This window comes from Ambystoma mexicanum, chromosome 6q (genome assembly GCF_040938575.1).
Source record: "Ambystoma mexicanum isolate Mex_15411 chromosome 6q, UKY_AmexF1_1, whole genome shotgun sequence".
Taxonomy (NCBI): Eukaryota; Metazoa; Chordata; class Amphibia; order Caudata; family Ambystomatidae; genus Ambystoma; species Ambystoma mexicanum.
The window spans coordinates 1,213,112,453-1,213,184,541 of NC_090937.1; positions in this window are offsets into that span (position 1 = coordinate 1,213,112,453).

The window sequence follows — 72,089 nt, forward strand, 5'->3', positions numbered from 1 at the left end:
GTTTCCCTGCGATTTTCGCAGTTGCACTGCGAATTTCACACTTTTACTGCGAATCGCACGTTTTGGCACCTCTGAGCCGGAATTTTCGGCGCACATTAATTCCATGAATCGGCCTGTATAGATTCCAGCTTTATTACTGTATGCAACTAATTAACCACACCAAGTATATACAAATACATATTCCATGAGCACTATCAACTGTAGTACAATCATAAATGCTACACTTCAATTATACATTTCCACCATACGACAAATACTCTAGACTCTCACTACATTACCCATAATTACTATACACATATTACTATAGTGTGTGTGCCAAGTGGCCATATTCATGGGGTATTGGCCTCTTACCATGCCCTCAAGAATCTGGCCACTTGCCACAACCACCACAATAGAACTAAACTATATAACACATATTTACAATACACCTTCAAATAAGAAAACTCGCCCTGACCACCTGCAATTGAAAAAATGTCAGTGAACACTAACATTGATTGCGGACTCAGCAGCACCTGCACACCCTTTTTTCTCCTTTAAGAACAGCACCATATCATCTTTATTCCACTCCACTCCCTTTCCAGCCCCTCTTTCAGCTGCCACATAACCCCAAATGTATTTTCCAGACTGTTTCTCCACCACGCTATCCATAGACACCGGCGGCTGTTTGCGCATCCAACATGTCAACCGTTTAAAAAAATATGATTCCCCTCACGCTTTGGTGCATCCAATCAGCGGGCATACACGTTGTCCGCCGACATCACACCAACCCCTGATTGGCACAGACATGTACACAGACCCTGAATTGGGAAGTGAGTCCACAGACTGGACCCGGGAATAACTAATTTGTGTTGACCTACTTTTTGGTTGTTTCTTAAAGAACTAGTGGACAGATTTACATTAAATTTCTAAAAGCACACTTTCGGGACCAAGACGCCACTCCTGGTGCAAATTTGGTGAAAATCCATCCAGCGGTTTTGGCCATAGACATGAGCACATTTTTGTTTCCATTGCGCCTATGAGAATGTCCACAAATTTTGGGTCCCGCTATAACTTTGCCTCCCCTTTACAAAACTGCACCACTCATTGCAGTATTATTGCGAGAGGGTCATAAACGTGAAAATTCGTCCCAGGGGAGGAAAGTTATAAGCCACCCAAAAAGTGCTCTTTCAATGAGTTGAGCAACTTCACCATAACTACAGGGCTGCTACCACAGGACCTGTACTAATATCAGAAATGTCAGGTGAAACCCTATGAACGGCATTCAAAATAAGATCAAAATGAATCTGTAGTAGGCAAAAACTCTTTAATACGTAATCTTCATTAAAAAATAGCAAAGCGGGCATAACAACAAACATGTTGCTTGTTCACATGCTAAAAGCAGATTGTGAAATGGTGACTAATGACCATATTTGCAAAGGTTTGTGGGTTATCAAAGTCCATTTACTATGTTAGTTACTTGAAGAATGGAAAAAACATGTTGGACATTTGCAATGAAATCGACTTCATGGATTACACATTAGAAAGTCATTATTAGACACCCTATGCACTAACAAAGAGCGATCAATTTCCTCTATAACATGTAATCAACAACATAAATGGAAAACACATGTCAATTGATCAAAACGTATTCTACAATGTTAAAACACACACATTTTTGAAAATTCAATGCAGACCTGTTGATCCAAATATGGATACTAATGCACAGATTTTCAATTGCAATCTCAGTCTGAAAGGCATAAAATCCGTAGGGATATAATATGGCATTTGTAACGCGCCTATATACAGGTGTTTCAAGGCATGACGAGACAAGTAAGGGGGAAGAGAGGGAGGACAGAGACAGCGATCTTACTAAGCCAAGTGACATTGAGATTGCGCACGTGCAGGGAAGGTGGAGGGGAAAAGTGCCAGGGGAAAAGGGAGGAGCAGTAATGTACATGGGATCAAAACAATAACAAGAAGTGCTGCCAGCAGGAGGCAGGTGCAAGGGTAAGTGCAGACAGCAGGTTTCCAAAGTGCATGTAGGGGGAATGTAGGGTTACAGATACAGACCCAAGTGCAAGGGATGACTGGAGGCAGTGTTGGTGTGCAACTTGGCGGGTAGGGACCTGGGCCCAAAATAAGATGGTAGCCAGGTGATCAGTGCAGTATCAGACAGGGGTAGCAGCAGGGGAGAGGAAGAGAGAAGGCAGAAGCAAAGAGGAAGGTCCTGAGGTGCGTCTCGCAACCAGAGATAGTTCTCCTCGAGTTTCAGAGAGGCAGGAAGGCTGTCCTAGAGGGAGGCCCCAGCCGAAGAAAGATCTACCATCAACTCTTTGCTTGGAGAAGCGACTGACCCTGATGGAGTTGGAGGTGGAGGAGCGAAGAGCTCTAGTTGGAAGGCATTTACGAAGAGCGAGTTGGAGGTATTGAGGACCCAGGCCCCAGAAGGCCTTGTGGACAATGCAGAGCGTCTTGAACTTAATCCTTGCAGCCACTTGGAGCCAATGCAGAGATTTCAGTGCTGGTGAGATACGATCCCTGGGCTTGAGGCCAATGACAAGTCTCACAGTCCTGTTCTGGATGAGTTGCAGAGGGCATAGAGTAGAAGCAGGCAGATTTAGAAAGAGGCTGTTGCAGTAGTCCAGCCTAGAGAGAACCAGAGCTCTGGCGGAAGGAGATGATAGGAAGAATACCTCTGAGGAGGTGCAGTTGGTAATTTGACTTCTTAGAGACATCAGAGATGTGAGGATAAAAGGAGAGTGTGTAGTCTAAGATGACCCTGAGGTTCTAAGCCTCACAGGTGGGTGCAGGAAGAGGGCCAAGGGAGGCCTACCAGTGAGTGACAGGAATAGAGGGTGCAGGTGTGCCAATGAGGAAAATCTCCATCTTACTGGCATTAAGGGAGAGATTTTAGGTGGCAAACTACTCCTGGATAGCAGACAGACAGTTAGAGATGGGAGAAGGAGAAGAGAGGAGCCTAAATACAAGCTGAGTGTCATCCGCATAGCGCTGAAAGTTGGAGCAGAGAACGGCAGAGAGTTAAGACCTCTCTGGGGAACACCACAAGTAGAGAGTGAGATAGAGGAAAGGAAGGAAACAAGTAGGACCTGCAAGGTTCGATCAGGGAGGAATGAGGTCAGCCAGGCCAGGGCCTGATTGGCGATACCCAGTTCATCACAGAGACGATTGAGCAGGATGGCATGGTTGACCGTTCAAAGGAAGAAGAGGGTTTGAGTAAGTTGAGGACAAAGGGGAGATTAGAATCCAGGTTAGAGAGCAGGTCTTCAGGATGAAAGGAATATATCAAAAGCTTTGTAACAGAATGCAAGTTAACCTAACAAGGGGGACAAACTATGCAAAAATAAAGTGCATAGTGCAGCTATATAAATATATATTACATGGCCACGGTAGTGGCCATGTAGTTATGGTTAAGTTGGTGTTTCCATAGGAAGAGCACTTTTTGGGTGGCTTATAACTTCGCTCCCCCTGGACGAATCCTCACCAAACTTTGCAAAGCATATGGCCCACCCTGAATTTCTTTGCAAAGTTTGGTGAGGATTCGTCCAGGGGGGGAAAGGTTATCGGGGGGGTCCCAAAACTTTTTTTTTCCCATAGACTGAATGGGAAAAAACTTTGCGCATGGCTACAGCCCGAACCGCTGGACGGATTTACACCAAATTTGCGCCGGCCTGGTCCCGAAAGCATGCTTTTGCAAATTTGGTGTAAATCCGTCCAGTAGTTTTTAAAAAAATGACCAAAATGTAAGGCAAAAAAATTAGTGATATCTGTGTTCGCTTCGCGGACGGACTTCCCTGTTTGCTCCGCGGACAGCACCCGATTGGCCCAGCGGCTTGCGTCATGTCCGTGGACATGCGACGTGTTCGCTGATTGGGCGGCGTGGTGCATGATGTGCGTCAGATTTTCTGTCACGCCCGCTATCTTGCATTTGCGGACGTCCGCAGACAGCGCGGTGAAAGTTTGTTCAAAATGTGTATTTAGTAGAGTGTGTTGGTGTGAAGTCTTTGGGGGGTAAGGGGGAGTATGAGATAGGTTCAAAGTTGTATTTTATTTATGTGCTAGACGCTTTTGTTGTGTTCGATTTGTCTGCGGACAACACGGCTGTTCTGGAATGTTCATAAATAAACAGAATGGATTCGGTGTCTTCTTGAAAGTGTTCAAAGAACACTCGTGGGGTCTTGGAATGTTTGCAGGGGGTGTCCTGGAGACGTTGTCTGTATTGTTCGTTGGCAAGGTAAAAATGTTTTAAGAACAATCGCGGTGTCCTGAAATGTTTGTACATAAAGAAAATGGGGGTGTCCTGAGGACGCTGTTTGTATTGTCCTCTGGCAAGTTGAATGTGTCCTAGGACCTTCCCCCTGTCCGCGGACATAAAATGGTTGCAATGCTTGCATCTATGGGTGTGATATGCTGCAGTGGTTGTGGCCAGGGTATAGAATGTTGGGTGCATATCACACCCATAGTGGCTTTTAACTTTTTTGTCAAAAACTAATTTATAAGGAACAATGTTATAAGCTTGTATGGGTGTGATATGGTGCGATGGTTGTATTTATCTTGTTATGCGTACTATTTGGTTTAGTAACGGGAGTCCATGTTTTTCTTGTTCATTTCTGTAATAAAAGAAAATAGCATGTTAGTATTAGTATTTTATGACTTATTACATTGTACAATCAACATTTTCTTCTTTTTATTGACCCTCATATTTAGTAGATTACAAACCAGAGTACTGTGCAATTTGCAAAGTTTCTGTGTTTGTTGCTAAAATCATTGGGTCTGTGGGAGAAAAAATATCCATGTTGGATTAAAAAAAAAAAACTTTTTCTGTTATGCTACAGTTTATTTATTTGTTTGTTTTCCGCGTTTACTTGTTCTTTCTGCCTAATGCTTTATGCATTGGATTGTTTCAGTTTTTGTGAGCAGTAAGATATTAGGTATTTGTTTGGATATTGTAAAATTTTGGCCCAGTTAGATACCAGTAGGCGTATTCTAACTGTTTATGTTTTGATATAATTTCATGGTATTGATTTATCTGTTCGCATATTTGTACATTTTGGGACAGTTAGATACCAATTGGCGTATTCTAACTGTCTATTTTTTGCTCTATTTGAGTGGTATTAATTTATCTGATCAGTTGTTGTAGAATCTTTGGGCAGTTAGATAGGTTTTGAAATATTGTGACAGTTTATAATTTTTTACTACAAGTGTACTTAAGGTTTAAGTACAGTTCAGTTATCAAATTTTGGTTTTAAGAACATTAAATACGATTAGCTGGTAATCTCTGCTTTAGAGTAACGGTACTATCATTACATTCAAACCATCCACATTTTTTTTTATATATGCAGTGTAGTGCCCTGAGTTGGTTGTGGCTCCTGCGTGGTAGATTACACCTATTGTTGTGAAGGTTTTCCTACCAAGTGATATTTGACCATGTGTGAATCCAGTCAGCTTGCAGTTATTTTTCGTACCATCTGCATTGTGACGTAGAAGCATTAGTATTACGTATTTACTATGTGTTTGTATTAGTAATGTGGAGCGATTATCTGAATTGCAAGTAGAGCATAATCTAGCATGGTTTGCATTTTGTACAAGTCATATACAATAGTATAGGTTTGTAATTTTGGCAGGTGCATTCTTTGTTTTCATGTTGCACACCATGTGCAATTTCTTTTGTTATTTCTTCAAAAATGCTATGTTGCTCTTTGTTTAGTTTTGATTGTAGTGTAGTTAAGTCTTCCTTATCTTCATACTGACACATGGTGTTTTCTACTTCTATCATAGCTAATTGTGCCTCATTTGTTATTAGTGGTTCTCCCAGTGGTTCTTGGCTTCATGTGACAGAAGTTTGACTACTGTCAGGAGTGTCCTTATCTAGTTGGGCCTGGAGTTCCTCTTCGTGTTGCTGTTCATTGTGCAACATTGTTTTGTACTGTGCAAAGTTTACATCAGTTATACTGCTTTCATTGGCTTTGAAAGAGTCTTCATATGAGTCATAGGTATCTAGTATTTCTTCTTCTTTTCTCCATGGTTTGAAGAGTTGTAGCAGGGACATGTAATATATTTCTTTATGTTGAGGAGTCTTTAATGACAATTTGATATGATTAATTTAATTTGGTTTGGTGAGTTTTACTAAGCTGCCATCACAGTTTGTCACTTTGTATTTACGGTTTTGCTCATCAGGTTTTATATTATTTGTGTATGTGTAGTTTTGGGCTATGTGGTATAGACACATGGCTTCCAAAGTGGTACTCCTGTTTGGGTAGTATGTGTCCAATAAATTGTTTTTTAAAATGTCTTGGCTGTTGGGATCATGTTTGGCTATTGTTTCTATATCTTCGTATGATTTTAGAACTCTTTTTCTAGATTTAGCTGGACCAAGACTTAGCCATACTATATTTGCAGATTTACCATACAATGCAGTACCAGTTAATCGATCAGCTGCTTCATAGGATCCACATTCTCTATGGGACAGCATTTTTATGCCCAAGCTGTATAATTTCTGAGACACTGTTTTATCTGATGACAGGTCATTCCAGAGGTCTTGAAGCTCTGTCTTTTCTGATTTGGTTAAGTATGCTGTGACATATAGTGCAACCGCAGTAGAATTGTCTGCAATGTACTGCACATCTATGTTTGAATTCCACAAGTGGGCAATGATTGCATTGTAATCATTGATATATTTTTCTTCTTCTTTTCTTTTTATGCAATATGTATTTTTAGGTGACTTACCTTTAACACTATGTCTAACTGAAGGCATGAGGTTGTTTACTTGACCTGTATTTGTAACTGGTCTAGGGAAACCAAATCAGCATTTGGCGTAGTATTTACCTTTGTTTTTGTATTTGCGACGACAATATTTGCCACATTTGTGTCTTTGGAATTGTAAGATTTTTGCATGAAGATCACTATTTGTGGATTCTGACGGAATTTCACAAGTGACATATTTTTCAATAAACTGTAAAACAGTGGCATCACTGTCTTGACCAAATTTAGGAGCATATTTAATCCATAAAAGCATGTGGACATGTGGCGCTCCTCTGGCTTGGTATTCTTTTCTCCAAAAGAAGTGTTGCACTTTTCCAAGGGGAGGAACAGTTTTATTACAAATAAAATGTAGCATAGCAATGAAGCGATGGTGAAAATATCTAGAAACATTAACAGGATCCTGAGAACAAAGTTCTCCAGGTGTTAGTATATCTATGTTTGTTTTGTTTTCGTTTGATATGCGTAGGAAAGCATGTAAATCTTCCCATGCATATGCTGCGCAACTTAATGTAACAAACCAAGTGGGTGGGCCAAGGTTTCTGATCATACAGCGTACATCTCCATGGCGTCGAAACCAGTACTCTTTAGTACCTCGCATATTTGCTAGTAGATTTGTAAGATTTGCCTGTAAAACCTCATCTTTTTTGTTGAACTTTTTGTAATAATTGTGTGGCTGTCATATTTTGAAAGTGTGATCCTGATTTTAATATGTGTGCAACTCCGTAACATAAAGTTGCTAGTTCACTTTCAAAGGGTAGGTAGAATATGTATTCCACATTTTCTCGCAATCTGCGATATTCTGATGCTGATATTTAACAGGTCTATCATCGTATCTTCCTCCTTTGCCAGTAGGAAAGAGTAGAGGAAAAGCACATGCTTCTATACTTTTTTCCCATATGCTGATTGGTGATCCTTTTGTTTGACGCATTTGGTACGTTTCCAGTGCATCTTCTATGGTGTCATTAGAGTGCAATGGGTGAATTGTATAATGGTCTAAAGTGTTTGCTATTGTAGCAGGATCTCGGAGCTCAAATTGACCAGTTTCTTGTGTCTCTTGAATTATTTCAGTTGTATCTTTCAAGTTTTCTTTGATATTAATTTCTTTGTAATAATCATTATTCTCTTTGAGATATTGCAGGGCTTCTCTAACGTTATGTAAATCTACCAGTTGTTGCCAAATTTGTTTGTCTTTTGTAGGTACTCCATTTACCAAGATAATTAAAGATTGTTGCATTGGACGTTGCACTCCTAGAGTGTGCACATTTTCTTTTAGATCTAATGGTAAATACACTATTTTTCCACAAATACCTTTCACTAATTCAGAGGGAGGTAATTTTGCAGTTTTTGGTTGAAAGCGTATTATTGCTTGAAATGGATGAACTGTTTGAATTATGATGCTCTCATATAAATTAAGTTGTTGAAGGAGTTTTGGTAGTGGATGTAATTCCAAGTTATTTGAGATAGCACGTGAAGGAGTTTGGTTGTTGTCAAGTTTGGTAATGCAGTAACTGCAAAGTATTATGGGGTCAGTTATTTCGTATTTTTTTTCTGCTATAAGGTAGAGAGCTAATTCAAACCATTTAGCATCTTCATTGTCTTCTATTTTGTATGAAAGGTCTATAGTTTTTGTGTTACTTTTATAAAACGTTCTGCAGCAACATCCACACACGTGGTTTGGTACTTCAGCTGAAGTGCTTTGAAATTTTAGTATTTCTTTTTTGTATGTGTGTAGTGAAAGGTTGCCATGTGCAGATTTGTTACGAAGTTGGTTGACAGCTAATTCATGTTGTAAGTGGGTTTCATTTCCAAAATATTTTTTCTGTATATACTCGATTTCTTCTAGTAGGTCTTTTGGTGTACCATGTAGAAGAATCTTATTTAAATTGTCTAGTGCTAAAGCAGGACGTTTTGCATAATACAGTTTATAAACTAGATTTCTTATACTTGCATGATGTGTTGATATCCTTTTGATATCATGGAAGGTTGTTTTGCAAGTAGCTCCTGATATGCAGGCCAACGAATGTCCTTGCAGTCCTGTGTGCTTGCATACTGGACAAGCATCCATACTTTGCAGTATTTTAATTTTGATTTTGTCTTTGCTTTTCACATATTGATTGAGGAATAGGCGTAAAGATTTGAACATTTTTTTGGGAATGTTACACATTGACGTGCATGGCCATGTGTAAATTAGATTTTCTGATTCAGTCGAATGGAGGGGTAAATCTAAGTTTTCAGGGCATATTTTTGTAAGGAGTACTTCTTGTTCCATTGTGGTATTATTAACTTTTTCATAACCTCGACCATTGCTATGTATAGCAATTGTATTTGTTTGCTTTTGTTTGTACGCTTCTTCATTAAAGTATGGTTCTGTGCTTGTAGTGTGACTCCATTCACCTCCACAGATATTTAAGAATTTATTTCTGTTCACATTTTGTTTATTGAGAAGTCTTTTTTGAAATGTAGTTATTAGTTTTGTTAGTGGTTTAATTCTGTTTAACACAACAATAAATAAGTTTCTTTTGAGAAGAATTGCAGTGTCTATCAACGCTTCTAAGATTACTTTCCTACGATAGGTTTGAAGTGTTGGACCTGGTTTCTCTCCTGTTTTTATCAGATTTTGAAGGACTTTGTGACGGAACATTTTGGCTAATATAGTTTTCTTACTTTGTACAACATCAAGATTTATAGAAGACGTTTTATTTGTAGTGATAGTTGATTTTCTGTTAATAGTTTTTTGGGTCGTTTTACTTTGTGATAGAGGAGGCAAAGTTTTTGCACTAGAAACTTCTTCTGTTTCACAACATGACTGTATAAGCTGTTGTGTTTCAACGTTTTTTACAAATTCTGCTATAGATGGGTGTTTATGTTGGAGACTTTTCTTTTCATTTGCTCTACTTCTGCGTCCCTTTCTACGGAGTTGCTTTTTGGTGGGCATTCTTTAGCGTCTGTTGAAAAAAATACAGAAGGTATGGGTTGGGGTTTTCTGCAATGCATGTGTGTTGTGTGCATGATTGTTTGAGTAAGATGATAAAGATGTATGTAATGGTGTGTGATTGTGAATTGGGAATTTGAACTACTAGGTATGGGTATTCTTCAATTAATGTGTTACTAAACTGGGGTTCAGGTGACAGAAAAAAGTAAGCCGGTGGTGTGGAGAAGAATAAATAATATAGGTAAAGCTATACAATTAAAACAGTTGTTTGTTCTACAATATCTACATTCTAGCGGCTGAGTTGGGTAATTTGTGTGCCGAAAAATAGGAATTTGAGGGCCATTCTGACAGGAGATCACTGTTTAAGACGGGGGGAGGATTTTTGGTCAGAATGGTGCAGAATCTCTATTTTTAGGCACAGAAATACCATGAATACACCGTACAGTGCGTGTGAGTTATAAATCAATTATTATGGTAACAATCTACTTACTTTTTTTTCAAAAATGAGTAGTTTGCTTCTTAGTTGTTCTTTGTAAATCAAAATTGGCTTCTTCTATTCAGGAGAATGGGCTTCACTGCAATTGTAAAAGAAAGAAATTAGTAATTTGGTTGCTATATAGCATTGTTTTCATTTTAGACATAGATTTTTTAAAATTGAAATGCTCAGCGCCTTCCGGAAAACCATTAAAACTATATTATGACTAAGAGTAGGAAAGAAAATATCTTTACTATGGTTTGTGGAATTCATAATCTACCAACGTATACCACTATTCTTGTAACTAAGCTTTTCCACGTAATAGTGAGCCATTGTCATCATAGCTCAACCATGTGTGTCGCAAAGGCGGGTGAAATCACCTGATTTTGTTTTTGGCGGGTGAGACGCCCATTGGAATGAATGGGCGTGCAGGAGGCATGGCGGGTGAGTCAGTCCTTTACAAGGCTGGTGACACCCGCCAAAAGCGTGTGAGTTGAGAGCTATGTGTCATAGCCTGCTTTTGCATGTAACAGTGAGTGAATGTCATAGTCTGCTTGTCCTATATAAATGTATGTAAGTACTTATATAAACGAAAAAAATTAAAACCAATTATGTGTTTGTACAAATATTATTGTTTGAGATTTGATCATAGAGTGTGTATGTTATTTTGTGTGATTATATGTCGTGTATATATTTTATTTCAAAAATGTTAGTTTAATAATATTTACATATGTGCGTGTGTATGAAGAAATTAAACGATATAAAAGTTTGTAAGTGACAGGTCATTTCAGGACAATGAAACAATGATCGTCCATTCATTTTTCAGATTATAGAAGGTAAAAGTCGGTTAGAAAATGTGTTCATGTACTGTGTAGAAAATATGCATACCTGTACTTTCTGTTCATGTATATGGATATGGACCAAGCTGCAAGTAGAAATATTGGAGATTTGTATAGTATTTCTCGTAGATCGTGGTTGTCAATGGTATGAGACTTGTACTCCGAGAGATACACCGTACATTTGTAGTGCTGCTCTATGATGATGCAGTTACATGTAGAGTTATTGGATTTGATTGGTGGATGGTTATGTGATTGCTTAGCTACATCCAATGAGGGAATGGCACAGAGAGTGAAATCGAAATGGTAGAAAGGCTGTACATGTTACGATACTGTCACGGACATGGCGTTAGTTCTAGGACACCGCGTGTTACATCCGGGGAATTTGGGGAGGGGAGGTATGGAAATGAGATTGGATGAAGCAAGGGATTGGTCAGTAAAGTTTAGTAAGTGTGTTGTGCTAGGAGAGGTTTTCTCAGATATTGTTTTTGCAAAGTGAGAAGAACAGATAGCTATGGCTGAGTGTTTCAAAACACAGATTGTATGGATTTTGGGAGACTCGTGGATTCATTGGTTGAAGGTGCATGCAGAAAGCTGTGGAGTATCTATAGATCTTGGATTCCCACATGTGGAAGTGCACTGCCATGGAGTGCGTGGAATGAAGTGGTTGGACTTGCTACCTCTCTGTGCAACTTTGAAGATAGAGGAACATCCAGACATAATTGTAATTCATTGTGGAGGGAACAGTTTAGGACATGTGTCTGGAATTTCTTTGCAATTTGCAATGAAAGAAGGACTTCAGAAGATAATGGACATGTTTCCAAACTCTAAAATAATTTTTTCACGGATTGTGCAGAGACAAGTGTGGCTTCGTTCTTTCTCATGTGGTCCACAAATGGAGAAAGCAAGGCGTAATGTTAATAAGGCTGTTTGTGCCTTCCTAAGAGATTTTGGCATGTCCTCTTTTAACAATGAAAATATTTTGTTTCGTAGTACATACATTTTTCGCAAAGATGGAGTCCATCTTACTTAAGCTGGCAATCAGATTTTTCTGAGAAATGTACAAAATGCATTGCAACCTTTTTTAGAAATACAGCATTCGTTTTGAAGTACGTCTTACGTCGTTAAAATGTTTTACATTCAAACACCTCCCAAAGGCTCTTTTCAGAGCCACCACTTCCTGTTAGAGAAAAATGCATTGGTTTCAATAGGGTAGCAATGCAATTGTTTTTCTGTTCGCGGACCGTCCGCGGACTTTCACGAAATGGAAATGGCTATGCTTTATGTATCTTCACTTCTATTTTTTAACTGTGAAAGGCGGCTCTGAAAAGAGCCTTATTTTTTTTTTTTGATTTTTGTTATTTTGTATTTTTTTTGTTCTTTTTTATACACAACACACTAGGAGAGGAGGGAAAGGAGGATAAAGGGAGGGGGACACCAACCAAAGGGATAAGAAAGGGCGAGCTGAGAGAGGAAGATGTAGAGTGGGTTTTATTTGGGTAGTGAGCAGGTCTTCTGGTGCTCTGAGACGATCGTCTCAAAAGCACTCCAAAGTCGCTCCCCCCTGCAGAGTTCTGTGTCACAGTACACACATACAACTGTGACCCTCGAAAGGTAAGGGTCATCAGAATTCTGTATGGCCTGTGAGGCAGCTTGAGGAAGACGCTGTCCCACAGAGGTGTTCCTTGTGATGACAGGATCAGGAACGGAGGATGAAGTAGAGGCAATCAACCTACTACGCTTCTCGCAAGGTACAACCTTGCGAATGGCCCCAGTGTGGAATGAGCGCAGGTGTCGTTTCATGGTAGTGGTCCCAAAGCTATACGAACCATGCTTCCCACGACTGAGTACCATTTTGCAATCATTACAGGTGACACGGTTCGCATGAGACGTAGGACCGTTTCCATGAACGGTAAACAACCGCCACACCCAAGATTCACGCCGACGGCGGGTAGTAGGGATTTCCTCTACCTCATTCTCGTCATCCTCTTCTTCCTCCTCTGTATCCTCACTCCTGTTCCCCTCTTCAGGCCCTTTGGGAAATGGTGGTGGTGGAGGGGGTGGGGGTAGTGCTGAGGCAGATGTAGCACCATGTGGTAATAGTCGAGCCATGGATGTCATAGGCTTGGAGATGGAAATCTCAAAATCTGCAAAGTATGCAGCAAAATGCAGTGTGCTCTGTGGAATAGTCAGAAACACAATGAGAATGCGCTCTAGGGCGTGGTCTTATATCTGGGTGCTTGTGCGCGGGTCGCGGACATGCGCGCCGTCCGCAAGACAGATCGAACATCAAAAAAGGTTCAAAAAGTCACAAAAACTATGTGGAAAGTTAGGATTAGTATGTGGGATTTGTGGTATGGTCATTTTTTAATGAGAAATATTGTGGATTACTTTGAAATGTACTTTTAAACTGGTCGGGGACACGAACAGTGTCCGCTTTTAGAGCACGAGATGAGCGTGGGCCCGGTCACATGATTGTTTTTTGAGCATGTTCGCTAAGGTAGCGGTCGTCCGCAGGACACCCAATGTACGGACATTGTTTTGCGCATGCGTGTTGATGTTCTGCGGACAGTGTTCGGGTCCTGAACTAATTAAAAGTGCGTCACATGTAAATTGAACAGTTACGGACAGCCGTTTGTTCTTAGCACAGTTTAATTTATTTGCTAACAATACGGACAGACATAGCGTTTCAAGCACACCTCCATTTTCATTTATTTACGAACAATTCAGGACACCACGAGTGTTCTTAGAACAGTTTCTGCTTGCTATCGAACACTACGAATAGGCATAGTGTTCTTAAGGACACCTCCATTTTCGTTTATTTACGAACATTTCAGGACACTATGAGTGTTCTTAGAACATTTTCAACTTGCATGAGAACATTACGGACAGATGTAGTGTCCTCAGGACAGTTACATTTTCTTTTCTTTACGAACATTTCCGAACAACCGCGGTGTCCGTGGACACCTAAATTGGTTTTATCACAAGGAACTGAAAGTAATTACAACACAATATAAGAAAAGTAACTTTATTTCATATATACATACAATTATGACTGGGAAGGTGGGGCAGAAACGGAAACAAAAACAGGAGAATTAGGGATTTCTAGATAACTGGGATCAGGTGAAGAAGGGAACGAAATCTCATTGAAACGCTTTGGTCCATAGACAGGGTTTGGGGTTAACTGCATGGGATAGGGTGAGGGGGGACAAGTGCAGGTTGGACAATGGTGTGCTGTTGGGGGTTTCACATAATTTTCCATAAAGTTTTTCAAATCCATAAAATTTTGCATAAGGTCGTCCATTTTTTGATTAATCTGCTGTAGAGTGATATCCTCTGATTGTTGTTGTGAAATGCTTGGAATTTTTGTATGGTCTGTAATAAAAAAAATGTATATGTTAAATGTATAAAAAATAATATTTATTAATTGGTTTATATAGTAAAGTGTGTACCATTAGGTGGTCTATTTTCGAACATTTCCTCTCGTAGGAAATGCTCCTCTAGCCAGTCGAGAGTACTACACATTTCTGTGAGAAAACAAACAAAAAAGTAATATGTTTTTTTTTCTAATATAGAAAGTTTATAAATATATGAGTAAAAAGAAGTGCACTTACTATGTCTGGTGAGATATGTAATCAGTAGTGTATACGTCTGGTCTTGCTGTTGATTGTGGAGCGTCTGTGAGGTAATTATGGTAGAAGCCACTTTATCTTCTTTGGTATATTCCATTTTAAAACATATTGTATTTACATGAATGGTTAGTGTGTTACATATATGGGTAACATTTTTTAAGTATTACTACATATACTTTGTATGTGTGCTGCTTTGTGAATTTGTTAAATGTTCATATGTTATGATATAACTATTACACATACCTCCCCAGAGTTTTTAGGTGGTGGTACTGTTGTCCAAACATGTCTGCGGACCGTCAAATTCAGTAGAAAGGGTTCAGTATGTTCCATATTATATGTACATAAAGTCAAAGTTATTATTGTTAAGTTGTGCTACTAAAAAACTATGAAATTCAGTGAAAAAACTTTGTTAAAGGGACGTTATGGTTAAGTTGCGCTACTAAAAACCAATGAAATTCAGTAAAAAAACTTTGTTAAAGGGACGTTATGGTTAAGTTGCGCTACTAAAAACCTATGAAATTCAGTGAAAAAACTTTGTTAAAGGGACGTTATGGTTCAAAGTAAAACCAAAAGTTGTTTGAAAGCCAACAACTGTACCCAGTGCTCCATTAACTAGTCCTTGGTCCACGTCAAGGTTACGTTTAAGCATTACTCTGCAATTTAAGGATAATTTTAACATCTTTTCTAAGCCTGCTGTGTTTGAGATTGATTTTTCTAAATTATTTAGTCTTGTTGTGGCTTGGTCACACATGGGTAGTGTCATACAATGTACATCTAGTTTGTCTGTGGCGCTAATTTCCATTATTGGTTGCATTTCTTTACTTAGCATGATTTCATTGAATTTAAAACAGCTTGCAAGAGTTGGCATTAAGGCCATACAATTGACATTTTTGTGGGCTAATTGTTCCATAACATCTGTAGCACATACATTATCGCCATAAAGTGCATTAATGTGCCGGGTTTTCAATGTTGCTTCTGCTTCTTTAGAAAGTATACCAACTCTCAAAATTTTTAAAATGTTGGCATAAGTTAGATCTGCAGATTGGCGCATGTTTTCTGTTAATTCTCTGTATTGGAAATGTTGCCAAAGGTTGACATTTCCAATGCTGCCAACAGTTTTACGGCAGAGTTTGTGCCCTAATGTTTTAAAAATAGGTTCACCTTTTACTGGTGTTAATTGAAGCAGATCTCCAAAAACAATAATGTGTTTTCCTGCAAAGAGCTCTTCATAGTCTGTTTTAAGTACTTCTTGTAATCTGAGGTGAATCAAAGCTAACATCAGGTTGGAGACCATGCTCACTTCATCTATTAGTAGCATTTTCATTTGTTTCAATACTCTACGTAATTCCATTGCAGCTTCTGCAGAAAGTTTGTAATAGTCTAATTTGTTCTGGTGTTCTACTGGTAATAGTAGTAATCGGTGTAATGTAACACCACCTATGTTGTAGGCAGCTAAACCTGTGGGGGCAGTGACAACAGCTGACAGTTTGTTGTTTGTCAATTGTTGAAGGAACTTACTAATGATTTTGATTAGGAATGTTTTGCCAGAACCAGCTTCACCACTGACGTACAGTAGTATAGGTTTATAATTATGGCAGGAACATTCTTTATTTTCATGTTTTACACCATGTGCAATTTGTTTTGTTACTTCTTGAAAAATGCTACTTTGCTCAATGTTTAGTTTTGATTGTAGTATAGTTAAGTCTTCCTTATCTTCATACTGACACATGGGCCCTCATTACGACCCTTGCGGAATTCGGAAAACGATGGCGGAAATGCAATACCGCCATCGAATAGCGCTCGGTGCGACTATGACCCGTCACCGCAAAGTACGAAGCCATTAGCGACACCGTAGTGAACGCCAACGCTAACTGCACCAAGCACGCGCGCGCGCGCCATGCCAAACCGCAAACACCACCATGGCGCAAGGGTACGCCAATTCCGACCCTAGCGGACATGTACCTAACGCCATCAAGCATGGCGGAATGTACCATTCCGCCATGGTGAGAAGTACGGCATCGCGAATCAACCGTAAACGGCCCCACTGAGTGCCTGTACACCGCTCCCTGCCCACAAAGTACAACTCCCCGTAGGTGCAATGAAGTCACAATGCAACCATTGAAATGTACAAGTCACCCATGCATGCCAACGAACAAAAGAAACACAACAGGGGCCAATGGGAGCTGCAGGGCACAGATGGCACGAATACAGAAGCCATCCCAATGGACATGACCACAGTCCCCCACCAAGAAACGCACGCAAACACAGGCACCTGTGACCAGCAATATTCCGAGAATCACATCATTCCACCAGTCCACCTGGCTGACCGGCATCTGTCACACAAAACCCAATCCCCCGCCCCTGAGCATGACAACATTCAAACTGTCATATTGGCAGCCCCCATCCCTGACCTCACGGGCTTCGTAGGCAAACGCGCCCAGTACAGTACCACGCAACTAAACTCCGAAGCTGGAACCCAATGCAGATCTCCTCACAATACATCGCCCCCCAAATAGGCATATGCCACATCACTTGCAAAGAAAAACACTACACGGGCCAAATCAGAATAGAAATTTAATGCACATCAAAATCACCAAGCCCATACAGCCATCAGGCCATGAACTCCAAAACACTTTTCACCATTGTGGGCTGCATCCGCAAGAAATGACCAGCCACTACTTGTGTGACGCCCTGTTCCCTCATGGTACACAGAGCCACATTCACGTACGAAAAGGCAACATGGAAGCGCACAGAACCGCAGGGACGTCCCAATGGGGAGGCACTAGTCCAGCTGAAAGGCCGAAATGTTGCTCCGAGCCACCAGTACTGCGTAAGGGCATGTGGGCCATTGGCGATCGTCCCATAAGATCGTAATGCTGCTCCACTGATTAACACGAAGCAGCAGGTGTCGGGAGTAAAACCCATCTGCAGGAGTGGCATACAGATGGCAGTGGCAAAAGGGGAGGAGATACCTGTCAACCAAAAGAAAAGAAAAAGAACAGAATGGCCATCAGAACTACATTCGAACAACTCACTTCAATGATCACACTAAATCCACAGCCATATGCATGCTAGCCCACTCCAAAGGATCATCACCACCCCAAAACCACTTGCGACTCATAACCATCTATATCGAGGTGCAAACACCATCACAAACGAGTGTACCTGTGCATGCGTCTGTCAAAACAGAATCCATCAGATGGGAATGTTAACGTGCATGGACACAAGTGTCTGAGGGCGCGTCGAGACAGGGAGGGCTCAACAAGGCCAGATAGACGATGGTCCCACTATGGCAGCCCTGCATCACATAGCGTAGGGGAGGCGGATAGATCCCAAGAAGCCCTGTACATGGCAAACTCTGTATCAAATCACCTGCCCATGCATCCATTCATCATTCCCTCATCCCGGGATCAAAACGCCTGAATAATTACTCACATAACATTAGAAACATCCATTGAGTCTGTGCGTTATGCAGCCTGCAAAATCCACAGTGCCCCAGCCCGTAATTCCAGTGTCGTGAAGTAACATGTATTTGGGAACGGCCGGCCTCATCGCCCACGTAGCTATTGCGCATCCCAAACTATTCATATCAATCATTGCTTCCTCGCCATGGCCCCTGTCTCAAGGACATTGAACAATAGAACGTTATATTTGCAGTCAGACCTGTGGGCATCTCCTCGCCGCTAGCTGGAAACCGCAAGCGCCGCCCTTCGAATTCCTCATTTGCAACATCACGTCGAAAAGGCATCTGTGGCCGTTTGAAATCACTAATTATTCCATCGAGTGCGGCTGTGTGTGAAAATGGCAACTGCCTTCACCCACAAATGGGACGCCCCGCCCGTCGTTGCAACTCGGTACAGTGATGCATGAGGGCCCACCGTTACTCGAGTACTACGTTCCACTGACCCTTCACAAGTCTGTTCGCGACTGCACAGATAGTATGGGAAACAATGGGACCACAGCAGAATGAACATATCAACAAATCTTACACGGCCATCGGGTACAAATACATGATTGCAATAGCAAGATGCCATTCCCCGAATTGCAGCGTTGTGCGCGGGACGTGCCCGGCCAAAGGGGAGAGCAGTTTGCACAGGTGGAATTAATCACCACAGGTGGAGGCCATACAGCCTGAAAACACATAAATTGCACACCCAGTCTCCTCCCACAACCACACCGAAATGCTACCGGCAGGACTCGCGATGTTGGCCCTGGGGGACCTGATAGCACTGCAAGTACTCCAACTCCAAGAAGAAGACGAACACCAACTACAACCGGCCGCACGGAGGAGACGCAGGAGGAGGAGGCCAAGGCAGGGCCAGCAAGGGCTGCCAGCACAGCCACTACCACCACGCAGGCAGCCCGCAATCCCACGCCTCCGAGCACATCTGTTCAACCTCACTGATGAGCAGATCCACACCCTCTACCGTCTGGACCGGGACACCATAGCCGCCATTGTGGACATGACACAGGCTGACCTTGTCAGCATGATAGATAGCCCAACCGCCATCCCACCCCTACTGAAGGTGGTGTCTGTACTCCACTTCCTGGCCACAGGCACCTACCAGCACACAGTCGGACAGTTGCATGGCATTTCTCAGCCACTGTTCTCACGGACACTATTGCAAGTGCTCGATGCCCTCCTGCAGCACGCAGACGACTACATCTCTCTACCACGCTCGGAGCAGGAAATTACCAACACAAAAGTGGGATTCCATGCACTTGCCGGCATACCGGGTTGCATTGGTGCCATCGACTGCACCCATGTTGAATTGGTCGTCCCACATGCCATGGAGGCCCAGTACCGCAACCGAAAACAATTTCATTCCCTGAATGTACAAATGGTGTGTGACTCCAACAGGATCATTACACATTGTTGTGCCCGATTCCCTGGATCAACCCATGATTCTATGGTCTTGAGGAACTCTACAATACCACGCTACATGGAGCGACACGCAGGGAACAGATCCTGGCTACTCGGTGAGTCTCATTACATGCATGATTATGTGGGGTATGTGATTTGGCAATGACCTGGCAGGAAGGGGGGGGGGTGTGCGTACGTAGCAATGGCATTCCACATCATGCGTTTCTCGTCCACATACAGGTGATGCTGGATATCCACTGAAGAGATGGCTCCTCACACCAGTCCGGAACCCACGGGACCAGCATGAGGAGGACTACAACCATGCCCACTCACGTACCCGTGTAGTCATTGAACAGGCATTCGGCCTACTGAAGACTCGTTTCCGCTGCCTCAGCAGGTCTGGCGGGGCACTCCTGTACCGCCATGAGAAGGTTGCAAAGATGGTCATGGCATGTGTCATGCTCCACAACATGTGCGTACGTAGAAATGTGCCCATGCCCCCTGACGCAGAACTGCAAGCACCTGATGATGGTCATGATGAGGGTGGGGATGTGGCAGCACCTCATGGAGTCTGCGAGGCACCGGAGGCCCGTGACATTCGTCAGCATCTCATTGATGCATGCTTCTAGCACTCACGCCTGGTGGCTGATACATGGACACGGGACTCGTGGCACTGTGTGTGTCTGGGACATGCACAATATGGACTGTACGCCTATGATGGCCTAGTACACAAAGATCAATGTCCACACATCTCATTGGTTGATCGTGCACTGTTTATGGCATATGTGATATCATGTTGAACACCCTATCGACCCGCCACCCAAGTGAGCCCAACACACCCCCTCCACCCTCCTACCTCCCCCCGAACACCAGTGTCCAAAGATACTCATTGTCAGTGGGCAGTCGCTATTGCAAGCCCCCTCTGCGGGTATCAGGGGCACCCCTGCCTGTGGAGCGCAGGTTCCTCCCAGATCTACGTTGGGGGCTGCCCTGGACGGAACTTGCAACGGATGATGTGTCTGCCTGCTCACGTCCATGCATGTCCCTAAGGGTTTGCGAGAGCTCAGTGAGCACACGGCGCACTGCGGCAAGTTCGGCACATACGTCTTTGGACGTCGCATGCAGTTCCCCCCTCAGGCTCTCGGTGCTTCTCTCCATTTGGACTCTCAGGCTCTCGGTGCTACTCTCCATTTGGACTCTCAGGCTCTCGGTGCTACTCTCCATTTGTGCCCTTAGCGTCTCTGTACCTCTCTCCATTTCTGCCCTAAGTGTCTCAGTTGATGTTTCTATGTCTGCCTTAGTGCCCCCACATTCATCGGCATGGTCCTTGAGGAGCGTGGCCATTTGCTGCTGTTGCACGATTAACTGGTCGAGGGACTGTTGCCTCTGCTGGGCCATGGCCATTTGCGGGGGTGTCACAGAGGGGCTGTTGTCCTCATGTTGCCTTGCCACAGGGCTTGTGGGGGATGGCCAGTCGTCGTCTTGTGGGTGCCCCTGCGTGGTATCCTCATGTTGTACGGGATGGGACAGACAGGGGGATTGGGACAGGTCATGGATGGATCTGACTTCGACATCCCCGTCTTCGGTGTCCGAGCATGCTGCCATCAATGGGGTGTCACCTATGGTGCTGCTGCCACCAGAGGCAGTGCCTTCTGTGGCATCCATTGGGGGGACCTGTGGTGGTGGTGGTGTGGGCATGCTGGCTGCTGGGGTGCCTGTTGATGTTCCCTCCTCTGTGCTGCCACCTGATTTGTGCTGCTGCCGTGTCTTGATGCGTGCAGCTGAGGTGGAGGGTCTCTGGCCGTTGGTCTTGGCCCTCTTTGCAGGTGTGCTGGTAGGGGTGTCCTGAAGCTCGTCGTTTGGATCGGACCCTGTGGTGGAGTAAAGGAGGGCGAGGGTTATTGATGGGTCTGTGGGAATTGGAATGGCATTGTATCACATGCATTGGAGTGGTACCTGAGGGTGGTTTGGGTCGGGGCCTTGGAGGTGCTTTCATTTGTGTGTGGAGTGAGGGTGCAGTTGTTTGGCAGCCTGCAGTTAGGGTGTGCATGCTGCACGTGTAGTGCGTGTTTTAGGGGTTTTTAATTATTTATGTATTTATTGTGGGTTTTAACGTGCGCTATCAGGCCGATGTGTGTGGACGTTCTCCTGGACATGTGTTTCTGTTGCACTATGTGGACGCATGGTACTTCACATGGATGGACTGTGTGGATTTGGCATTGTTTTATTTGGCCCACCTACCTGAATCTTCGGATGTCTGCACTCCTTTCTCCATCCCTCCGACTCCCTCTATGCTCTCCATTCCGATGGTGGAGGCACAGATTTCTTCCCAGGGGGTCAACTTGATGGGTGATTCAGGGCCTCCCCCAGTGGCTGTGGCAATGTTGCGGTTGGCAGAGAGTATGCGGCGGACGCGTATCCGCAGGTCGTCCCATCGCTTGCGGCATTGCTGTGGGGTGCGGGGTGCGGTCCCCACCGCACTTACCCGCTGTGCCACCAGAGCCCATATGGCCTTCTTGTTTGCAAGTGCCGTTCTGGTCATTTGCGTGGAGAAGACGACGGCAGCATTCTCCTGGAGGGTCTCTGTTAGCACGGTGAGTTCCTCACGGGAGAAGTGGACCTGCCGCTTGCGGTCGCACGCTTTCTTCGCTACTTTTCCCATTTTTCTTGGTTTCGCTAGGGTGGATGACGGGTTGGGGTGTGTTTCAGGGTAGTGATTTTAGTGGTTGTGTGGTTTTAGTGGTTTTATAGGTGTACGGCGGGATGTTTCCCGTTCCGGGCCCATGTTTTAACTTCCGTTTCCGTATATTTCCTGTCACCGTACTTTCTGGTAGGCGCACACTGCGGTGACCGCTAAGAGGGGTGGCGGTATTGCACCTAGGGCGCCGTACAGCGGCGGTGTGGGCCGTTTTGGGGTCATTTCCGCCATCGCGGACTTTGCACTTCCGCCATGGCGTGGTGCTCGTGCCCGATGGGTCGGAATGGGCCGCACTTTGCTCCTTCGTGCAATGGCGGAAACGCTATTTACGCTGTGGCGGTCCGGTCAGTCACTTTCCGCCAGGGTCGTAATGAGGGCCATGGTGTTTTCTACTTCTATCATAGCTAATTCTGCCTCATTTGTTATTAGTGGTTCTCCCAGTGGTTCTTGGCTTCCTGTTACAGAAGGTTGACTACTGTCAGGAGTATCCTTATCTAGTTGGGCTTGGAGTTCTTCTTCATGTTGCTGTTCATTGTGCAACATTGTTTTTTACTGTGTAAAGTTTACATCAGTTATAGTGCTTTCATTTGCTTTGAAAGCATCCTCATATGAGTCATAGTTATCTAGTAATTGTTCTTCTTTTCTCCATGGTTTGAAGAGTTGTAGCAGGGACATGTAATATACTTCTTTATGTTGAGGAGTCTTCAATGACAATTTGATATGATTAATTAAATTTGGTTTAGTGAGTTTAACTAAGCTGCCTTCACAGTCTGTCACTCTATATTTACTTTTTTTTTCATCGGGTTTCATATTATTTTTGTATGTGTAGTTTTGGGCTATTTGGTATAGACACATGTTTTCCAAAGTATTACTTCTGTTTGGGTAGTATGTGTCTAATAAATTGTTTTTTAAAATGTCTTGGCTGTTGGGATCATGTTTTGCTATTGTTTCTATATCTTCATATGATTTTAGAACTCTTTTTCTAGATTTAGCTGGACCAAGACTTAGCCATACTATATTTTCAGATTTACCATACATTGAAGTACCAGTTAAACAATCAGCTGCTTCATAATTCCACATTCTCTATGGGTGAGCATTTTTATGCCCAAGCTGTATAATTTCTGAGATACTGTTTTATCTAATGACAGGTCATTCCAGAGGTCTTGGAGCTCTGTCTTTTCTGCTTTAGTTAAGTATGCTGTGACATATCGTGCAACTGCAGTAGAATTGTCTGCAATGTACTGCACATCTATGTTTGCATTCCATAAGTGGGCAATGATTGCATTATAATCATTGATATATTTTTCTTCTTCTTTTATTTTTATGTAATATGTATTTTTAGGTGACTTTCCTTTAACAGTATGTCTAACTGAAGACATGAGGTTGTTTACTTGACCTGTATTTGTAACTGGTCTACGGGGAAACCAAATCGGCATTTGGTGTAGTATTTGCCTTTGTTTTTGTATTTGCGACAACAATATTTTCCACATTTGTGTCTTTGAAATTGTAAAATTTGTGCACGAAGATCACTATTTGTGGCTTCTGATGGAATTTCACAAGTGACATATTTTTCAATAAACTGTAAAATAGTGGCATCACTGTCTTGACCAAATTTAGGAGCATCTTTAATCCATAAAAGCATGTGGATATGTGGTGCTCCTCTGGCTTGGTATTCTTTTCTCCAAAAGAAGTGTTGCACTTCTCCAAGGGGAGGAACAGTTTTATTACAAATAAAATGTAGCATAGCAATGAAGCGATGGTGAAAATATCTTGAAACATTAACAGGATCCAAAGAACAAAGTTCTCCAGGTGTTAGAATATCTATGTTTGTTTTGTTTTTATTTGATATGCGTAGGAAATCATGTAAATCTTCCCATGCATATTCTGCACAACTTAATGTAACAAACCAAGTGGGTGGGCCAAGGTTTCTGATCATACAACGTACATCTCCATGACGTCGAAACCAGTACTCTTTAGTACCACGCATATTTGCTAATAGATTTGTAATATTTGATTGTAAAACCTCATCCTTTTGTTGCACTTTCTCTAATAATTGTGTAGCTGTCATATTTTGAAAGTGTGATCCTGATTTTAATATGTGTGCAACTCCGTAACATAAAGTTGCTAGTTCACTTTCAAAGAGTAGGTGGAATATGTATTCCACATTTTGTCTAAATCTGGGATCTTCAGAATACATCCGTAATGAGCGGTATTATGAAGCTGATATTTGAATAGGTCTATCATCATACCTTCCTCCTTTGCCAGTAGGAAAGAGTAGAGGAAAAGCATGTGCTTCTATACTTTTTTCCCATATACTGATTGGCGATCCTTTTGTTTGACACATTTGGTAAGTTTCTAGTACATCTTGTACGGTGTCATTACAGTGCAAAAGAGGAATTGTATAATGGTCTAAAGTATTTGATATTGTAGCAGGATCTAGTAGCTCAAATTGACCAGCTTCTTCTGTTTCTTGAATTATTTCAGTTGTATCTTTCAAGTTTTCTTCAATATTAATTTCTTTGTAATATTCATTATTCTCCTTAAGATATTGGAAGGCTTGTCTAACTTTATATAAATCTACCAGCTGTTGCCATATTTTTTTGTCTTTTGTAGGTACTCCATTTACTAATATAATTAAAGATTGCTGCATTGGACGTTGCACTCCTAGAGTATGCACATTTTCTTTTAGATTTAATGGTAAATAAACTACTTTTCCACGAATGCCTTTTACCAATTCAGAGGGAGGTAATTTTGCTGTTTTTGGTTGAAGGCGTATTATTGCTTGAAATGGGTGTACTGTTTGAATTATGATGCTCTCATATAAATTAAGTTGTTGTAGTGGTTTTGGTACTGGGTATAATTCCAAATTATTTGTGATAGAACGTGAAGGAGTTTGGTTGTTGTCAAGTTTTGTAGTGCAATAACTGCAAAGTATTAAGGGCTCAGTTATTTCATATTTGTTTTCTGCTAGAAGGTAGAGAGCTAGTTCAAACCATTTAGAATCTTCATTGTCTTCTATTTTGTATGATAGGTCCACAGTTTTTGTGTTACTTTTATAAAAAATTCTACGGCAACATACACATACATGGTTTGGTACTTCAGCTGATGTACTTTTAAATTTTAGTATTTCTTTTTTGTATGTGTTTAGCAAAAGGTTGCCATGTGTAGAATTGTTGCTTAATTGGTTTAAAGCTATTTCATTCTGTAAATGGCTTTCACTTCCAAAATATTTTTTTATGGATATAGTGGATTTCTTCAAGTAGGTCTTTTGCTGTACCATGTAGAAGGATGTTATTTAACTTTGCTAGTGCTAAAGCAGGACTTTTAGCATAGTACAGTTTATAGACTAGATTTCTTCTAGTTGAATGATGTGTTGATATCTTTTTGATATCATGGAAAGTGGTTTTACAAGTAGATCCTGTAATGCAGGCCAATGAATGTCCTTGTAGTCCTGTGTACTTATGCACTGGACAGGTATCTATATTTTGCAGTAATTTAATTTTGATTTTGTCTTTGCTTTTTACATATTTATTGAGGAATTGGTGTAAAGATTTGAAACATTGTTTGGGAATGTTACACATTGACGTGCATGGCCATTTGTACACTAGACGTTCTGATTCAGTTGAATGGAGGGGTCATTCTAAGTTTTCAGGGCATATTTTTGTAAGGAGTACTTCTTGTTCCATTATGGTATTATTCACTTTTTCATAACCTCGACCACTACTATTTATGGAAATTGTTTTCTTTTGCTTTTGTTTGTACGCTTCTTCATTAAAATATGGTTCTGTGCTCGTAGTGTGATTCCATTCACCTCCGCAGATACTTAAGAAGTTCTTTCTGTTGACATTTCGCTTATTGAGAAGTCTTTTTTGTAATTTAGTTATTAGTTTTGTTAGTGGTTTCATTTTGTTTAACAGTAAAATAAATACATTTCTTTTGAGAAGAATTGCACTGTCCATCAATGCTTCTAAGATTAATTTCCTACGATAGGTTTTAAGCTTTGAACCTGATTTCTCTCCTGTTTTTATAAGATTTTGAAGGACTTTGTGACGGTATATTTTGGCTAAAATACTTTTCTTGGTATGCTTACTTTGCACTATGTTAAAATTTGAAGAAGTAGTTTTATCTGTACTGATAGCTGATTTTCTGTTAATTGTTTTTTGGTTTGTTTTACATTTTGATAGAGGAAGCGATGTTTTTGTACTTGAAACGTCTTGTGTTTCACTAAATGATTGTATTAGCTGTTTTGTTTCAACTTTTTTTACACATTCTGCTAGAGATGGATGCTTATGTTGGACACCTTTATTTTCATTTGCTCTAATTTTGCGTTGCTTTCTACGGAGTTGTCTTTTGGTAGGCATTCTTTAGGGTCTGTTGAAAAAAATAAAGAAGATATGGGTTGGGGTGTTCTGGAATGTATGTGTGCTGTGTGCATGAGTGTTTGAGTAAGATGATAAAGATGTATGTAATGGTGTGTGATTGTGCATTGGGAACTAAAACTAGTAGGGATAGGTATTCTTGAATTTATGTGTCACTAAACTGGGGTTCAGATGACAAAAAAAAAAGTAAGCTAGTGGTGTGGAAAAGTACAAATAGTAAATCTAATGTATACAATTAAAACAGTTGTTTGTTCTATAATATGAAAATTGTATTGGTTCAGTTGGCTAATTTGTGTGTCCAAAAATAGAAATTTGTGGGCCATTCTGGTTGTAAATCGCTGTTTACGACATGGACATTTTTGGACAAAATGGTACAAAATCTCTATTTTAAGAAACCAAAATAGCTGGTATTAATGTTATAGTATATTTGATTAATAATATAAATATTATGGTGATATTTTACTTACTTTTTTTTTTAAATTAACAGGTAACTTCTTAGTTTATCTTTCTTCTTCGAATTCGGCTGCTTCTTTTCAGGAAACTGGTCTTCACTGCAACTGTAAAAGCTTCAAATTAGTAACTTTGTTTGTATATAGCACTGTTTTTAATTTAGATATTGATTTTTTTTAATTGAAATCCTCAGTGCCTTCTGTAAAACCATTAAACTAATTTATTTACATAAGATAGATTGCATCAGTTCAGTACATATGATATGTTCTTAATGAACAAATTGTATTGAATGACTGTAGCAAAAATAAAATATCTTTACTATGTCTTGTGAAATTTATAATATATTAGTGAATACCACTATTTCTGTAAGTAAACTGTTCTAGGTAATAGCGCCTCCATGTCATGTCTAATTTAAAGTAATTAAGTAAATAAATAAATAAAAATAAAAAAATTGTATAAGTATTTTTATAAAGGTTTAAACATAGATTGTGTTTGCATGCAATTTTGTTTGAATATATGTAGTCTATATATTTCATTTAAAAAATGTTAGTTTAACATGATTTGAGTGTGTGTGTATAAAGAAAGTAAAAAGTATAAAGGTGTATAAGTGATAGTTGATTTTAGGAAATTGAAAAAAGTGCAGTAAATTCATTTTACAGATTTTACAAGGTAAAAGTCTGTTTGAAAATGTGTTCATCTACCATAGCTCTCAGCTCACACGCTTTTGGCGGGTGTCACACGCCTTGTAAAGGGCAGACTCACCCGCCAAGCCTCCTGCACGCCCATTCATTCCAATGGGCGTCTCACCCGCCAAAAACAAAATTGGGTGATTTCACCCGCCTGTAAAACAAAAATGGTTGAGAGCTATGTCATCTACTATACAGAAAATATGCATACCTGAAGTTTGTGTTCATGCATATGGACATGCATGGAGCTGCAAGTAGAAATCTTGAAGACTTGTACAGTATTTGTGGTAGATGCTGCTTGCCAATGATATGACACTTGTACTCAGAGAGATTCAGAGTACATTTGCAGTGCTGATCTATGATGATGCAGTTAGATGTAGAGGTCTTGAATGTGATTGGTGCATGGTCATGTGATTTTTGAGGTACATCCAATGAGGGAATGGCAGACAGAGTGTAGTGGAAATAGTAGAAGGGCTGTTCATGTTCCGATATGTCCGCAGACATGGCGGTAGTTCCCGGACATCGGGAGTTACATCTGGGGATTTTTGGGTTCAGAAGTCATGCAAATGAGAATAAGCACTGAAAGGGATTGGTCAGGAAAGTTTGGTGGGTGTGTTGTGCCAGGAGAGATTTTCTGAGATACTCTTTTTGCTGATAGAACAAAAGATAGCTATGGCTGTGTGTTTCAGAAAACAGATTGTTTGGATTTTAGGAGATTCGTGGATACATTGGTTGAAGGTGCATGCAGAAAGCTGTGGAGTAGCTGTAGATCTTGGATTCCCACATGTGGAAGTACACTGGCATGGAGTACGTGGAATGAAGTGGTTGGATTTGCTACCTCTCTGTGCTACTTTGGAGAAAGAGCAACATCCAGACATAATTGTAATTCATTGTGGAGGGAAAAGTTTAGGGCATGTGACTGGAATTTTTTTGCAATTTGCTATGAAAGAAGGACTGAGGAAGGTTATGGACATGTTTCCTAATTCTCAAGTGATATTTTCACGGATTGCGCAGAGACAAATGTGGCTTTGTTCTTCTTTATTTTTTTGTTTTGTAGTACATACATTCTTCGCAGAGATGGAGTCCATCTTACTTATGCTGGCAATCAGATTTTTCTGAGAAATGTACAAAATGCATTGCGACCTTTTTTGGAATTACAACAGCGATTTTGATTTTTGTAATTTTGTATTTTTTTTTTGGTTTTTCAGACACGACACACTAGGAGAGGAGGGTAAAGGAGGGTAAAGGGGGGGACACCAACCACAGGGATAAGAAAGGGCGAGCTGAGAGAGGAAGATGTAGAGTGGGTTTTATTTGGGTAGTGGGCAGGTCTTCTCGTGCACAAAAGCACTCCGAAGTCGCTCCCCCCTGCAGAGTACTGTGTCACAGTACATACATACAACTGTGACCCTCGAAAGGTAAGGGTCATCAGCATTCTGTATGGCCTGTGAGGCAGCTTGAGGAAGACGCTGTCCCACAGAGGTGGTCCTTGTGGTGACAGGATCAGAAACAGAGGATGAAGTAGAGGAAATCAACCTGCTACGTTCTTCGCAAGGTACAACCCTGCGAATAGCCCCAGAGTGAAATGACCTCAGGTGTCGCTTCATAGTAGTGGTCCCAAAGCTGTAGTTACCGTGCTTCCCGCGACTGAGTATCATTTTGCACTCATTGCAGGTAACATGGTTCGCACGAGCCTTAGGACCATTCCCATGAATGGTAAATAACCGCCACCACCAAGACTCACGCCTAGTGCGGGTAGTAGGGATTTCCTCTACCTCATTCTCATCATCCTCTTCTTCCTCCTCCGCATCCTCAGTCCTGTTCCCCTCTTCAGGCCCTTGGGGAGGTGGTGGTGGTGGAGGGGGTGGTGGTGGTGCTGAAGCAGGTGCAGCACCAAGTGGCAGTTCAGCAGCCAAGGATGCCATGTCGATGATGGTGTAGTCTGCAGGTGGCAGCAAAAATCACTGTGTTCTGAAGAATAGCCAGAAACACAATGGGAATAAGCTCTTGGGCGTGGTCTTTTATAGGGGTGCTTGTGCGCGGTCCGCGGACATGCGCACTGTGCGCGGACAGATCGAACACAAAAAAAGGATCGGAAAGTTTCAAAAGGTATATAGAAACTCAAGATTGTTATGTGGGACTTGTGGCATGGTGAGATTTTATTGAAAAATATTATGGATTAACTGAAAATGTACTTTTAAATTGTTCGGGGACACGAACAGTGTCTGCATTTCAGGACACATGATGAGCGTGGGCGCGGTCATATGATCTGTTTGCGAACTAGTCTGCGAAGGAAGCGCCTGTCCGCAGGACACCAAGTGCACGTAGATTGGTTAGCGCATGCGCATTGATGTCCTACGGACACTGTTCGGGTTCTGAAGTAATTAAAAGTGCGTCACACGTGAAACGAATATTTCAGGACACCGCGTGTGTTCTTAGAACAGTTTAAACTTGGTAGCGAACAGTAAGGACAGATATAGTGTTCTTCAGGACACGTGTAATTTATTTTATGTATGACACATCAGTGATGTCATCAATGACATTTGTGATGTCATCTTTGAGGTCCTGGGTGTTAGTCTTAGCAGTGCACGGTGGTGGCGCGAGTTATGGTTGCTTAGCTTACCATAACTGGCGAATTTCAAGGGTTTTTCGGTTTTACCTGGAACCATAACGTCCCTTTAACAAAGTTTTTTCACTGAATTTCATAGGTTTTTAGTAGCGCAACTTAACCATAACGTCCCTTTAACAAAGTTTTTTTCACTGAATTTCATAGGTTTTTAGTAGCGCAACTTAACCATAACGTTCCTTTAACAAAGTTTTTTCACTGAATATATATATATATATATATATCCCTGATTCGTGTTATGTTAAAATGCATGGTGCAACAAGATGTTAAAAAGATTAAAGATACAAAGTAACAATCAATCTGATGTTAGAAGATATATAGGCATAACAATACAGTGATCTTCATGTCACCACATCTACCGCATTATCAATTCACATGGGATTAAAGATCACTCATGAATAAGTAGTGATCAAGAGACATTGATAAGTCTGATGTCAACTTGAAATAAAGTGCATAGTTCATGACTAGCATATTAATCATTCAATATAAAGATTATATAACTTAAGATATAATAATAATAGTTGCCAAGATTAAAATGCGTCGGACTCAAATAAAGTGCATAGTGCATTAGCAGCACCCAAAACATGAAGCATCTATAAACAAGAGCACACTGTTTTTAAAAACCTTGAACGTTCTTACTCATACAAACATGTCATCTCAATGCATCAAATGGTAGCTACATCTAGCTCAAGGTGTGACTAACATTGTAAGAATATAAATTGAGCAAACATGTAGAGATGCCTGACATGTCCTCAATATACAACGCTGTACAAGTACAATTAAATTACCTTAATCAGAATACATGGTTATATCCCACAAACTCACAATAATGAAACCTACTGCAAGAAAGGGGGACACCATAAATGCGAGAAGACACAGAAAAAGAAAACAAGAATGAATAACATATACACCAATTCATCTTCCAAACAATAATAATCATGAGAAAGAATCAGCATTTTTTTTCCTGTTGTCAACAATCAATAATGTCACAATATCACATTATGCACATCATAAAGAAAAACATTATAATAACCTCATCAAGATGACAAACACTGAGAAAAAGGTGGAGGGTCAATCAAGAGCTGATTCATCAGAACCTATCAAATTCCCAAGAAAGTATACCGTTCTTCATCAGTGTTGTGCTCGCCAGGGCTTTGTGTCTTAAAATCAAAGATGAATTGGGACTCTTGTTGGAGTAATACTAGTGTCATTTCTCCTCCTCTAGGAAATGTCATATAGACAGAGTATCGAATCCCCTGTCAATGTGATCAGTAGTCAATATGATTAGTTAAAACTAAATGTTAAAAATAAATATATTCATCATTAATATTCAGCAACACATGACAATCAATTTAGTAACACATCCCATACTCTGGGTGTTGATCTTGTACAGACTGTACGTGTATGTACAGGACAAACAGTCAAGTTAGTAACCAGTAACACAGTACTGGTGAACATATTAGTGGTTCCAGCTCAAAGGTAAACTTTTTGTTGTTTCAGTTTGTATTGACAACATCTGTCTGAGCTTTCTTCAGGACATATAGCACAGCGAAAATGTAATCTACTTTCACCTTCCAAAAACCATTTGGAGGTATTCAACAAATAAAACTACGAAAAAAGAAAGCAATATTGTTAAAAACAATCTGAAAACTGATCAGAACGGGATGCCGTATATCCTGTATTTGTTGCAGCTACCTAGATACCTTAGATATCTTCTATCGTGTATTGGGCCACTAAATATTTCACTCCTGTTATTCAGAGGTATTCATTGTTGGTTATTTATGTTGCAACTACATGGAAAAAAATGTTCCTTGTTATTCTTTAGGAACGCTTAGCATTGCTTATGCCATATTCAACTCTATTATTATTATCATTGGGGAACAAAATGTGTACCTGATTATGGTCTTTAAGGTTGTTAAAACGGTCACAATGTCAGTGTTATGTTTTTCCCATGTGTACCAGACTCGGTTGGAAAGATGATGGGGGAGGATGGGCATCCATGTTAGTCGGTTATCATCTTGTGCATCCCAGCATGTTACCCTTGGGTGTGGGTACAGTGTAGGACCATATATAAGATGATGAGACTGAAGGGGAATACTAGGGGTTTTAATGTAGAAACAAATTCCATTCAATGGAGGAATTTAAACCTTTATTAACTGAATTCAAATGATGGATCTATTTCCGTTCCAGTTTCCTCAACATCAAATCCCAATTACCACCACAGGGTGGGTTTTTTACTATGTGGATGACAAACCAAAACATGTTGGTATGTCTGTGCTATTTGTCCTTAAAATGGGCTACCATTGGTTTATCTGTCACCATGTTCTTAATGCATGACCTGTTTTCATACACGCACTGTCGTATTACTCTTTTGGACTTGCCGATATAAATAAGGCCACATGGGCACATACTGCCATAAAGTATGGTAATTAGTAAAGGTGTTAGATTTCCAATGCAGATCATACAGATTGATTTCATTCATGTCTCTAGTAGTATGCAGACAGAACATTTGCCACACCTAAAGTATCCCACCACTGGTGGTAGAGTCCAGAGAGTGGTTCATGCTACAGGTTTCCTCTGGGGCTCCTCATATGTATGGACCAATTGATCTTGTTGTTCTCCTTTTGAAAGCAAACCTAGGTTTGCTTTCAAAAGGTACGAGAAGTATCTGTTCTTAACATATCCCAATTCTGAAGGATGGTTTTCGTTATGTAATGGCTCAGCGGAGTGAACGTTGTCACACATGTCATCCTTTCTTCTTTTTGTCTTTCTTGTTTTATAGAGGCACACATGCCTATTAGTGTTCCAAGCCCCCTTCCATGCTCTAGGCACTTATTGTGAGGGATAGCCTTGTTGTAATAACTGACTGCTTAGGTTTTTACTATATATGTCAAAGTCCCATAGAGTGCTACAATTTCATTGGACTCTGAGAAACTGACTGAAGGGAAGATTCTCCCTTAGACGTAGTGGATGAAAACTGCTGTACTGTTACTGCTGTAACAGTGTTTTTATCATAGGTTTTTTAAATAGGGTTGTGCCTATTCTATTGTGCTTGCTTTTATAAATCTCCAGATCCAGGATGGGCATTCTCTGCATTTCACTGCATGTCACTGTGCATTGCAAACTTAATTAACTTGTCCTGATCTTTGAGCCATATTAAAAAATCATCCAGAGATTTTGGGGATCCGTTCCGTATCAGAAACACATCATCAATGGAATTATGCCAACATCTGAGGTGTGCGTTCAGGTTGTTATTAACATTGTAAACTGATTTTGCCTCTAGATTGTCCATATATAGGTTAGCTAAATCGGGTGCAAAAGTAGTGCCCATGCAGGTAGCGTGACACTGTTTATAATATTTTTCCTCTTACATGACAAAATTCTCTGTCAGGGCTCTAATATGAAATTGGTCGGTACTTCACAGTTCGCTCTTTTTTCCAGATATAATCGCATTTCTTCCATACATTCTTTCTGTGGTATACTTGTGTATAACAACTCTACATCAAGAGTGATCACAATGCAATTGGCCCTCATTACAACCTTGGCGGAGGACCATGGTGCTATTAGCACCATGGTCCATGCCGCTAAGGTTACGATTCCGCCATGGTGGATGGTGGAATTACCGCCCCATTCCAAGGTGAGTGGGGCGGTAATTCCCCATTCACCATTTGCCCTTCCCCATTCCCATTTTTTCCCCCATAGGGCATAATGGGAATGGGGAAGGCGCTAATTACGGCACCGTAAATAATTAGCTCCAAAGTCCCTTTGCGGGTTGGATTTTTAACGCCTGCTAAAAGCAAACAAACACCAACCCGCAAAGTGACACTTGTAATCAGGCGTTAAGGGTTAACGGCGCCGACGGCAGCGTTAAACCCTTAACGCCTGAGTTGTAATGAAGGCCGTTTTCTTCCACAGTGAGAATGGCAAGGATCTTTATCATTGCTGTCGTGTCTTGCATAAAAGACTTCATCTCACATACAAAGGGTGAAAAAATACATCAGCATAAATTGACAGGTATTCCAAAATGGAATCTATCTCTGAGGCGATAGGTCTTCCTGGTGGACATGTGTCATTTTTATGGATTTTTGGAAGGCAATAAAATGCCAGAATCGTGGGAGGATGTTTAACTAGGAATGCTCTCTCATCTTCATCAATCGAGTCCTCCATCCAGGCATGCAACATCAAGCCGTCTATTGCTTCTATTAATCTAGTTGTTGGATTGCGATCATGTTTTCAATAAAATTTCCCATTGCCCAAATGGTTGTTTATCTCTTTTATATAATGTTATGGACCATAGGACAATTCCTATGTCGGCGGGCTTGATGACAAAGTCATGTTGGCTTTCTAAGTTTTTCAAGGCCAATCTCTCTTTTCTAGTTAGATTGTCTGTGTATTGATTTTTTTTTAGAGAACATTTGATCTGTTTCCAGTAATATCTTGTCCTCAAATGCAAGTATCTCAGGACAGACCATTGATGCTAGAGGGATACATGAAGAGGGGAATTGCAGCCATGTTTTGTTCTAAACGGCGTTCTCCACCTCAGAAATATCACAGACAAAATATCTTCATCTCACAATCCTGAAAGATGTTCTGATTTCTAACTCTGTTTGGAATCTATCTTCTATAGTGCTCGGAACAAAACTAAGGCCTTTATTAAGGACATTCCTTTCTTCATCAGATATAACATAATTACTAAGATTAAAAATGGGGCTCACCACATTCGCAATGGTGGATGTTCTGTCCATTGTCTGGTGCGAATACCGTGATGGCCTTGTCTCATTCTCCCTTGCTTGCCGTGTCCCTGAAAAAAACTGTCCACTTTGGTGTTTGTTTCCTATAGCTGAAGTTGAGGGACCATCATTAGCTATATCTGAGTTGCTACTGTTTGAGGTGTAAGAAAAAGGTACATATTTCTTAGGATATCTTTGATAATTCTGTCCCTGATTATTCTGTACCCCAATGCTGGTACGATTCACATTCTGTTGCTGGTAAAATCTTGGTGTGCAGAGTATTTTTTTCCTCTTTTTAGTTACAATGTATTTTTTAAATTTCCAAATGTTCTTATCTAAGGTGAATTTCTATGAATCTTGATTTTTTCTAACTGGGAACAAAGATCCTTCCTGTATTTTCTCTTCTAATAGTTTCAACTCATCTTTTTAATTCTTCACTTACTCCTATGCAGTCCCTATAATGAGAATAACCCAATCTCTTCAACATTTGTTTCCAACAGCACTAAAATGTACCCCGAACTTCAGGTAGTCCAGAAAAACCCTTGGGATATTTTAAACCTGTAGTCCATCCGGCATAACTCCTGCTTTAAGGTATTCGAGCATTAGTTGACCATGTGATTCAGTTCGGACTAACTTTTTTTTTTGTGTAATGGTGTCTGAAGCATTAGTTGGGGAGTTCTTATCTTTGGGTATTGGAGGGGGAGGTTGACCCATCTGAGAGGGTCGATCTAATAGTTTCAAGAATAATTCATCAGAAAATGTCACTATATTTACATTTTCCAATATGCACACTTTTTGCCCCCACCAACCAAAGGGTTGTCCAAAATACATCGAAAAACAAACTGGGTTAGACCCCTCTTTTGTGTTACCTGGGGGCCGGTCTCATGAGGTACCCCACAAATGTCTTGTACAAACAATCAAGCCCAGGCTACTCCACCCTTCCACAATACACAATAAGGTATTTAACCGCAACCAAGGCAGAGTATCAAATCCCCTGTCAATTTGATCAGCAGTCAATATGGGGATACATCCATTTTATGAAGTCCAATAAATTGAAACCCCTTTAATTTACCATCATGAACCTGGTGAAAGTGCTTTGCCATTGGATAACTCTAATCAACATACTTTATGGCTCGTACATGTTGTAAAATACAAATTTTCAATATGCAAGCTGTGCTCCGGACATACTACCTGTTGCAACTGCACATTAAAACATAAACCACATAATCTGTATTGCAGGAGATTTTAGCAGCAATAGGCACCATATGTCCTGAAACAGGATGTGTATACGTATTACAATTTAGTGCATTCTGACACACCTTGCATTTGATACAGGAATCAATGGAAGTCACCAAATCAGTCCTGTCATGAGTACAAGCCTTAACATATGCTTGTTTGATGATCTTCTAAGGATGCAAAGGCTTGCTGAAACCCTGTTCTGTGATATTACTGGGCCTCATTACACGGTCGGCGGTAAGGGTTTACCAGTACTGGTAAATCCTTACTGCCTTACTACGAGGTCCCTTTGCGGGTTGTGGATTTTAATGCCTGCTTTTTGCAGGCGTTAAAAACCAGCCCACAAAGGGACCCACGGAGCTAATTACGGTACCGCAATTTGCAGTGCCGTAATTAGCGCCTTCCCCATTCCCATTATGCCCTATGGGGCAAAAATGGGAATGGGGAAGGGCAATGGTGGAAGGGGGAATTACCGCCCCTCCAACCTTGGAATGGGGCGGTAATGCCCCTTTCCACCAAGGCGGTGCCGGTATTTTACCGGCATGAACCATGGCGCTAATTGCGCCATGGTTCACCGCCTACCATGTAATGAGGCCCACTGTGTTTATCAACGGATTTGATGGATGAACAATTTCTTCGAACATGAATACATTTGCCATAAGGTATGCTACAAAGTAAGCTCTTGGGAAGGCTACTGGCAGCATCAAATGGAGTGATAGAACAAGTAGGTTTTTGAAATAATTCTGTCATTTTCTCCTCATCATGTTTAACAATCCCATCTAACAATACAATGGACTCACAATGGTGTGATCCAGTAAATAATACATTATATTCATTGGCATTGAATATTTTAACAAACGCAGGCCACTCTATCTCACTCCCTTTCTAAATTACAAAGAGGTAATCAACAAAACACAACCACAACACAATGTTGTCATTGAGTGAACTATTGTACTCAGACCAAACATGAAACCTCTCCCACCACCCCATAGACAAATTAGCATACAATGGAGCAAAGGTACTTCCCATGGTGGTGGCTTGGGCTTGTAAAAAAATGTATAGTTGAATAAAAAAATATTGTTAATCAAACAAAATTCGATCATCACCAAAATCATTTCAGAAGGCAACAAATAGTTAAAAGAGCGAGTGTTTAGAAAGTGCTGACAAGCCTTTAGGCCAAAACTGTGTTGAATGGATGTGTATAATGAAACCACATCCAAAGTAGCAAAAAGAACATCTGATTCCCAAGGTATAGCAACATTTGTACATCAATTTTACAGAGAAAGTACTTGGTGTCTCTCGCAAAGGAGGCCAAGGATGACAGAAGTGGACTCAAGACTTCATCAATATATATATATAGACATGTGCTCAGGCAAAGTATCAGAAAGAGACACAATTAGTCTCCCTAGCGGTTTTTGGGGATTCTTATGTAACTTCAGTAGTTGCGAATACAGGTTTGGATTAAAACACAGGATTGGAGGTGTAAATACAAACTTGCCCTGAATCTGAGCCATGAAAGAAGAGCATACTACCAGGTTACCTTGCCATGTACCCGGCACCTCAATATCGCAACTTGTTTCTGAGACTAAGAATAAACGTGTTACCATCTAAAGAAGTATTATCCTTCTGAAAGCAACTGTGCGGCACAGTGTGTCTAGTGAGGACTGAGGACAGACCTCTGTGCATTTCGTTCCGGATTCCAGCGATCCCTGCGACAGTCTGTTTACCATTTCCACAAAGACTCTTCAAAATCACTGCGCACGCGCGGAGCGCGGCGCGGTGTGCGGCACAGTGTGTCTAGTGTCCAGTGGCCTAAGGCCGAAGAGCGAAAAAACGGAGACAGACAAACGGAGCCAAACGGAGCCTGAAGCAAAGAGCGGTGAGCAGCAACCAAAGCTTTTCCCTTCCCCTTTCCCCCTCCCTCCTTCCCTCCTCTCGCCTCTCCTCCCTTTCTCGCTCCTTCTCTTTTTTTTCCCCCTATCTCTTTCCCGTTTCCCTCTGCCCCCTTCCCTTTTCCCCCTTTCTTTCTTTCTCCTTCTTTTTCCCTACCTCTAGTCCCTTCCTGCACCCTTTCTCTGCTGTCTCTCCCGCCACTCCGCTCCGGGAACACCTGTGAAACAAGACACTAAGGCACTGGAAATATCCCGATCCTACGCAAGTCTCGCTTAAAGACTTTCTGCCTTACTTGAGCGTCCACAACCCCCGTTCGCGTTTCATTTCGGCTATCCAAAAATATCAAAAAAGGAATGGCGCCGCTCTCACCGACAGAAGTGGAGGCCGGGAGGTGGATGCGCAGCGACAAAACACAGTTAGATCATGGCCACAGGGTGGCCAGCAAGCAGTCCAACAGCGCTACGCTAGAACACAACAGCAGCATGCCAAATGCCTCGCAAGAGGGGCTAGAGGGGCAGTCTTCAGATGCTTTTCCACTGACCTCAGGAGTAAAAAACATAAGCATCATGACCCCAGCGAATCCTACAGCCACTGTAAGGGGGCTGAAAACTGGAGACCAAATAGATCTAAACGTGCCACCCAAGACCTCCCTGCAAGAAGCGACCGTAAATAAACAGAAAGGCTATCTAAACCTGGAAAGAACAAAAGGCCCTGCCCCCGCCCCTTCCACGGATTCCACACAAACGCCCCGCCAGCGTACCGCCTCGGTGAATGACACCAGGCCTGAAGCTGTCGGAGGACGGCCTCGGCTGGGGTCTGCATGGCTAGGGTCTCTTCAGGTGGAAGGAGACATGGGGCAACCCACGCACCAACGGCATCTTACACCAATGCCGAGTGAAGACATGAGGAAAGGCTCGGTAGGCACAGGTGAAAAAGATGCCCTAGTCCAGAGCCGAGAGGGGGGAGGCCTGGCAATGGCCATTGTACATAACAGTGTCAGAAAAAGGGCCCCAATCGCGGCGGCCAAAGACAGAAACATGCTGGACAAAGACAGAAAAAAGCAGACCATTTCGCCGTCGGAAAGGCCTCCCTCCCCGAAGACACTCGAAAACGAAGAACGAGAGGAGCCAGGGCCGGGGGACGACGCAGATGACTCCGTTTTCATAGAGTCAATGTCGGATGGCGGAAACATATCCAGCCATGACCCATCAGCAGATGAAATAAAAGCCCAAAGAATTCAACTAGAAAAAGTACAACAAGAAAAAGAAGATCTCTTACAAGAGTCAAGGGCCAGAAATCCAGAGAACAAAGGGCCCAGGGATCAAATTGTAAATTGTGAGATGACGGTGTCATCTGATCAGTCTACATCACAGGACGAACAACATAAACAACTTAGAGATACAACTATAAGGAAAAAAATCTTTAAAAAAACCAAGAAGGCTGGAGGCAAAGCCAGGGCAGGGAATGATATGCCACCTAAAAAGAAAGGCCGGAAAGCAGGCCCTCAAGCGGGTGAAGTTTCGAAAAGACAAGATATAGTGTTACTCTCAGCTTCCTTGAGGGATTACTTTATAAAACAAACAAAGCAAAAACAAGCCACAGACCAAGAATTGTCAGACGCTGAAATTCTGGCGGCTATCCGAGAGCCTCCCTCACCGTGTAAAGCCCAGAAAATTGATCAGCCACAGGAAAAATCATTACCAAGAGTCAAATGGCACGCTCGTACTTCACCAAACAGAACGCATAATATTGAAGTCGTGAAAGGAAAGCCCCCGGCAGAAATGAGTGCGAAGGACCTTATGACATCAGAAAAAAATGCAGAACAATTAAACATCCTAAGGACAAATGACGAATGCATTAGTGAGCCAAGTGGGGAGACACCTCACTCAGGAGATTCAAAACAAAAAGACAATAATCAAATAATAAAAACGGCAACAGACCATCAAACGTCAGACCCATCAAATGTAGTCAGTGAAGGCCCACACAGCTTATTGAGCAAAAAAGACACTTTAGACCAACCCGAATGTCAAGCACCCGCAGCCATGGCTAATCAAGAGACTCAGACAAGACTAAAACCAAGCGAAAGACAGTCCTACGTCGAAGATCAAGCGGCGCGGACGAGATCGCATAGCCAGGCACATAGTAACACATCATGGGCGGAATCTTCAACCAGCTTACAAGGCGTGATTGCAGGAGGGGACAAAAGATTCTCTGAAAAATTCAATCAGCTCCATAACGAAAAAGAACTCTACACACCAACCAGAAACAGGAGGCCAAGTGACATCCCGGCAGGGTTTGAGAAAGAAACACCCTCAGAAAAGAAAAAAAAGGCTGACTTACTATCAATCATGTCAGCCTTTTCAATAGCGCTCAACCCCTTCAGCAAACTGTATGAGGCGATTCATGAGGCCCTAAAGGACAACACGTCCATGATCACCTCACTTAAGGATAAATTGACCTTTATAGAAGGATACCTAACAGCAGTAGAAAGGAACTCAAACACCATACAAAAGAGCCTCGAAACCAAACTAACGAATTTCGAAAACAAGCTGCTCAATATGGATCGACAAACCAGGCAGACACTAGCAATGACCTCTCAAAGTACCCAAACGGAAGAGTTGGCCAGAGTCACAGAAGTGGCTCCGATTTTCACGAAAGCCCGTGTCAAATTACCAAGAGATGTGCCGGATCAGAGTCGAGCCTTACAGACAAAAAACATGAGGAAACAGGCAATGGAGAGCCCCCTCCTGTGTGTTCCTCCAAAGAGTCTCCCAGACACTCGAGTGACAGCATCCCTCACCTCCGCGGTAGACCCCCCCGTCGACAGATCCGACAGAGCCATTCCCAGCAAAGAAAAGCGCCAGGCGACCACAGTGGGAAATCACTCACAGCAAGATCGCCCCGAAACCGCGCAAAGGTCCCCCACGCTGATCCACGCCCTCGATTCATCTAACTCTTCTGACGACTCGGCCTGCGCTGAAGAGGAAATCTCAAGCCCGCAGCAACCAAGAATAACTACCCCGCCGGCTTGCGTTAGGACGCGATCTGGAGCAAGGAGGGTTACATATGTGGAGGCTCCAAGCGACCAGGGTAGATCTCGCTCGAGCACCCCCACCACTGGCTTGGAGGTTATCCAAACCTTAAAGAAAATGGAAGAGAAGCCAGTCCCTAAAAAAGAGACAGACCGTCGCGATGAACGGATCCCTAATCGCGAGCATAGAAAATATAGGATTAATTCCTATAAAAAAGACCACGGTCGATCAAAACCGGCAGAAAAAAAACTCCTAAAACTCGAAGGGACATCGCTATTTAAATTAGAGCAATCTTCATCTAAAGATAGATACATGGTCCTAAATAGAAGGACAGTCTTAAAAATCACAGCAAAAATTGACAAATTGCGGCATCTATCCACAAGGGACCTGGTTCTGGTGGAACCCTACCACAAAGACCATAAAGCTAAAGCATATCTACACATAAGGTCGAAAGCCCTGCATGAATGGCCCCTTGAAATAGCAACAGAGCGACAGTGTTTAGGCCTAAAATTAGAAAAACTAAAGGAAAATGAAGATACCCCAGGCTCTCAAAGATACGCCCCCTCGAAATTTGCTAATAGAAAGGAGGAGTTGGACGCTGGCCAAGTCAGAGAAGAAAACGGGAATGGGGAAGACTACCCCCGGAAACGGGACAGAAATCATCACATACCACTTACTACGCCAATGCGACGAGTGGAAAGCTCGCGTAACGCCTACATAAAGAGGGACCAGGCGACAGAGATCAAACCAGCTCAATCCCCTTCCACGTCAACCAAACCTTGGAAATGGATTGCAGACGCGTTTGGCCGTAAGAAGAAGGCCTAGCAATCAATCCATGACGCCGTCAATAACAAGATCCAGGTAATGATCCCAGACCAATTTAAGGAAAAGACCTCACTTCAGATGGCGTCGTGGAATACAAGAGGATTCAGCCACCTAACTAAGCCCAGCGACGTAAAATTGAACCGCTTCGACCTAATTTGCCTGCAAGAAACATGGCTAACAGAGAAACCTACTCTCGAGGGCTACAGTATCGAAGTTTCGCCAGCTCAGAGACCCGCATCAGGAAGACCCTCTGGAGGGTTGTTAACAGCAATCCGGTTAGGCTCAGGAATCTCACCTAAGATCAAAATCTGTGAAAAATATGGTATGCTGGCAACCCTAACAAAGTGGAATCCCCAGGCTCAAGGGAAAAATGTCCAGATGAGCCCTGATCTGGTCATAATAAACCTTTATTGGAATCCCGAGAAAACAGCTACGAAAACATTCTGTGAGCAAGTTGCAACAACAATAGACGAAATTAGAGTAAACTTCGATACCCCCAATATAATCCTTTGTGGGGATCTCAATGCAAAATGTGGAACCCAATCGATAGGCAACACGATGGCAGTAGCATTGAGGAAAAGGGACAAAAGAGGTCAAGCATGGATGGACTTGATGAAATCGAGACAATTTCACAACGTCGCCTCTCTCCAAGAACTAGAAGTGCAGATACCAACCTGGGAGAGAGCGCCGGCAGCGGCAAATCTCGACTACATCCTTGTTACAGAAGGTTTGATTCCATACTTTGTGGAATTCCAAGTGGAAAGAACCAGAGAAAGTGACCACAACCTTCTATTTCTGTCGTGGAGGGGTGAAACCAAAGAGCAATCATTTTATCCCTTTGTAATTGGTGTCAACACGCAACAAAATCGAATTCGGCTGACCTCCGGCAACATAAACATATTGGAGAACAAGCTTCGCAAAAACCACATGGAGATAAACAGCGCTAGGGAAGCGTCTCAACCTGAATATGTCTCTTTACTGATACCCCACAAAGTAAGCTTTGGGGGAAAGAATGGAACTCAACCCATACACAAACACACGTTTAATGCAACATTGGTCGAAAAACGTAAAGACCTTACAAAATTGAAAAGAGCGGCAAAAAAAAGCAACACCAAAGAAGCCTGGGCAAAACATCAAGAAGGTAAAGTAAAGTACAAAGCATGGCTTAAGCAAGAACGACAAAATCTCTATCAGAACGATGCAGAAGCAATGATGAAAGTCTGTGTGTCCAAGAACAATCGTGACTTCTGGTCACTACTCAAAACCGTTAATGGACAGAATCCAAATCAGATCTTGTGTGACGTCACAGAACAGCAGTGGATCACCCATTTCGCGAAATTATACGCACTTCCGACCTCTGGCACCCTCTGCTCTATGCAAAACCAACCCCCAAAGGAGGAAAACGGGGGCTGGGCGGATATCACCAGTCTAGACGAGATTCTAAAGGCAATCAGAAGCTTGAAACAATCCAGGGCCCCCGGCCCAGACGGTCTATCTAACATAAATCTGAAACAACACCCTGAAGCATGGGCGAGGGTGATTAAAGAACTGTTCGAACAGTGTGTACATCAAAAACAGATACCGACTAACTGGACAGAGGCTGTACTTGTTCCCATCTACAAAAAGGGACCAAGAAACATACCATCCAATTACAGGCCCATAGTCCTATTAGACATTATTGGAAAAATCTTCGCGTCACTGATACTCACCCTCTTTAAGAATTGGGCTAAGAACTCGCCGGCTACTGACACTTTTCAGACAGGCTTCCAAAAAGGAGCGGGAACAGGAATCAATCTTCTGATCCTTAATACAATCAAAGCAAAGGTGAAGGAAGGCGCCCCCAATGTCCATATGGCCATGATCGACCTATCTCAGGCATTTGACATGGTGGATCGTCAAAAACTTTGGTCGAAATTAACAAACTGGGAATGTCCAAAAGAGATCTTGGATCCTATCATGTCCCTCCACACGAAGACTTCTCTAAGAATTCGATTATGCCAACAAGGAACACTCTCAGACAAGATTGAAACCAAGAGAGGAGTGAAGCAAGGCTGCCCGTTGGCTCCAGCTCTATTCATAGCCTTCATTGGCGATTTCCAAACCACCGAGGAGCTCGTGCGAGCCTTCCCACCTAAGTTGGGAGAAGTCAAAATTTCAAGGCTATGGTACGCGGACGATCTAATTCTGTTGGACCAGACTGCCATAGGCCTCCAAAGACAGTTAGCTAATCTGTCAGTATACATGGAGAGCAATAATCTAAAGATAAACACTACAAAAACCAAAATTATGTCATTCTGCAAACATACAAGAGGAGTTCAGCAATCTCACTCCTGGTTTTTGGAGAAGTCAAAAATTGAGGCAGTAAAAGAATTTAAATATCTGGGTGTGCAGTTAGACAACTCCACTAAAGACATTGCCTTGCAGCACACACTATGGGAAAAAACTCGAAGACTCACAGCTCAAACCCGTGCTGTAGACAAGAAATTCGGAAAATTCTCCTGGATACCGGCAGTGCAGTACTACAAATCCAAAGTAGTCCCAGCTTTAACTTACGGCATGGCGTCAAATTTACACCTACCACCTGAAATTTGGGCGAAGTTGGAAGGTCACATATGGAGATCAGTGCTATCCTTACCAAATTCCGCCCCCATATCTGCCATACGGAGAGACCTGGGCTTACCTTCTCTAGCCTCAGTGATATTACAAGGTGCCGTCCTACTGTACAGAAAAATTCTGTTACCCAGCTCGTTGCCGATATTTCGCATTATGGAAGCGGAAATTGTAAAAAAGTCTTGTAAACCCTTATGTGATTGGGAAAGAAAGATTCTTGAAAGCCTAGAAGAAGTGGCCTGTTCAACAAAAACGCTCCTGAGCAACCCGGGAAAAGTAAAGAAAAAACTGGAAAATCAAGACTGGATACGCACTACGGAAAAAATTCTTCGCTATAAATCATTAAAACATCTGCCACCTACTACAAATTGTCTAAAAGTCCCTCTGAACTATTGCGAGAAATTTCCAGAGAAGAACCTGAGAAAAATTTTCATGAGAGCCAGGCTGAACTTATTGAATACAAATGAAATTATGGCTATCAGAAGTCCAGGAACCAATGCGCATTGCCGGCTCTGCGCTGATCATGCCAAAATAGAAACAATCCGACACCTGCTCTTGTTTTGTCCAGCTTTAGCAGGAGAAAGAAAAACGTACTTGGCACCACTCACTTCAGATCTGACAATAATGGATGAAGAGACCTTGTGGTTCCGTCTGATCGCAGGAGATTCTCCAAGATGGGCTAGGTCGACAGCCAAATTCTTGGAGGGAGTGTTAAAGAAAATCAACCCTCCGACGACAGCGCCCTCTGATAGTAGTACAAGAGAAACCACAGCCAGAGCAAAGCCCGGTTTGGACTAGCATGACACATCGAGAGTGGTGTCCTAAGTACAAGTACAAAACTTAAAGCAAAACTCCAAGCATAGCGAAGCATCTTTTGTTAAAACCAATAGGTTAAAGCAATAAACAAAAAAAAAAAAAAAAAGAAAGCAACTGGGAATGGAACAGTCCTTTGGCAGAGATTGTGAACATAAAGACTCCACCAAATCAATATCCCATCTTTTGGTAGAATGTGGAAAACTCAAGAAGATCAGAACACATTATCTACGGAAATGTATTAAGGACCTAACCTCCTTATCACCAAAAGAATGGTGGAAGGCAGTTATACAATTTTTGGAAAGGATTTTGGTGTTGGAATAATGTTCACTCTTTTGGTTGATGATACTGGGGAATATCTTTTTGCAATTTCAATTGATTTTGAGAATGCTTATAACGGGAAAGGAAACAATGCACAATGTGACAAAGGAAGGGATTTCTGTATTTTGTTGTATTTTTTTTTAAAAAGGTTTATGTTAAAGTCATAAATAAATAAAAATAAAAAAATAAAATAAAAAAGGAAATATGTAGTAGGGATGACAGAATTCTTTAGGAACACGAACCTACAATCTTCCTCTACAAATAACCCTTTCATCTTCCATTCATACAGACACGATTCACCTTTTACTTCAATCGTACCAATTTGATTACAGGAAAGTTTAACATAGCATGTATGATCATTAAGTTGGCAATGTGCCCCCTCAATGTAATACTACTTATTAATATTGATGATATTTTGGTATTTATCTGAAAGTTTAATAATACAATCATTCAATGTGCTAATCCCCATACAATGCATTGTCATGCTTAGGCAAATTGCCCTTAAACTGAGGGATATTACATTTGCTCATTTTTTAAAAATGTTTAATCACAAGATTTTCTAAGGTTTCAGCCAAACAGGGTTTGTGAGCACAAAACCAACACAGAGCATGCAGATGAAACCTGTCCTGCCTCTGCCCCAGCCTCCCTTCTGTGGTCCCACTTCCTTGTGAAATGCCAGCCTTGTGCTCTGCTTTTTCTGCTTCTGCTATTGCTAACCTTCGAGCTCGTGCTCCAGCTTCTTTGTACTGCTCCTTCCTGCTTCAGCCTTTCATGCCCCTCAGGTGCATTAATAGGTTTCAGGTACAGGCCCTTAGGACTAGTTGCCTGCCCTTGTCCAAAGATATTAGGCTTGCTTGCCTGACCTTGACTCCTGCACTGCTCTTCAGTCCTCTTCTTCTTCCCAGTCCCAGAGGGATTCAAGAACATGTAGTTAATGTTAGACAAATTCAATTTCGTTACTTCTTTACAAGGTTTAAGGATAGATGTTCCTCCCTTGATATTATTAAAAGAGGAATTATAACGTTTAACCTTTTTAGAGACAGAAGGAGCAGGAAATGTCATATGTTCACCGTTACTGTTGGCATACCTTTGATATTGTGGAGGATGTGGGAACTTAGGGTTATAAAAGATTAGTTCTTTGAGCTCAACACTAACGTGAGTCACTGCTTCAGAATGCACCCTTTTATCCTTATTTGGAGGTTGAGACATATCAAAATGGCAATAATCCAATTCCTCCTCTAAGTTTTGGTAAAAGTATTCCTCTTCAAGGAAAATTAGTGTCTCACCTTCAGAAATCTACTCAAATCCTGGGCCTGGCCTCCACCCATGTGATCCTCCCACATTACAACACCCTTATAATTAGGTCCAAGAAGTGTCTGCCCTTTCCTGGCCAGATGGGAGGAGACTCTAGGAAGGGTTTTAGTGGGGATAAGCAGGATTCTCCACAACACGCATTAGCTATTGTTTCAAGAATTAGACCCTGACTGTTCCTTCTCATGAAGCTGTTCCCAGGACTTTTGCGTATTTGACAAAGTAAACGTTTTGATCCTTGGAGCAGATCAGACAAACACGAGAGTTATTAAAAGGGCATTTTTTTTAATACGAACAAAGACCTTGTGTAGAGAAGATGCCATAATACTAAACCATGTAGTGTTACTACTGACCTCTATTGAGCCTTAAGACTGCTTGGTACATGGTAAGAATGATTAGGAACACACATAAATATAAAGAATACATCCTCGCAGACCTGTGCTTTAGTTACCCTTCCCATGAGGCCACCTGCTTGCCAAGAGATATGGGGTCCTGGCTAGGAGACTGTGGGCCAGAGACATCAACCTGCTACACTAAGGTAGTTGCAAAAAAGTATGTTTCAACTTGCAGGGCTAAAAGTCATTGGAATAAGGGGGTTGCCAAGGGGTTGCCAAGATGATAGGTTCCATGGGAGACAAGCTCACTGTTGAGCAACAGGTTGGAAGATTTACTTTTTATGAAGAATTGTTCAGTGACCATGACAAATTTCCAACTGCATTGAAAGCAAATGAAACAGTATAACAAATGAAAATGTCAAACAATACAAAGACATTTTGGACAATGAAAGCCAACAAGAAGAAGAAATAGAAACAATACTAGATAAAGGCACTCCTGAAGTGAGCCAACCAGATCTTACAGGAAAACTACAACCACTTGGAGAACCACTCATTCAAAATGAAGCAGAAATAGCAATGAATGAAGTAGAAACCATCATGTATCAATCCAGACAATCTAAAGAAGTGTTGGCAGTGCTTAAATCACAGTTAAATGATGAAAAACTCACCATGTATCTAGAAGTCACTGAAGAAATTGAACATGGACTAAAACATGAACATAATACTTGCAGTTGTAAAAATGATAAACTTCTGCTCTTGTATGTAAGTGATGAAGCTGGTTCTGGCAACAACCTTCTTAATTAAAACAATCAGCAAAATTGTGGATGACAAAACAAACAACCTTTCAGCCCCCACATGTCTAGATGCTTACTACATAGGAGGTGTAACGTTTCACTGACTTTTCCCACTTCCAATAGAATAAATTAGATTATTACAAATTATCATCAGAAGCTGTGACTGAAATACATAGAATTCTACGACAAATGAAAGTCCTCATAGTAGAAGGGCATGGATTTCAACCTGATGCTTGCTTTAATTCATCTAAGAATGCAGGTATTAAACACTGAATACAACTCACTCTTTGAAGGAAAACATGTTTTTGGAGACCTCCTACAGTTAACAACAGTCAAAGGACAACCCATATTTAAAACATTACGACACATAGAATGTAGTAATACAGTTGGCAGCATTGGTAATGTGAACCTGCGGGATAATTTACATATAACTTACACAAAGCATGCATCAGTTTACAGATCTAACATATGCTTACATTTTAAAAAGCCTTGGAACTGATCTGCTCACTGGAGACACAAAATCATCCCTGAAAAGGAGACTAATACATGAGCTGTATGGACTAAACTCAGCTGTCCATGCTGTGATGGAACAATTATGTCAACAAGAAAAATGCATGTTTATAATGCCAGCCCTTGCAAGCTGTAACTATTTCAACTAAACAATGCTGAAAAAACACGTGCAACATATATTCCATATCACCTCCACAGACAACTTAGATGTGCATGGCATGATACAGCATGACTAAATAGCCCAGAAGAATGTATCCCAAATACAGCAGGATTGGAGAACTATTAACTATGTGGCTAAACTGCAGAGTTTAACCTTGATGTAGAAAATGATTTAGTCAATGGAGAAATGGAGAAGCTGGAACAGTTGTTGGGTTCCAGCCAAATGCAACACATGTAATATCTACTTTGTCAACATCCATTTTGACATAGTTGTAGAAACTAAATAATCTGTTGCACAGAAGCAAGATTCCTTCTTTTCAAAGATAAAACAATTATCTCTATCTCTTGTATATGCTGTCACTGTTCCCAAGTCACAAGGTCTAACCCTCGACCACAGACTTGTTGAAATGGGCAGCATGATCTTCGGAAAAGGTATGAGTTACATAGCACTTTCACATGTTTGTACACTAAGTGGTCTATTCTTAATTAAATTTGATGCAAAAAATGACAATGCTGACATTCCTTGCATCCTACAAATACAATGGCTACATGCACTGTACACTCCACATCTCGATATTTATCCTGTACCTAAAAAAAGAAAACAACTTGAAAAGACAACTAGTGCAAACAGAAACCATAGCAGATCTTCCCACAATCCCAGCAACTTCGGTCTTCCTCAAGGCACTACACAACTACTTATATGTTAAATTAACCCCACCTCCCTCTTCCTCATCCCAGTACCGTACTAGAAATCTGTTACATTATGAGTACTTCGTTCTTCCACATCACAGCACTCCAAAGCTCCTTTGAGGAGTTCAACAATCTGAACAGTGGGTGTGTGCTCGCCTGGGATTTTTAAAAATTTCAAACATTTCAAAAGGTTTTCTGGAAAATGTATGGGGCTAATCTGCACACATTTTACTATGCTCACTGTATGACATACACACAAACCAGTTTACGCTGGGTGGACACAGAATACAGATGCAGTCCCCCCTGTCATATTTAGTTGGGATATGACAGCCAGGATTACACCATGTCACCTCAGAAGGCAGAGGGCAAACCTCTCGCCTCTGCCACAGCCAGCCTAATTAACTATCAAAGGCTCCATGGATCCGCCCTGTCCATTTGTTTAGCTCTGCAGATGGTATCAACAATGAACATAATTTACATACTCAAACAGGGCCCATTGCGGGCCTTGCTGCAGAGATTAACAAACTAGACAGGAAGTCACAACAACCTAGGATATGTACTGTCAACTTCAAGTCAGTTTGCACCCTTAGAATTGATTGACAGGGAAATGTCATGTCTGGGACTGCATGTTTACAGTAGTCATCCATAGAGGGGGACCCCATTCAGGAGGTACGAGTATACAGATTAACGGAGACAAAAACTCTGTTCTTGCTGCAGATTCAAGGGAAACCTGCCACTTTAATCAGGAACCACAGAGAGCTCCATTAACTAGCGAGACAGGAAGATGGGTGGGACTTAATATTACATGTTTTCACCCATATTCCATTTCTACTGCAAAGCACTCTGGTTATGACCTCAGGTATACATGTGATTGTTGGTGAGGACCCACAATTGGTTCATTAAAGTTGGCTTAACCTACACAAAATACTCTGGTCCATTTGGCTTTAAAAGAGGGCTGAGCCCCTTTCTTGGCCAGATCATCTAAAGACTTTGCAAGGAGTAGGAAGAAGAGCTCATCAGTTGACCCTGGCTGAAGGTACAGCCATCGAAGGAAGGCGTGGACCTCCAAGAGGGAAGCTGGATCCCTCCCCTAAACATATCCCAGGGAAGAGAGGGAGATCCTGAATCCAGAAGACCCTCCAGCAGCTCTAGAACCACAGTGTGCCCCGCTAGGCTCTGCAGCAAGCTTCCAAGGTGGGAAGATCCAGAGAGTCTCTGAACCAAAACAAGGACAAGACAGCCACCTGCACCACTCTCCTCAGCTTAGGGCTTTAAAGGATGACATAGGCTGAGTGAAGAAGCTAGGAGGAGTGATTTGACAAGCATCTACCAACATCTGCCTTAAAGGACAATTTCAAGCCAGTTAAGCCCATTGAGCTGCAAACGACCTGCACTGCTGACTGTTGTTACACCACAGTTGCTAAAACCATCCAAGACACCTGGACCAGTGCTTCGGAACCGCTGACCAGCACTGAGACAAATATTCCTGACCCTGAGCCGCAGCCATCCATACAGCCTCGCTCGGCAAACTGCCTGCCTCCTGATACCCACAGCTGTCTCCCATCTTGAACTCTGTCACAGAAGCTGCAAAATGCCATGAAACCTGAAGTGGGAGAATGGAAGACCAGGCTCCCGTCCTTCACCTCTCGAGCTTGGCCTAAAGGTTCACGGCCCAAGCACCCGCCATGAGAAGAGTTTGCCCATCTACCAGACGAATAGATACCCTGGTACAGGAACATACGGATGTGTCCATCTGCCTGCACAGCAGCCCGCCCCGCCCATGCCGATGCCTGCGGCATGGATCAACTGGACTAAAACTATACGTCGTTAGAGATGCCATGACGACATAGCCAACGGATAGCACACCTGTGCCAACATACACACTGGACACTCCCGCACCAATCTACATGAAGAATATACTCAGTGCTATAACGTAGGCGACAGACATACTCACGGACGTGCATCTTTATTGTTTTTACATAGGCTTTCAGAAATGCAGAAACGCAAGACGCATCATGAACTCATCTAAAGAGCTTGCTTACGCTTCTCCTACACTTAGGTGCCGTAATAAGAATTATAACAAAGACACGATACTGGCCATAAGACAATATGAGACTATAACCTAAAGCACCTACGCACCAAACGGACCACTTATGCACCAGGCCCAAGTAGGCCTCAAACAAGAGCTCCCGTGGACATTAACAAAGCAAGAGTCAAGTTGCTGATCCTGCAGAAAGAGCCGGGTGGAACAACCAGCCAAGGTCGCAATGTTGCAAACCCACATTCCAAGAGCAAAGCATCAAAGGCACGATGTTGCAACCTCGCACTCCGCGCACCAACGTTAAAGTCACACCTGCAACTTAAACCAGACACACAGTGGAAAAGCAATATTAATTGTGCAGAATTCTGCCTCAAACATGGTCCCTCCCCACGTGACCAAGCCGAACCTGACGAGGTGCCAAACCCAGGAGAAAAGAGGCGTCTGGATCCCTCGCTAACGAGACACAGGCAGATACACTTGAAAGGCAATGGACATCTGCGACAGTGGGAGCGGTCAGCCGTCCAGCCATGAATAAATCCTCACATTGTCTGCACGTACCCATAATGAAACATTGTTGCAAATTGCAGGTACACCGAGAGCTGGGAACGGCGGTGGTCCCAGGCTGGGAGGCTCACGGGCGCACCAATCAGAACATGGGGCTCTTATCACTGACGACAGTAATATTAACCAATCCTCAGGAGTCTTCATGTAACAATTCTCATGCATCTAATTGTAGGGACAACCCAGATATATCACCTGTCTACCCTTTGTCCACTAACATTGTTCTCTATATGTGTGCTATACTAACCCTACCACTCGAGCAACCAATTAAGAGTGGCGATAGGTTTTTTGTTAACTTTCTGAAGTGACGCAAGTAGCGCGTCATAATACAGTAAAAAGGGCCTGCGAGCCCCACGATTGTGTGTGTGTCAGGACGGACGCGTACGCTCCTTGACCCATCCCTGCCGTTTTGTCTAATAAACAGCAGAGTCACCTTGCTCCTTGTGTGTGTCTCATACTCTATCTCATCTGGGATATATACACGGGAGGAGTTGGGGCCTCCCTGCCTGGAGGTCTGCGGACGGCCCGGCCGACCCCGGCAGAAATTCCCCCCGACAAACCGACTCAACCCTGCCGAGCACCAAGAACATCTACAGCACAAGGTACATTGTGGTTCTGTCTCCCCGGTCCTTCTCTGAAAGCCACCAATGACATTTTACGACATTTACTGCTCTCTTTGTGTTTCAACCAAGTAGCCTTGAACTATTGTGATGAATTACTATGCCAACTACCCTCCTGTCAGTATCCACAGTGCATCACTTTTCCTTCTTTGAAACTGTCTGTCTGCTGCAGTCATTAACTGGGTGGATTGTATTTTGTAGTGTGCTAGAACTGTCTGTTGTGATAATAATATAGTAGATATATTCATATAACTTTGACTGGACAGTCCCTTTTATCATTGGATAATAATTATATGTTCACTGTGTTGGAACTAACCAAGGATCCACAACCTTGCAGAGATAAGCCTGCCATTCCCTCCACGTTTTCCAAAATTGGAACAAGGAGTTTTATAATTGACTTGTGTTTCCAATCTGTTTAAATCCCTTCTGATGTACTAGAGGTGTAGGGCTGATTGATGGTTTAGAAAACCAATATTCATCACTGGACCACTGGTGTCCCAGAAGTTGATTCATCATACTCACACTCTCTTCTTCATCCCAGTTCCCATTAGTAATTAATGACATAAACACACCTCCCTCATACTTGTCCCACTTAGTATTCTGTGCATTAATCCCCTCCTACATCTTCCTAGCTACGGTATCCACCAGTAATCCATTGCATTACCGTTCCATTACCTTTAGCTCCCTCTTCCTCATCACATGACCCCAATTTTAGTCTTCTTCATTCAAACAACCTGTGGCATTAGTAATATGGCCAATGTCCTTTTTTCTCATTCCAGTAGCCCATTTGTAATCAGTGGCATTCCCACAACACCCCTTTTCCTCATTCACTACCAAACTACTACTAGGTTATATTAACTACACATCTATATACCTCACCCCAGTACACTATTAGTAATCTGGTAACTTCCTCTTCTTCATCACACTACTCCAAGACTCCAACATCCCAGTATGCCATTAGAATTATATAGCATTATCCCACCCCCTCTTCCTCTTCCCAGTACCCCCATTTTAATCAGTGGAATTCCCACAACTCCCCTCTTAATTATGACACTGCCCAACTACTATTCTGTTACAACTCCACCACCCTCTTCCTCATCCTAGTACCCTATTGGTAACATTTTACAATTTCATTAACTTTCTCTGTATCATCACAGTACTCCAATAATAAAACTCTCTACTTTATCCCACTACACCATTAGTGATCCAGTGCATAACCCCCTCCTCCTTCTACTCACTACACTACCCCTTTAGTATTCTGCGACATTATCCCTGCCTCCAGCTTTCTCATTCCTGTACCCCAAAACTAATTAGTTCTATGGCCATGGCTTTACTTTTACCTCCCTCTTCCTCAATAAAGGGATCCAAGAGTAGATTGTTGCATTCCCACAACCTCCTTGTTCATCAGGCGACTATCCCATTAGCAACATGTAACTGTTAGGGAGAATTCTCTCTTTAGGCTGAATTTCCTAACCTAGTGAGTCCCCCAGCAGCTTTGCTGGATTTCTGGAGTTTTTTTTCCTCCTGCCAAGAGTGAGACTCTTTTCCTCCCACTCTTGGACATGATTAATGGTATTCCTTTGACTGGTAATGTGTTTTATGGGCTATGGGGTCCTTTACTCCATAGGGTCTCATGTGTTTTTCCTATGTGTGTTGCACAGCACCCTCCGTGCAGTAACACCGGGGTGTCATAGTGACACCCCGCCATAGACTCCATACCCTGGGACTGACTACTGTCTTCCAGGGCATGTAAAGTCACCATTGGCTTTACTAGTCCCAAATTATTAACAGAAACCAGTACAAACCATCCTATTGTGGACGTACTGGTCGAGGTAATTCGATTGCCCCGGGGTCTGTTAGTCGAGGGGGCACGTCTCCATCCCCCCTGAACGAGTTTTGGCAGGTGGCAGTGGAAACTACTTTTTATATTCGACCGCAAATATTTTCCTATGGGATTTTCCCATTGTTCGAGGCTACCAACTTTAATTATTTAATTCTCATAGCCTCGAACATACCGCCGGTTTATTTAATTAATATTAATTCTCCGGTTGGTATTTTTTTTGCCAAGACTCGATTCTAAAATGGCGTTTGTGTTCTCTTCTGTGACTCCAACCCAAGTCGAGCCCTTTGTTCCACTTTTTTGGCGGGCTTCTCCACAGAAGCCTCCAAAAGTGGTGCCACTCTGTCTGAGTACCACAGGGGGCGTGGGAGGGGGTTTAGGCACCCTGGACCGAGTTACCTTGGTAACTCAGGTTGCACTCTTGTGTGATTGGCCCAAGTTGTGAGCCGGCCGGCTCACCACTTAGCATGTTTGAGTGACAGCTAGGCTGAGTGAATGGGGGTTTTCTGCATAAAAGCAGGGCTTTGGGGACTGGAACTTCAGAAGTCGCCACAGGACCTGAGAATCTGAGGAGGGAGAAGCTGAGCCGGCCTACCACAACGACACCACCGGTGGAGCCCTGCAGAACCGACTCACCACTTCCCGACGACAGAGAAGATCTCCCGGCTGGAGAGGCTTCTTCCCCTGACTGGTGGGCACAACCAGTTTTCCTTTCTTTCTTCGCACCCCAGCCTGGTTTGTGGTCGAACTGCCTGTGCCAAGCACCCCGGCGGCCGGATAGCCACTCACCACTGAACCACGAATCACCGGACCGCTCCTTGTACCTGAGAAACTCTGCGGCTGGTTTCTTCCCTGGCAGTGCAAAGGACTCCTGTCTTCCTCCACGACGAGATCCTCTCTTCCCCCGGACGAAGCACTGACTTGCATCCGCTGCCAGAAACAACTGCCCCCGCTGGAGTATTCTCACCACTTTAAGGTACCGTGTCCGCCAGGCCTCCCTTTCTAAAGATTGTTACAAGTTAATAATAACTCCTTAACCTTCTGGACTGGGCTGGCCGCTTTGACCCTCTAACTGGTCCCTTTCTTTGGTCCAACTCTTTTTGAACCTTTACAAGACTCTTGTGCACTGCAACTGTGTGACCTTGGACACATTTTGTTTGATCCTCTTAAAGTGGATCCGGCCTACTGACTCTGAATTCACGGTGTTACTTTGCCTTCCTCTCTTGTGTGTTCGTGAAAAAGTGTTGGGGTCTGTTTCAGTTTGTTCTCTGTTTTTCTCTCCCTCTTTAAAACAAGTTATTAGAGTGCCATCTACGTTAAGCGCTCACCGCTGTCTGAGAATAAGTGGGGTTTTACTTAAGACTTGTCTAATATTCTTTTAAGGGAGTGTATATCTTTCAGTGACCGTGTTTTTTAATTGCTTACTATTAGTGCCAGTGTGTTTTTCTAGATGTGGTTTTAAATAAATAATGATATCTCTTTTACACCAAGCCCTGGTCAGCGTTTACTTGTTCTACTGTGTTTTCATGACCTATTGTGAATAATCTGTATACTGCCTAACTCTTCTTGAGGGAAGTCTGACTGCTCAGCCACAGCTACCACGTGAATCTGTGTGGTACAGACTGCTACCAAGTGGGTTTACTGCCAAACACCTGCAGTCCTAAATCTTTTGCAGTGGTCCCAGAGGGAACTGCACAGGTTTCTGCCTAACAGTAACATTAACCCCAATCTCCTCGTTCTTATTACACTCCCCATTAGTAATCAGTTACATTATCACCTACTCCATCTTCCTCATCGCAGAACTAAAAGAGAACACTCTGCCTTTGTCATCTCAGTACCCCATTAATAACTGATTGCATAACCCACTCCTCCCTCATCCTCAGCCCGATACCTCATAAATAGTCTGTGCCATTCCCACAAACTCACTCCTCATCATGTCACTGCCAAACTATTATTATGTTACATTAACCCCAACTCCATCTTCTTCATTCCAATGTCCTATTAGTGATCTGTTACATTACCATTCCGTCCCTCTTCCTCATCAGAGTACTTCAAGATTCAAACTCTATCTCTTACTTATCACAGTATGACATTAGTAATCCAGCATCCATAACTTCTAATAAGTCCTAAAACAAACACTCTCAGATATCGAAAACCACACTATATATTACTCTGAAATGTGCTAATAAAGTAACAGTTAGGATGCTCCTCATGCACAAGGAGCCCCGGTTGTGGCCCTGTAGGCAGTGGGGTGCCCTGGGGTGGGGTGCGACGTGTAAAATAGTCGATAGAAACACATTGATGCATTTTATGCAGTATGTGACCACACAGTTTGATGCTTTCCTCTAACCACCTGGTGGCAGTTTATTTTTAGTGATGGTATTTAGGAATTAGAGTTAATTACTTCTATCCATGTATGCATTTCTGTTATCATTATCTTCAGGTTCATCAAGAGCAGTTGCTGGTTTTCAAGTACTACTCATCCTTCCTGTGTTCTTCTTTTTTATTACTCATCCCTGTATTCACCCCTTCTGCAGCTCCTGTCCTTCCAAGTCTGGTTATTGAACTCCCACCTTAGAGGAACTTCAGCACAGTATTGTTCCCTCAGTTTGTGGGTTGTTTGCCATGGAGTAGGGAAGAGTATTGTCTTCATCGCCTCTAAGGGGACCCTCCATCACACTGCACTACAGGTGCTGACCATAACCAATACTTAAAATGACAGTCTTCCTTCCAAACTTCATCATTAAAAATTATGTTATGAAAAAACATTTCTAACACAAATAATAAACAATTACAGATTAAAAAATGCACACACTTTACTGGAACTCAATTTAAGTAGTATGTGTTTTATCCAACATATACAAACAATACCAACTAAAACTCAACTCCTAAGAAAACAAATGATACATTGAGGTCTTATATTGGGCTTCATGGTGAAGTCTGGCATTAAGTGCATGGGAGGGATGTGAACCCATACTGCTCGTCCCTGTCTTTGTTCTAAGCTGAGATATTGCCCACAAGCTATCCTGCTTACCCAAATAAAGAAAACCTAAGGAAGGAAAAAACAAGGGGGCATTATACACTCACCATCCACTGAAACTATTAAAAAGACACGGCGGAGAAGTGGGAGGACAAGTGGTCCTTTGTGGTGCATCCGTGGTGCATTTTGAGTATTTCTTCAGCTACCATTATTCGGAGGTGGAGCTTTGCACCCGTGAGCAGCAGCAGACTCTACAAAATACCATTTCCAGCGCGGAGCCCGCGCGGAGAAGTGGGAGGACAAGTGGTCCTTTGTGGTGCATCCGTGGTGCATTTTGAGTATTTCTTCAGCTACCATTATTCGGAGGCCGAGCTTTGCACCCGTGAGCAGCAGCAGACTCTACAAAATACCATTTCCAGCGCGGAGCGCGCGCGAAGAAGTGGGAGGACAAGTGGTCCTTTGTGGTGCATCCGTGGTGCATTTTGAGTATTTCTTCAGCTACCATTATTCGGAGGCGGAGCGTTGCACCCGTGAGCAGCAGCAGACTCTACAAAATACCATTTCCAGCGCGGAGCACGCGCGGAGAAGTGGGAGGACAAGTGGTCCTATGTGGTGCATCCGTGGTGCATTTTGAGTATTTCTTCAGCTACCATTATTTGGAGGCGGAGCTTTGCACCCGTGAGCAGCAGCAGACTCTACAAAATACCATTTCCAGCGCGGAGCGCGCGCGGAGAAGTGGGAGGACAAGTGGTCCTTTGTGGTCACTTGTGGACTGCGGTGGACAATATCCCAATATCCCAGGACCTGGCCATGGACTCGCTAAAGGGACAATTGAAGAGCGGTAAGGTAAATACTGTTTGCTGATACCGTGGTAGTGCCCCGGCCGGGAGAAAGTGGAGGGCATTCTCCCTCTCTGATTCCGCCGGAGGCTTTACTACATACTGTGGGCAGTTACTCTCTTTGGCTGTTCAGCGACACCTTATAAAGTCTCCATCTAAGGGGTATCACTTACGGTATCCCTACTGTATTTCAAGGTGCGCCCTGTAACAATGGCTAAATCCAAAACAGGGAACGCAAGATACAATCTGCGTAAAGGCAATGGGGATAAAGGGGAGAAACAACTTCCAAAGTTAGCTAAAAAGGCTTCCGCTAACGGAGATTGTGGCCCACCAGGAAAAGGAACCATCCCGGCCATGTTTGGGAATGGAGTACCTAAACCCATTAGGGGGGGGAATACGGCGGAACTAGGAAAATACACTCTCTCCCCCCCTCACAATGGCAGTGGGGTGCTTGATTCTACCAAATACCAAGACATTGATAATAATTCATTGCTGGACCTCTGTCTATCGATTCAAAAATCAATGGCAACTTTAAACGAACAGCCTGCTCTTGTTGGGAAAAGTCCAGTTATGGTGGAAGCGCAGGTGTTGAGGCCTGCCCAAGAGGAGCATCAAGAAGACAGTGTGACTTCTAACCCCAAGCACACGGACAACTCGATCTCCGACCTATCTGGCATCCTTCCCATTCAGCCCCTCCCTACATCCCCAGTAGAGCCAACATTGGGCTGATTATCGGCATCCCCTAGCCTCTTTATCGACCCCGATACTGGAGCATACGGATGAGGAGTGTAAGGGGAGTGTAAGGGGTCGACGGAAGACGCCAATGGTATGGCAATAAGTGAGCTGCAGGCTTCTATGGCGTCCGTGCAATTTGCACTGAAAATTTTACTAAAGCTGTGTGGGAGGATCCACACAAATACCATTATTCAGCTTGGCCTATCAAATCCCTTGGGGAGTTTAGATCTAGCCCCATCAACTCCGTCTGTAATAGAGGAAGTCTCAATCCCTACGGACCTTATGGATAAAGTAAATCCTGTAGAGCCCGAGGAGGCCGACTCGGTCGTCCCTTTGACTAAAAAGCAACGCAGACAGCAGAAGCGGGACGCGCTAAAAACGCTGCAGTAGAAATTGCCTCTCCCTTACCAGCCACCATCCCGCCGGCGGCTCGTACAAATAAAAACAAAAAAAGGGGTCGGAAAGCGAAGAAACGTGCCAGAAAAGGGGTGGGATCTCTATCTGGCTGGATTATTCCAGACCCAGCACAAGAAGCTGAAAGTGCGGCCCAGCAGGATACGGATTCCGTAATGTCGATTAGCATTATCGGAGAATCCACTAAATGCTCGTCGCCTGGGTGAAACGAGGAAAGCAAGGGGGAAGAGTTTTTTTCATCTCCTCCCCCAGATGAACCTGAAGAACAAGAGGATATTCAAGCAAGTAAAATCTGCATAATTAAAAACCTGAACCAGAAAAAAAGAGATTTATGGTTGACAAGAACTGAAGTTCTGGCCAAACTGCACCTAATTCCTCAATTGCGTGTCATACGCTCGGAAGATTTCCACTTTGTTGAACCTTTGGAGGTGTGTAACCCTAACGTCTCAGCCCTTCAATGCTGTGTTCTAGCCTCGGCGCAGCTGATTCGGATGCACAAGAAATCCCTAAAACAGTTTGGCGTGGAGGTTGACGCGATCAAAGAGAAGGAAGATCCATCTCTCCCCAGCAAGGATTATGTGGCACCTAATAACAAGGCTGCTATACCCCCTCAACCATCCACCGAGAAGGTCCAATTAGCGGATATCCAGAAGACTCTGAAATGGCTAGCGGACTCATTGCCCATGGTGTTGCAGCAGCCATGAGATTACTCGATGCTGAGCTGGAACACTCATGGCCACCAACACCTCCTTTCTGACAAGGGCTCGCTGGCTCTTATAAATGAACATTCAATTATTCTACTGCAAGAAACTTGGCTGACATCCACCATAGATATGGATGGATACAGGACTTATCACACTTTGGCGAAGAAGGGAGAAAGGGGGCGTCCGTTTGGGGGCCTATCCATTGCAGTGAGGAATAAGATTTCGAGCAGACAGATCCCAGTTTCTAACTGTGACTATATTTGTGCTGTGGAAGTGTTGCTTAATATAAGTTCCCTAAGCGAAAGAATGCTATTTGTTAACATTTACAATCCACCAGGAGCAAGGACAAGAGAACTTATTCAAGATACCCTCCATGATCTTCTTGCTGAATGGAGAACGACCAATGAAAAGTTTCTTGTCATTATTGCAGGGGACCTAAATTGCCATATAAAACCGGCAATAATCCCTATTTGTCCAGGAATAGTCTCTGGGACCTCCCTTCCACTGATAAGGAGGGGGAGGGCTGGCTGGGATTCTTTGGCTGCTGGGATCTGGAGATAATTAATGGCCGGACTCAGAGTGATAGGCCTGGCAAGAGTACCTGGAATAACGGAAGATCGGGGAGTACTCTTGATTACATATTCACTAGTGGGGAGGTTGCCTCAATTGTGTACGATATGTTGGTAAAAGAAAGTGAATGGAGTGATCACGACCCTCTGATCCTGACTATGGGAGTGTCTGTTCCCAGGGGGGTGGAGGTAAACCTAGGACAACTGTCATGTAATCACTCCTTAAATCGCATCTCCTGGTCAGATAGGAACATAGAAAATGCCTCTAGGGCTACTGCAAAATGGGGCCCAGAAAGGAACGACCAATTCAATTGCATGTCACCAATGCAAATTGAAAAATGGATTAGTGATTTTTCGGGTGAGCATGGCGCCCGTAAGGCGTGCACGATGGTGGGGAAGACCCCGAAAGAGGTGAATTATGACAGGGCCATTAGAGACAGAAAGCGGAAATTGAGAAGAGATATACGTTGGACCAGAGATGGCCTGCTGTCTAGAATGGCCGCTGCCATAGTGACAAGGAAGCTGAAAAAGGAATATTGGTGGTGGCTGAAAATACATAAGAGAGTGAGAAAGCTGGCTAATTGGCAACACACGGTTAGTACATTATGTAGTAGAAACACCCGGAACATCTGGTCAGTTCTGGGGGAGGGCAAGGGGCAGAAATCATCAAATATGGTTAATCCCATAGCCCATAATGATTGGATTTCTTTCCATACAATGGTGAGGCTGAGAATAATACTAGCAACACCATTAGGAGGAAACCTAGGGCTCCCCCTTTTGTGACCACCACTAAAGAAATCCAAAGCAGAATTGAAGAACTCAATTCCTCCCGTGCGCCGGGTCCGAATGGTCTCTCTAATGTGGTGCTGAAGGAAAATCCCCCTTCTGGGCATGCCTGCTTAATATACTGTTCAGGAAAATTCTCCAGGAGGGTCAAATACCACCATCCTGGCAGGCAGCAATACTCATACCGGTGTTCAAAAAAGGTAATAGAACCGAACCGGAAAATTACCGGCTATTATCCATGCTGGACTGCACTGGAAAGATGTTTGCTGCCTTCATACTCAGCGAACTTGTAAAATGGGTGGCAAGTGCTGGCATTCTGGACAAATTTCAAAGTGGCTTTAGGGCAGGCTACTCTACCACCCGCAATTTGTTCATAATGAATGCTCTTAGAACTAAAGCCTTGAGACACTCTAATCCGCCAATATATGCACTCTTTATAGACTTCAGGGCCGCTTTTGACTCAGTGAACCGATCTCTCTTGTGGGAGAAGCTTAGGAGATTTGGCTGCCCCGAAACTCTATTGTATTACCTAGAACTTCTTCATACGGATAACACTGTGCAGGTGCGTTTGGACAACTGTGGGACAATGACCAATCCCATACCCCAGACCAGAGGGGTGAAGCAGGGGTGTGTCACAGCTCCCACTTTGTATAACTTATTTGTGTCTGACACACCTGATTGCCTTCAGGGAGTCAACAACTGTCCCCCTAAAATTGGCTCTAGCCACTGCCCCATGCTTGCATATGCCGATGATCTGGTGATCTTAGACCACACTTTTAGTGGACTCGTAAGATCTGCAAAGCAATTATGGACCTACGCCGAGACCAACAAACTCTCGGCAGGGAGAGTATCTAGACCTCGCATGACGATTGGGGTGACAGAAATTGACTACACCCTTAGCTACAAATATTTAGGCGTAGAGTTCGATCATAGGGGCAACTACTATACCTGTATTCAACTGCGGAAAACCAAAGCGGCACAATTGACAGCACTAATTTATAAATTTACGCGAGAACGCAGTGGGTTCTCGATATGGGCGGCTCGCCAATTGTATATCCAATGTTTGGCCCCGATGGTTACCTATGGTCTAGATCCTCTCTACAATATGAATCTGGGATGGTTACAGCTTGTAGAGGGCAGCTTTTGGAAGAAAATTTTAGGTCTCCCCCAATGCATACCTATGGCTGTGATCAGACTTGAACTGGGTATAAGTTCTCTCAGGGCCATGGTGTTAAAAAAGTGGGTGGAATTCTATATTCGCCTTAAGAATGTACCGACTAATGACCTTCTAAGGTGCATTAGTAAGGATATGGAAATAGGCAAGTTAGAAAGTTATGAATCCCAGCTGACCAAATTATGTGAGGAAGTGGGATGGCAACCGGAGTGGGGCTGTGAGAATGAATGTCTGTTCAATAAGTTTGGTTATCGACTCAGGCTATGGGATTGGCAGTGCAACTATGCCCACCTTGAAGGCCTGAAAACCTATAACTTTGTTACATATGTTCTCTATACCTTTATGAAGGCACAGCCATATTTAAATCTATGCCCGTCGGATGAACTGAGGCGTTTTCTCCTACTCCTTCGCATTAATCATTTACCATTATTGGCTGCTAGGGGTCAGGAGAAGGGTCTGGTTAAAACAGATAGGTTCTGCAGAGTATGTGATCTCCCTGAGGAACCTGAAACTGTACGACACGTTTTCACATTGTGCACAGGGACGAGAGTCAGCCGCATCAAACATCTGGGCGGATTTGTGCATAATAAAGAATATATTGAACAAATAGAATTCTGGACACAGTGTGTCAACACCCGCAACTCTAAATTGCACATGGCACTATTTCAGGTTTGGCGGGATGTTAGGGTCTGTATAACACGTAGTCCCAGAGGGTCCCTTGGATTAATGTAGCAGGGACCGTGCTTGTGCTCGTGCTGTCTATGCTAATGGTTACAGTTACGATAAGAGTTGTTGTTTGAATATGACGTCAATTATGCGTAGGGGACTGTATGGTTTCAATTTATTTATTTATAGATTTATTTTATCTTATCTTATTTTATCTATTCATTTATTTTAGATTTTAGATTTGCACATTGAACATGGTATGTTTAGTGGATTTTAAGACGATTTTTTTCTCCTTTTGTATATTCATTTTTTCTTCCTTTTGTAATGTTACTATGTGTTAAGTTTTTACTTCTGTACTAAACTATATCACATTAAAGAAATTAATTAATTAATTAAAAACACATTTGAAAAGAACATTTTACATTTACAAAGACAATTTACTAGGGGGAGAAGAAATAACTCTCCTCTTGCAAAGTACAACCACTCCAACCACCAACATAATTGTCATTCCTCCACATCCACCAAACAATGAAGGTAGACAATTATCTCCTAAAAGATTTTCAACAGACAATCAACCCTCAACAAACACAATAGACATGGAAACCATATCTTCCAATGGCAATGTTGCCACAACAGAAATATAAAAAAATCAATATAGATATAAAACTATTCAGTTGTTGTGTCCTCACCAATCTAATTAAGAACATTATCATCATGTTCCTCTCTTCTGTATCACCTAAGCAAATTGGTCTGAGAAGCTAAAATTGACATTGCTTTACAACTGAGTAAAAAGCTATTTATGTTAGTTACTAACAAAATGAAACCATTAACACAAATAATGTTGCAAATGAGATACATGCCAAGTATCAATATAGATAACTTCTGCAACTTTTGTGCTGATGAATTGTGTCACACTACTAGCATAGACCATGCTGTAATGAAGAAGCACACATCCAAGAACAAACAAATTCAATTGCCATATATACATATAGTGGAGGCTATGACATAGTAGGAGACACGTTATGAAAAAAGTACCTTTCATTCAAAGATCTTCTCAAACAAATATTCAAACACATCTTCCTCATGTCCAGACAGTTCATGAAGCCTACACATTGTTGTGCACCTCAATAAGCATGTACACTAACAGTCATTGAAATATTAACAGCCATTTCTAAATAAATAAGTTGAAGTAAAAGAGAAATGTAGAATCAAACCTCTAAGAAATATGAACTCCTGTCCAGTGCTGATCTACTCCGGACTCTGAGGACAATCTTTAGGCTGCACTTCAGGAGCATCATGTAAAAGCACCTTTCATAACAAAGGAATTTACACACCATTCTACAATGCACACTCTTGTGCATACATTGTAAAGAGCTAAAACTCCAGCTATAGAGTTACTAAAACTCAATGGTACTCTGCTAATTGGAACTGTGACAAATACATGACATACAAAATAGTACATACAACAAAGACATTGCACATTTTTAAACGTCTTCAGCTGAAGTTCCAGGCAAGGTATGTGTCTGTTGCCATAGAACCTTTTTACTAGCAAAGTACAGAAAAAGTAGACATGAGCCACACAATTGAATAAAATGTGGTATCACCTTGGTTCTTATTTGCCTTGTATCTAACATAAGCAAATTAATATAACATAACACACCCTGTATTATTATGCACATATTGTAATATTATGCTTGGTGGCAACCAAGTGCCATCTTGAGTTATCGATTATACCTTTGAAATATTCCCACTTCCAAATGTTCTTTAACAACTGAATCTATATTAGAGCATTATAATTCAAAGAGTACACCCTTTCTAGGCTGAACACGTTGGCAAAACAAGACTGGTAAATTTCCTCTATCTGCATCACTCAAATGTATTTGTTGCAAGGTGGTATATTTACCATTAGTCCTCAAAGAAAACGTTGAAACTCTATGGGTTGGATGGCCAGTACATAATTATTTAATTGTACTGGCACCTTTTGTACCAATACAAGATAAAGCAATTTGGCAAAAACTAGTTAACATAAATAAAATAAAAGAATCCCTGAAATATCTGAAAAAGCACAATTAATACTGCCAATGTATAAACATAGAGAAGGGGTAAACTATCTGGTTTCAGATGTAGGCCAATTAACCCCCAATTGCTGGGTGACCTGGACCTAAGTGTGGACAGTAGGAGAAAGGCAGTGGACAGTCTGCTGGAAATCCAGGGTGCAATTGAAAACAACTGGCTGTGCCTCAATGCAGGCATGTCCTAGGTCTTCCTGATGGCCCATGCAATTCAGCAAGTCCTCTGCTGAGGGGCCTCTCATGAAACCAAGCATGGTTTTCCATAATTTGTGTGTTCTCTTTGAAAACATGATCTCTTGTGAATCAAGTTAGTGTCGTTGTCAAGAGTGGCTATTATAATCTTGCCCTCATCTCCTAAGTGTGCTTTTGGTCAACCCCAATCATCAGGCTGTCTTGGTCCAGGCACTAGCCATCTCAAGCCTCTACTAATGCAGCAGTGTCTACATGCGCCTGCCTATCAAGTGCTGCCTGTCTTTTTTTGGGCCTTAGGAAGTTTCAACATGTGTCTCAATGCAGAAACAATCATGAATGGCTCTTGGTAGCTGAGCATATTGTGTTTAAATCCCTGGCAATTCTTTGGAAGGCCGACATGCTAGGGGCCCATACAACCTGAAGGACCATGCTATATCACCCTTCCAGATCAGCCCGATTCTCCACTGAGAAAATGTCACTACCCATGAAATGCTAGATGGCAAAATGGGGAGGGAGATTAAGACAAAGCTTACAAGGGCCGGCATGGAGATCTATGCTGGCAGCATTTAGTAGGATCTCATAATAACTCTGTTTATGAAAGAGACCAGAGCACACTTATTTTCACTAGGTTAGTATGCTCATTTTAGTAAAGTACCTGCTTGTTGACAACCTTTATTCATGATTGGATAGTGTTCCAGTATTGCATATTGTATATTTTGTTTTTATCTTGTTTTGTTGTATTATGTGTTATGATAAACCCCTTAAATTTGATATCTCTGGTCTTGTGTCCTTAATAAACCATTTTTAAATCTATTTCTAATTGAAATGAAGAACACCACACTATGACTAAAGCCGGTCGTCACCAAGAAAATAGTGTCTGCTAAAAAGCAAATAGCAAAATGTTTCTGAGACTCAAAAAACCCAATAATGCAATTTTAAAGGCTACAAAATCCTGTCAGTAAAAAAGACGATTCCTCCCTCCTCCTGCATTGGATTGCATGATGGGAGCTTCCAGTCTGTTTCTGGGTGTCCTAAAGCCTCAGGTCTGCCCCCTCTGCTTCATCAGCCAGTCTCTTCAGGTCTGCATATAGCTCATCTCCTCCCTCCACCCTCTGAAGCCAGCCTTTTTATAGTACTTGAGTGTCTTCACTACCTATCAGTGTCAAGAGCAGAACGGTGCTCAGATCGTTTTCTACGTACATATTTCTACGTACCAGGTCAAGCAGCAGGACACCGCTTAGGTCATTTTCTACCTAGGAGTGCCAGCAGCAGGATGCAGCTTAGATCATCCCTTACGGTCAACATTAAGCTAACCTTTCACCCAGTTATGTGGTGCTATAGCCTCCTCATCACATGAAGTGCAGTATATGTAGTTATTTGTAGTTCTTTCAATAATTGCTATTTTAGTTTTGTTTACAATGCCGAGACACTTGGCACACTCCTGAAAATGTCTATAGTGCATCCCAGCAATATTGTTTGTTTTGTTCACATTGTTGCATAACATTGGCGAGCATCCCAGAAAGTTAAACTAAACAGAATTCCCTGTTCTTCATTGTGCATTGTGATCTCTTTTGCAACGCCTCGCTGGAATGTAATTGAAATTAATTTTTAAAAAAAAGCTCTCATTTAAAATATATGACTATACAGCTTGGAACTATGATCAGACATCAATCTCTAAACATGGCTAAAACTGAAAATACATGTCAAGAGAAGTGTTCCAAGTGCAGGAGGCATGCCTTAAAAAGCCAGCGTGCTATTTTGACCATGGTTGGTTACCTGTTACTGTGGCGAAATCGTCATCCAAGTCACTGCTTTCCTTCCGAATATCATCCAGAGAATGTTGTGGGGGGTTCACATTAAGAGAGGCACAATTGAAACAGCACATTAGATGAGAACCCCACCACTCAGCCACTCCACTCATCCCAGTTCTTTTTCCAGGATCTGAGAGAACATCCTTCAACATCACTTAGAGTGTGGCTACTAATGTGGATGTGAATTGCATAGCCTGCGGCTCCATCCCTGCTGCACCTTTCGGGACAACCAAGTAATTTACACAGTGGTGTTCAAAACAAAGCTGAATATGCAAACATAATTACCTATACACCTTTGTTTTTTAACCTTATGTTGCAAATTGAGTAAATGCTGCCTAGCCATTATGAATGACAAGCAGTGCAGTGCTAACAATGAATTGTTATGGAATTTGCACGTTTTTAGCTTGTATAGAAAGCAGGCAGAATCCAAAGAAGTAGACTAAGACACATACATAATATTTTATAAATGCATTTTACACATTCTTTTACTCTTCTGCTCAAGGAATATGAGTATGTTTTGTTCTTCTGGTTCTTCCTGCTCCTCTAGAAAAATATTGAGTAATGACTAATGAATTTACAGGAGAGAGTATATTCTTGTTTGTGACTATAAATGGGTTAACAACAAAACAAATATATTGTAGAAAATGACCATATTATCTAAAGTTTCTTAATAAGCTAAATGATCTATCCAGAATTATTGAAATCTATTGATACATTTATTTAATTGTTTTTTGACATGCTGGAAAGCTATACTTGGCAGCCGCTCCAAACCTAAAAAATAACTCTCCCATAAATAACATGGAAAATCATAACAAATGTAACATACCATATGTTATGAATTGACATCTGGCAAGAGTGTGAAAGCCCTGACGTTTATGTTTATTAAATAATAAAATGAGGTGGGTAATTCCATCTCTGAAAGGAAAATCTGCTAAACACTTGTTTATAGGCGTCATACAAATGTCCAATAAATAAAATAAAATAAATAAGATCAATGCCATAATGAACCATTCACAAAGAGCTTGGCCTCACAAAAGGCAGCTGCATTTCCAAAGGCCTTTTTTCTTAGAAAGAAGGGGAGGGGAGAGCATTAAAGTAGGCAATTAAAGTAGGCATGGTAACACTGTTCAAGGGAATGAGACTTCCACCATCTTCAATTTCTCTGCCTCTTATTCTCTGTCAGGTCCCGTCCACTTCCTCTGGCAAAGGACTTTGCATGTGATATCAGAAGGGCTGAGTGAGCTCATTTCAAGAGCTGAGATTGGACCTCTAAAGCAGGCTAGCCTTAGTCCAATCACCTGGAGACTTTTGGCTAAAAAAGAAGGGGTCTCCCACCATTCTTTGAATCATCTTGACCCATCCTTGGGACTTCCATCTGGAAGAAGATTTTGTTGGACCCTGCTAGGAGAGCAATCCTTTATAAAGTCCTCCAGTGGTGTGGTGAGCACAGGTGAGCTCTGTCCCCTAGCCATCCCCAGTGCTCATCGGGGGTGAACTGTTCTGCTGGACCATAACAGTGTTTCTCTGGCAGCCACCCTGTTGCCTAGGACCTCACAGTGTTGCAAGTTCCCTGAGGGTATGTGCCAGCCTCCCCCATCTTTGGGAGCCCGAGAAGAGGACTGCCATTGGCCCCATTGACCTGAAGTAGTGTTCACACCACATGGAAGCCAGACCAGCCAAGGTCCCTGTGGTCAATGACAATCTGCTCTGAGCTGCTATTTTTTTATTGATCCAGCACGACCCTTCAATGCTTCCTTTTTGCATCACTTGTTCTCCAAACAGCCATCCACTGTTTGACCCTGTCCATCACTGCACCAGCTGAAGCGTGTCCTGGCCTCGGCTCAAACCACGAAGTGTGGCTGACTTGCCTTGCTTGACTTACCTTCCAAGACACTATCTTCTTCATCGCCAGAACTGTGAGTCGATGGACCCGACTTTGATGTTCTCCAAACAGTGACCTCTGAGCCTCTGCATAAAACCAACTCACCTGCGCATCTTGGTACCAGCTCAACCACCGTTGATCCTTGACCACCACACCAACCCTTGTAAATGCTGATCTGTACAGCTGAAGTAGACTCTTCAAGACTGCAACTCCACTTCATTTGCCGCTGGGCCATCGAGACTGCAAGTACTGTAACCCGAGCCGACATCGCAGTCAATTCTGAGAAACATGGTAACATACTGCTGAATCACCAAGACCTTTGCAAAGGTATTATTTACTAATACCGACTCCCTGGAAAACCTTTGGGACGTAGAGACTGGAGTGGTAATTTGTATCCCATTTGCAACCTCAAGAACTTATCTTTTGAACATTGTGGTATTAATTGCCTTTTATCCCCTTGTCTCATTGTCCAGAGTGTTGCATATTTTCTATTTTTGCATATTCCAGGTTCTTTCTACAGAGGTTGTTTTTACAGTGTTTTCTATTTATTTATAATTGTAGATGTTATGTTTGAATAAAGTACATATGTATAGAACCCTGATTGGACATTGCTTTATTTTGGACTGTTATACTTCACTGTTTGGGTTACTACTGAACCACATTCATACCCTTCTTGAGAGTATAGCCTTTCCTCAGCCCACGTTACCACAAAAGGAAAAGGAGGTATACCAATAAACTGTGCCCATTTTGTATTTATGATTGTGTTGGCTCGGTTTGCAGGTGCGGACTGAGTGGGCACCTTAGCCCCTACTCACCCTTGTACTCCTGCAGGGCAGACATCAATTCAGTGGGCCTCATTATGAGTGTGGCGGTAAATCTACTGGCACCCATGTTTCTGGACCACCACATTCCGAGTCTTCCTGCCGGGGCCACTGCGCCCGACGGGTCTGACCCCGACTGGCCCAGCAGCCGCAGTAGGCAGACTGATCACAGAAGCACCGGCATCGTTGGTGACGATGCCTGTGCTTCTGTGACTCCATTCACGTGGAATGGGTTCTAACATTTTCCGGCACCTAGCTTCCTGATCCGCCAGGACTTGTAATGTCCCGGTGGCACTGGGAAACTAGGTGCTGGTAAAATGTTACGAGTCTGGTGGCAACCCGCCGGAAGCACTAGCAGGGTTACAGTCGGAATCGTAATGAGTCCCAATTTGTCACGCCATAATATAACATAACCAATATGATCTTTGGATGCAAATCAGGTTCTGTGAAAATCTGTACTTCAAACATTTGTGGGTGAACATGTCCAGTGATTGGCAAAGTTACCATAATTTGGTTTGTACACATTTCGTCCAGGAAAGTTCAAGGTCACACAGTGGTAAAGTGGTCTCTCTGAGGGAGGGCAGGCTGCTACCCTACCATTATCCAGTCAACCCTCAAACCTGCCTCACAGTCCTAATGCGCTACCTAGCAAATCTCTAAAGCTGTCATGCAAATTATGTTGTATTTCATTACATTTCTTGAATTAGAAAAGTAATACATTTACATATCCATATTACTCAGGGAAAAATTGTGCTTAAAGGATTGTTATCATTGCAGCACAAAAAAGCCACATATTTGCATTCACCGCCAGCACACAATAACCATACTCACCTAATCCATACACTGTTCAAGAAATCTTTTTATATGGTGATTCCCCTGCACAATTGGGATTTATATTTAATGGTTAGCAGAGGTTTTTTTGGGTTTTTTGGGATCCGTATTGTGGAACATTTGGTCAAGTCTCTTTTTGCTATCCATCACCTGGAGGAGCGGTGGGAGCTGGAATAACTTTCAAGCCCATCGGCACCCGGAGTAACACCACTGCTGCACTGGCTAAATCCACAACCACAGTGAACCTTACAAACTTAACAGCCCCCTCCCCTACCTGCTTACCGTCCAATCAAAGTAACATCCCTGGTGGATGCAAGCCTGGCACTGATGCAAAACACCTCAGAGAGACAGTGCCAAATTCATCCAGTTTCCAGGAAGGGAAGAAGGCAAGCCACTCACAAAGAACTTGAATATCACCATTGCTGAGGACATCACAAATGCAGACTCATCTTTTAGTCATGTCCCCAAATCATCCCCTGAAAGACCTTTCGGTTTGGAGTAACAAGGGTTGTATCTCACCCCATGTCTCTGACTAAAATAACTGAATTTTATTCGGTCTGCAAGGCAACTAACACTTCCCCCTCCAGAACTGACAACACTACAAACCCCCCTTCTTCTGACCTCAGTAATCAGTGAATGGCAGAGCTGTGCATCTCTGTCCTATGCTTGGGAACAAAACTTATCAAGTCTGTTTCAATTGCTTCAGACGAGGGTATTGGTCCACCTACTTCTGCTTGTGAAGACAGTTGCATGCATGAGGGATTTGGAAGCGCAGAGGTGCCCCAGAGGTCTCCAAATGGTGCCATGGCTCGTCTGGGAGTGAATTACGTATCCACCGACACTAAGCTTGTTCAACCCACCTTTCAGGTTAACTCCAACAGTAACATCTGGGCAAATAGATGTGGCGACAATCTTTTCATCTCTGCATCCACGAGCTCTGATGTCCTTATTAATA